The 68,350-nt window shown below is 54.8% G+C and overlaps 15 protein-coding genes across 15 annotated transcripts in view; 9 read left to right on the top strand and 6 right to left on the bottom strand.

Annotated features, from left to right (window-relative positions):
* CkaCkLH20_07474 (duf1275 domain protein) overlaps positions 1-446 on the top strand; it is a gene marked incomplete at both ends in the record, with an annotated part of 939 nt that extends 493 nt beyond the window's left edge. Inside the window, one exon of the mRNA XM_038890191.1 lies at positions 1-446. This exon is cut by the window's left edge and continues 210 nt beyond it. Within this exon, the coding sequence (XP_038744669.1) occupies positions 1-446 (446 nt within the window).
* Positions 447-4,449: 4,003 nt separating this feature from the next.
* On the top strand, positions 4,450-5,187 carry CkaCkLH20_07473 (uncharacterized protein; the record flags this gene model as incomplete). Its single annotated transcript, XM_038890190.1, has 1 exon — positions 4,450-5,187. The coding sequence occupies one exon, from the start codon at positions 4,450-4,452 to the stop codon at positions 5,185-5,187; it is 738 nt and encodes a 245-aa protein (XP_038744668.1).
* A 1,550-nt stretch (positions 5,188-6,737) lies between these two features.
* On the bottom strand, positions 6,738-7,692 carry CkaCkLH20_07472 (GTP-binding protein RHO3; the record flags this gene model as incomplete). Its single annotated transcript, XM_038890189.1, has 5 exons — positions 6,738-7,108; positions 7,165-7,254; positions 7,385-7,434; positions 7,516-7,566; positions 7,643-7,692. 5 exons carry the CDS (start codon positions 7,690-7,692, stop codon positions 6,738-6,740), a joined length of 612 nt encoding a protein of 203 aa, XP_038744667.1.
* Positions 7,693-10,936: 3,244 nt separating this feature from the next.
* On the bottom strand, positions 10,937-12,217 carry CkaCkLH20_07471 (uncharacterized protein; the record flags this gene model as incomplete). Its single annotated transcript, XM_038890188.1, has 1 exon — positions 10,937-12,217. The coding sequence occupies one exon, from the start codon at positions 12,215-12,217 to the stop codon at positions 10,937-10,939; it is 1,281 nt and encodes a 426-aa protein (XP_038744666.1).
* A 445-nt stretch (positions 12,218-12,662) lies between these two features.
* Positions 12,663-14,400, top strand: CkaCkLH20_07470 (cop9 signalosome subunit 2; the record flags this gene model as incomplete). The annotated part of the gene is made up of 3 exons (XM_038890187.1): positions 12,663-12,832; positions 12,899-13,118; positions 13,186-14,400. The coding sequence occupies 3 exons, from the start codon at positions 12,663-12,665 to the stop codon at positions 14,398-14,400; spliced, it is 1,605 nt and encodes a 534-aa protein (XP_038744665.1).
* A 10,428-nt stretch (positions 14,401-24,828) lies between these two features.
* Positions 24,829-27,747, top strand: CkaCkLH20_07469 (uncharacterized protein; the record flags this gene model as incomplete). Its single annotated transcript, XM_038890186.1, has 4 exons — positions 24,829-25,914; positions 25,992-26,078; positions 26,191-26,254; positions 26,492-27,747. The coding sequence occupies 4 exons, from the start codon at positions 24,829-24,831 to the stop codon at positions 27,745-27,747; spliced, it is 2,493 nt and encodes an 830-aa protein (XP_038744664.1).
* Positions 27,748-29,290: 1,543 nt separating this feature from the next.
* On the bottom strand, positions 29,291-30,292 carry CkaCkLH20_07468 (uncharacterized protein; the record flags this gene model as incomplete). Its single annotated transcript, XM_038890185.1, has 1 exon — positions 29,291-30,292. The coding sequence occupies one exon, from the start codon at positions 30,290-30,292 to the stop codon at positions 29,291-29,293; it is 1,002 nt and encodes a 333-aa protein (XP_038744663.1).
* A 692-nt stretch (positions 30,293-30,984) lies between these two features.
* Positions 30,985-31,763, bottom strand: CkaCkLH20_07467 (uncharacterized protein; the record flags this gene model as incomplete). The annotated part of the gene is made up of 3 exons (XM_038890184.1): positions 30,985-31,095; positions 31,164-31,504; positions 31,568-31,763. 3 exons carry the CDS (start codon positions 31,761-31,763, stop codon positions 30,985-30,987), a joined length of 648 nt encoding a protein of 215 aa, XP_038744662.1.
* A 3,479-nt stretch (positions 31,764-35,242) lies between these two features.
* On the top strand, positions 35,243-40,746 carry CkaCkLH20_07466 (uncharacterized protein; the record flags this gene model as incomplete). The annotated part of the gene is made up of 6 exons (XM_038890183.1): positions 35,243-36,115; positions 36,169-36,509; positions 36,618-37,355; positions 39,777-39,880; positions 39,941-40,427; positions 40,494-40,746. The coding sequence occupies 6 exons, from the start codon at positions 35,243-35,245 to the stop codon at positions 40,744-40,746; spliced, it is 2,796 nt and encodes a 931-aa protein (XP_038744661.1).
* Positions 40,747-42,004: 1,258 nt separating this feature from the next.
* On the bottom strand, positions 42,005-44,031 carry CkaCkLH20_07465 (mitogen activated protein kinase kinase; the record flags this gene model as incomplete). The annotated part of the gene is made up of 2 exons (XM_038890182.1): positions 42,005-42,409; positions 42,457-44,031. 2 exons carry the CDS (start codon positions 44,029-44,031, stop codon positions 42,005-42,007), a joined length of 1,980 nt encoding a protein of 659 aa, XP_038744660.1.
* Positions 44,032-49,235: 5,204 nt separating this feature from the next.
* CkaCkLH20_07464 (uncharacterized protein) lies at positions 49,236-49,529 on the bottom strand (the record flags this gene model as incomplete). The annotated part of the gene is made up of 1 exon (XM_038890181.1): positions 49,236-49,529. One exon carries the CDS (start codon positions 49,527-49,529, stop codon positions 49,236-49,238), a length of 294 nt encoding a protein of 97 aa, XP_038744659.1.
* A 3,508-nt stretch (positions 49,530-53,037) lies between these two features.
* CkaCkLH20_07463 (membrane transporter) lies at positions 53,038-54,858 on the top strand (the record flags this gene model as incomplete). The annotated part of the gene is made up of 3 exons (XM_038890180.1): positions 53,038-53,305; positions 53,366-54,740; positions 54,795-54,858. The coding sequence occupies 3 exons, from the start codon at positions 53,038-53,040 to the stop codon at positions 54,856-54,858; spliced, it is 1,707 nt and encodes a 568-aa protein (XP_038744658.1).
* A 686-nt stretch (positions 54,859-55,544) lies between these two features.
* Positions 55,545-56,793, top strand: CkaCkLH20_07462 (RNA recognition domain-containing protein; the record flags this gene model as incomplete). Its single annotated transcript, XM_038890179.1, has 5 exons — positions 55,545-55,591; positions 55,642-55,711; positions 55,894-55,999; positions 56,083-56,484; positions 56,540-56,793. The coding sequence occupies 5 exons, from the start codon at positions 55,545-55,547 to the stop codon at positions 56,791-56,793; spliced, it is 879 nt and encodes a 292-aa protein (XP_038744657.1).
* A 5,958-nt stretch (positions 56,794-62,751) lies between these two features.
* CkaCkLH20_07461 (major royal jelly protein) lies at positions 62,752-63,846 on the top strand (the record flags this gene model as incomplete). Its single annotated transcript, XM_038890178.1, has 1 exon — positions 62,752-63,846. One exon carries the CDS (start codon positions 62,752-62,754, stop codon positions 63,844-63,846), a length of 1,095 nt encoding a protein of 364 aa, XP_038744656.1.
* Positions 63,847-66,361: 2,515 nt separating this feature from the next.
* On the top strand, positions 66,362-67,596 carry CkaCkLH20_07460 (fasciclin domain-containing protein; the record flags this gene model as incomplete). The annotated part of the gene is made up of 2 exons (XM_038890177.1): positions 66,362-66,484; positions 66,535-67,596. 2 exons carry the CDS (start codon positions 66,362-66,364, stop codon positions 67,594-67,596), a joined length of 1,185 nt encoding a protein of 394 aa, XP_038744655.1.
* Positions 67,597-68,350: the final 754 nt, after the last annotated feature.

The following is a 68,350-nucleotide window of genomic DNA, read 5'->3' as shown; positions in this document are numbered from 1 at the left end:
AGACTCGTGTCGTTGCCGATTTCGGCATGTCTTCCGTCGAGGCCGGCGGAGACCACGAGTTCAAGACCTCTGAGGATCCTCTTGTCATGGTACCCCTCGCTCTTCTGGCCTTCCAATTTGGTGGGCAAATTGTCACCAGCAGAATCCTGGGCTTCAACGAGGTCCCCACCAACGTCCTAACGAGTGTCTACTGCGATCTGCTGTCCGACCCGAAGCTGTTCGCGCCCCTCAAGGAGAATCCCAAGAGGAACAGGAGGTTTTTGGCCGTTGTCTTGCTGGTTCTTGGAGGCATCATCGGTGGCTGGTTGCAAAGAAGTCGTGCAGGTATGCCTGGTGCTTTGTGGATTTCAGGTGCCGTCAAGTTCTTCATCGCCCTTGCTTGGATGGCTTGGGACAGGAAGCAGCCGGAGGAGAGCAAGTTGGAGAAGGGTGCTGCGAAGAACTGAAGGAGTTATTCAGCGTTCGTGCCGTCCAAACAGTTTTGGTCATTCATAGAGAAAACGGTCGATGATGCGTGCATATACCCAGATAGAAGTTGCGCATCGTCATGACCTCGGAGCATAACTAATTTCATCAGGCTTCCGCTTGGTATAATAATGGAACCAGTCTCGGATCTTTATCTAAGACATTTCATTCGAAGCGAAACTGCTCCTAACATTTTCTTATCAAGCCGCGGATATTGACATTCCGAGATAGTCCTCGCCAGCAATCGCATATCATGGCCGCCATTTCGAATCCATAAATCCCCTACTCTCGCGTTTGACGCCATCGCGCGAAAACGAAGGCCAGAACCGGCGCAGAATATCATCTGGCAGGACGTTTCTCTTCCGTCCACAAACCTTCAAAATCAGTCTGTTGGAATTTCGTTGGTACACCACGACACAATTCCTACCCTCATGCCTCTGGGTCTCCATCCGAAGCTTCCTCAATAGTGTAACTAATTTGGCAAGATTTAACTTCTCCCTGGTCTGCCAGTCATGAAGGTTCAGCCCACACACGTCGTCGACAAGTAGATCTTTGGGCTCCCGCCATTTGATGTTCGGCGGGTCGGTGCTCCCCATCATTAGCCAGCGTGTTCGACCAAACCAGAGCTGCGGCATACGGCACTGAACGGTTTTTATCAAGGCATTGAGTTTCTTTGACTTGACCGTTTTGATCTCGGCACTCGTGCTGTTTGCCATAGAAACTCCAACAGGTGTCTCCGACTGCGCTGCAGGCCTCTGGTCCTGTGTATCAAATGGCGATGGCGCTGAAGCCATGGTGTGACTTTCGGAGTCTTCGATTTCGAAGGATGCGTCGACCTCGCACCGCACCACCATATTCAGTTCTCCCAAATTGTATCTTATCGCTCGATAATGCCCACCGGCTTCTTCCAAGTAAGACAACCGCCTGGTAAAAGCTCGTTCGCATTCCATGCCCAAATCTCGTGGTCCTATATCCAGCTCGTACTCTTCTTCTGCAGGTTCGATGATCAGGCAGTCTGCCGCATCAAGGGATCCCGGGAGTAGGAAGAGATTCAAACGGAAGGATTTCGTTGGGTTCGCCTTGCTGACAAACTCGAACAGACTTTTCAGACTATGTCGACTGGCAACAACATCCACACCATTAAAAGTGAAAGCAGGGCTCATCACCTCTGCGGCGCGAAAGAGCGCCTCGAATGGGAACTTGCGAGCAGGCCAAACGATCCCGTCCTCCATTTCATTCGTCTGAGATTCTCTTGCCGTCCAGACCTCCCAACTGGTCTCCCATATTGGTGGTTTCTCCACACTGCTCGTGACAAGCGTATCACTGTGGCCTGGTATCGGAGTATACTCGTACGTGTCGTTGTGCCACAAAGGCGCGTGCCCTGTCGATCATCAGTCTTTGCCATATATGTTCTATATGGAATTCAAGTCTGACCTGGAACACATATTCCAGTGCTCGACCCGACGTAAAGGTTGTAGCTACATATCACGTCGTAAAGGCCAGTATTCTCTAGCCTGTCTCTCGCTTCCTGAATCTCTCCCCGTTTGATAATAACCTCATTCGGGTCTTTTCTAAGATCCACCCATAGATGCAATGACTTTGGTGGAGGTTTGCGATGATTTTCATCTGCATTTGTTTCGAGTCGAATGCTCCGAGGAAATATGTGGGTGTCTGTAGGGACCATCTGAGCTGTGTAGGGAATATGATGAAAGGACAAAGTCGAGTCGTCTCGAATTGAGTACAGGCTCCTTTTGCATAATAAATAAAGCCATAAAGTATCACTTGCATGCACACATGCAGGTACTTGGTAAGAGCAAGTAGACTGGCCAGTTGCATGCGTACAGCACAACCAACAGCATCCGCATGTACAATCCCCAGGTTGGGCGCCTGCCACGTAAAGTCGCATTACATGAGATGAGCGTGGTGGTGTGTGGTCTATGGCTAGCCTGCTGCATCAACTCGCCTCATTTCTTTGGTATGCAGTATCCTCAAGCGCTGAATGGGTTCATTTCGACACCATGGGCCCAACAGTTTGGGCTCTGTTGATAACCAAGAGCGGTTACATATTGAAGTCTGCCCAACATGAAATCCGGTTGGTTCGCTACAACTCCGCGTTTGTGTGTTCTTGATTGGTCTCCCATGCAAAGGTGTGTTGATGAGTCGCATCTCAGTTATATAGTAAGATTCGTGCCTCAATCTTCTGCGACCAACGACGAGTCTTCGTTATTCCGGAGTCTTTCATGCACAGGAAAGCTTCCGGAAAAACAGCGCACATACTTCGAGGCCCCAATCTCGAGCCTTACAGCATTTAGAAACGAAAAGTGAACCGTCATTGGGGGATTCATCAGATTGTGCATGTTCTGAACGACGACTCACAGGCATACGAGCAAGCTTCCCCATTGTATTTGCGAGAAGGCCTCGAACAATATCTATCAGCGTAGAAACACATACATGAAAGCTTACAACCGAAGGCAGCTAGCTACCATGAGTAAAGATCGTTGGAGGTTCTGCGAAATGATCACTAAGAATTATTATCTCTAAAGGCAGGAGAAAACCAGAAGCATCATATACCGGCAAGCCAAGAGGCTTCACCCAAAAGTCGACCATCTCCCCCAGTAGTAGTCGAGATGTGATATGGTCAAAGCCTGTCAGGACGCACAACAGCAGCCGTGACCCTGAAGAGACTCATCGTTTCTCCTCGGCACTCTCCGAACGCCCCCCAGGACATGATCTTCGGCGAGATATTCAGGGCACCGTCGACCACGAACAGGGAACGACCTCAAACCGCCTTGCTCGGAACCACCAACCCCCACAGTTTGGGCGCTATTAAGCTTCACGCGATGTATCCTTTGATATCCATGTTCCAGCCCACCCCGGATGTAACCCGGATCGAACACAGAAACTCATCTGCTCGCTGTTCGTCAGCTCAAGAAAATACGCAACGTCAAGTCTCCCTCGAGAATTGCTGCTCGCCAGCCACGCTGTCCAACCACAGGGCCGTCGAGCAAGCCACAACGTCAACGGTCATCCCTAGCCTCCAGCACTACCGTGAACCGTCCCGTGGGCTACCGTCTCAGCGGACTAGAACGCCAGCTCATCAGACACAACAGAGCACACGAGCGAATGCCAGAACCCGATAAATCGTCACGACCGACCCCCCTTGCATCTTCAGCACAGCCCACTTCTCCAATCGAAACCCGGGCCCAACATCGCCGGCGTCTTCCTCCAGAGACATGGACGATGTCATACCCGATTCCCGCATCCCCTTTAGCACCAACACACCCAAACGAAACTCCAAGACTCTCCCAAACGCAACGGATAAGACATTCCTGATCAAGACCCTGCATGCCAATCCCCCCCCTCCAAGCCGACCTCTCAGGAAGCGATGCGGAATCTAGGGGTCCTGCCAGAAGAAGTCGCGCTGCCGTCATCAACCCCGTCTGATTGGCCAGCTCACCTCGCGACGACCCCTGCTAACCCGCCCATTCCCCTGACGTCACCGAACGACAGTGATCTCAAGCCCGCCGATCACCACCAGCCAAACAGGTTTGACGTCGCACAGCACACAAGACCTCCGACGCCGTCGATGGCTGTTGGTCCAACGGGGAAGCTGGGCGTGACGGGGGGAAGAACGAAGCTGAATGTCCATCTTGGCATCATTGTGCAGCATCGCTTGCCAACAATGTGCTGGTCAGGGTCTCGGCACAAGGGGGGGAAGGATTGCGGTCGGTGTGAGTAGGTAGTAGCACATACCTACATAGATCAGGAGAAGTAGTAGGTCATGAGTGATATTGAGATGACGGGGGGACTGGCAACGCAGTTATAACCTCCTCGACCCTCCCGCCGAGCATCTTGTGTTCCGTCTTATCCAGCATCCCAAGCTTTTACACACAAGCTTTCCCATCACAAGACTCCAACGGCAAAAACAAGCCTTCACCAAGCACCCCTTCTAATCCATCCCAATTCCAAACACCCACATTCACAATGCCATTCTTCGGAGGCGGCCGACGCGAACCCTCTCCCGCACGGGAACCAACCCCACCACCCCCGGAGCCCCAGCGCCGCGGCCTCTTCGGCTCTCGCCGCGAGCCCTCCCCGGAACCAGTAACCCAGCACCCGGTCCAAGAACCGCCCCGCAAACACGGCCTCTTCGGCTCACGCCGTGACCCCTCCCCGGAGCCCGTCCTCCACCAGCCCGTCGCCGAGCACCCCCAGCGAAAGCACGGCATCTTCGGTCGCCGCGACCCCTCTCCCACGCCCACCACCCGCACATCAGCCACCTCGCGCTCCTCCCTCTCCTCGACCACATACCACACCTCGCCTGACGGCCACCACACCAACGGCGGAGGCGGCGGCGGTCTCTTCCGCCGCTCCACGGACGCTTCGTCCGGCCGCCGTGGTCTCCTCCACAAGTTTGGCGGCAGCGGCGGCGTCGAGATGGATCCCAGCATCGTCTCGGCCCGCGAGCGCGTCATGGGCGCCGAGACAGCCGAGAAGGAGGCCGACCGCGCTCTGATGGCCGCCAGGGAGAGTGTTGCCGCTGCCAGGGCTGACGTGCGTCGTCTCGAGGATGAGGCGCGCGAGGAAGCCAGGAGGGCCAAGATTAAGCAGTACCATGCTCGCGAGGTTTCCAAGCGGGGCAAGGCTCTTGGTCGTAAGTTCATACCCATCATTGTCAGCTTGCTACGTAATACTAACAGCCTCTTAGGCCACGGTGACTAAACTGGCTACATGTCGAAGAAGCATGAGCTTGATGAAACTTTCTTTTGTCGGTACGAGTCCATGATTCACGTCATGGCGAATCGGAAAAACGTCTGGAGTCGAGCTTCTCATTTTTGGTGTATTATTATCTGTATTTGTATGCATATGCTGAGCGAACACTTTCTTGGAGTTAGATGTATGAGTAGAGAATAAACCGGCATGGCGGAACATCATGTCAGTCTTTCATGTCAATGATGCTTTTTCAAGGCACATCATAGGTGACGTCCGCCTAAGTCTGCATTTGTTGCATCAGCGATATCGAAGCGGAAGGGATTTAAATGTCAAAATCTTGTCAGTGACTCAGTGATTGGAACCTTTCGTTGGGAACATCGGATTCCACCTCGACTTGGCGATAATGCGTCGATGGCCGCTGCACTTCTTCGGTCAGATGTCTCATTGGCTCACTCATCAGGCATTCCCGACGCACTGGACCGGCTCCTTGGACGTCCGACAGCGGCGACAAGAAAAGTTGGCAAGCTAAAAATTCCAGTCGACGACTAAAAGGCGGAACGGTTGCGGAAGAGCAACTTGAAGCAACCGCCCGAAATCAGGGTCTTCATGACAAAAAATGGCTGCTGACTGGACCCTGATTTTCCCCTTCTCCAGTCCGACTACGACGGGTGCTTTGGGCATTAGGATTGGTAGGGATGTTCCCTTATTCCCTCAACCATGACACCCAGCGAACGCCACTCAAATCCATTTCGCATTCTCAAGCTCCGACCGGCGACCACTTCGAAATCGCACGATGCTATAGTCTCCGATTGGATTGCTGAGACATTGTCTGGTTGCGTTGGGGCTGCCCGCTCGGGGCTCCTGTGAATGGCCGAAAGTTAATGCTTGTCTGCAGTCGCCCGTCGCCGAAGACGGGATCGCCTGCAGTGGACAGACTTGTGGGTGGATGGGTGGTGGTTCATTAAACATCGTCTAGGCTGAGAACTTTTGCTTGTACAGGCCGAAGAAAAGACTGAAGAGGGGTCGAGTGGTGCTATTCTCCCATCCAAGGAAATCTAGAAGCCAGATCAGGTGCATCCGCAGTATTGTGCGTAGCACGCCGTGCCTCCTGGCCATGCGGCGCGCCGGTATACGTAATGAAAAGGACGAGAGAAGAAGGAAAACCCGATGCCCCAGACCTTATGTGCATTATGAAGTGAAAAGGGTATTTACATTTTGCTCAGAAGTAGCCGATGCCCAAGAGGTATCAAGAACGTCATGTCGAGCTACAAGTCCGTAGAGTAGCCGACTGCGAAAAACGAAGCATCTGTCCAACGAGAGTTGGACGGGCTGCAATAAAAAGACGTAATCGGTAAGGGCAAGATGAGGGGTTGTAAAAGCCAATCCGTGGAAACGCCGACGCCTCCCAAGTGCAACAGTGAAAACTGGTATTCCTCCCGTCCGAAAGAAGCCCGCCCGATCGATCGTGTCGTACGTGAGTGTAGAATGTCGAAAGGAGAATGCGCGAGGCCGAAAGAGAAGTGGAATCGCGATGGCGCAGGCACAAGCGCGGGCGTCGTTTACATGACGGCGCACTTGGACTCCTCGCGGTCCTTCTTGACGCTGAGGGCGACGCGGGCGGCCTCGGTGAAGGCCTCGTTGACGCCGCGGTTGCGCATGGCGGAGCACTCGAGGTAGCGGAGGGCGTTGATGCGACGAGCAACCTCCAATCCCTGCTCGTAGTTGATCATGGGGCGTTTCTCGCGCTGCTGGCCCTCGGCGGCCTCCTCCTCCTCGTTATCGGACTCGCGAAGATCGCACTTGAGGGCGACAAGGACGAGCTTAACGCCGGGGCAGTTGTCGGCGATCTCGCCAACCCACTTGCTCTCGACGTTCTCGAGAGAGTCCTTGCTGTCGACGCTGTAGCACAGCATGATGAGATCGGTGTCATCTGAGGCACAACAAATTAGCGAGCAGCGTCGTAATCTCGTGCGCAGGTATCCCTACCGTAAGACAGGCTGCGAAGGCGGTCGAACTCCTCCTGACCGGCGGTATCCCAAAGCGAAAGCTCGATGTGGACGTTGTCGACGAAGATGTCTGAGGTCAGGTTAGCCAGCGATTCGAATGGGAGGAAATTGCAGCATCGAGGGAGAGGCGAGGAACGAGGTCGAGGACGAGGCGCGAATGGCTTCGGTCGAGGGACTGAGGACAGGGGATTGGCGCATACCGTGGACGTAGTTCTCGAAGACGGTGGGCTCGTAGACAGTCGGGAAGTAGCTAAGGTAAATCGAGTCAGCAAAAAATAATCGCAACCTAGAGATGGCTTCCCAGTGGGAGGGAAGGCGACATCAAACTTACCCTCTGGTAAAGACGTTCAACAGCGAAGTCTTGCCGCAAGCGCCATCGCCACTGGAGAGGTATCGAATCAGCCGGAGTCCGCCAGCCGGAGCCAAGCGACAGCAACCAGGGGGGGATCAAGTCTCACAGGAGAACCAGCTTGCGCTGGACCGTCTTAGAACCTCCGCACAAGGGCATGATGGGCGAGATTGACGGGTGGTAGAAGTCGTGAGGATTAAAAGTGAGGCCGGGTAAGGGGGATGGTGAAGCAAGCAAGCAAGCAACCGAGGCGACAGTGCTTGTTGGTGAAGAGCAAAAAGTGGGTGATCGTCGGTCGAGAAGGTTGTGGTTTGTTGGAGGCAGCAAGGGGAGGAAGCTGCGTTGAGTTGAGGCGACGGGAGAGGTGAGTGGTGAGTGGTGGTTGTTTGCGGCTGGATCTGGATTGGTGTGTGGCAGCAAAAAGGAAACAGACAAAGCAAAAAAAGGCTGGACCCCAAGGTCAAGGTGTGAGGTGAGGTGACGGATGGGTGGTGAATGTGAGAGAAGTGGTGGATTTGAGATTTGAGAAGGGAGTAAATTGGACGGTGACGCGGGAGGGAAGGAGCAGTGAGGGAACAGCGGGGACAGTCAGGGAAGGAAGGCGCCTTCCACACTCAGTTCAACCACAGCGGAAGTTACAACACTGAGTGAGGTGCTGCCCTGTGGAACTGTCAGTGCAACCAAGTGCAATGCAGATGCAGATGCAGATGCAGCCTGCAAGTCAAAGAGGGACGGGTACGGGTACAGGTGAGCTGAGGTGGGCAAAGCTGACTGTATGCACGCAGTACTCCGTGGATGCCAAAGTGACAGTGAAGTGGAAGGTAAGAGGATGGATGAGGTGGGATTGGGGGGATGGTTGATAGCGGGTAAGGTTAGGTAGGTATCCTCTCCTCTGCTGCTCTAGCCTCTCTCTGTGTTGATGATGGCCGAATAGTGGATGAGAATTGCTGCAGAGAGGGAAATTGGGTTGGGAAATAGTGCGCTGCTCAATTGGCTGAGACAAAGTCAGAAGGGCTGCCGAATGGGTCCTCCAAAGAAGAAGGAACGGGCAGGCAGGCGAGCAGACAGGGACAGGTGTTTTTACAAGGGCCAGGCTTGTAGAAAAGGGATATTCACAGGAGAGGGACTGTGCTTTTGTTTTGTTGTGGTGAAGACTTTGGAAAAAACAAATAAATAAGACTAGGGATCTAAAAAGAATTAATTTTTTTCTCTCTGTGTTGGATGAAAAACACAAACAAGTAGAGAAGGAAGCGAGTAAACGCGTAATAGAGAAGGAGCAGAGCCAATTGCTGCTATTTGGATCAACGTCCCGTCTCTCAGCATCGAGGGAAGGACCGGGGGCGAGGCCGCGACTGCCTCGCCCGGCCCGGATGGATTGATTCCAGGTCCATCATGAGGCGGCCAGCTACAGGGGGAAATGTCACTGACTGAGCGCCCTCTCCTCCACCTCCTCCACCTCCTCCACCGCCCTCACCACCTGGACTCAGCCAGGGCGACGATGCCACCTCAAGCTGCACCTGCTCAGGGCGGCGCCCACCTAAGGGACCTAAGATACTGCCTCCTGTCCGTCATTGAGCACAGCACAGCGCATCGTCATCACCAGACTCCGGGTCCAAAGAGGCACAATTACCCAGGGTGGGGAATGCGTGTTCCCCTCCCCGCCACATAAAATCTGCACTACGTCTGCATGCACTAAAACATGTATCCATATAAACATCTGCAGACGGCATCAACCTATCCAGGAAAAAGGAATTCCACGTCGTCCATCCTCTCCGCCATTTCAGCTGTTGATGTTAAGCAATGGCCCGCAGAGGCATTGGCCACTAGTTGTCCAGAGCTGAAGACGAAAAGCGACCTCCGCATCTCACTAAGGCCCAGGTACACGCAAATAATCGTCGATTAGGCTTTTTTGGCTTTGCTTGCCCCTGGTTCATCAAGCCCCGGTGGCGTCAGGAATCCCCGAAAGGAAAGGACCCCCAATCCTCCATCCCCAGTCCGTCAAAATCCCTCTTGGTGAGACCACGACCGCATGGAGGGGCATGATACTATGTAATGTATTGACACGCCTTACGTCTGACGACAGGTACATCTCCGACTAGTCTTCTCAGCTCGACGAGTGCCATGTAAGACCATTTTTCCATCTCGCCGCCTGGTATCGTGCCTCGTTAGATCCTACCTTAGATCCAGATCACCCTCACCAAAATCCCCGACCAGTCCGAAGATCCAAACGTGCTACCTCGAATCTGCAACCGCAGGCTTTGCTGATCTCCACGCCTACCGGTACTATTTCTGCCTCGTCCCATCTCGCTTCCGCGTTACTCTCAACCTGCTCGACTGCTCGGGATAACTTCTGCCCAGTGTACGACTCATTTCTCATTTGCCCCCAATCGTCATCTCCAACGGCTTCCAATACCAAGTTCTACCAAAACAAATTCGCTCCACCATCCAAACGTCGACTCCATCCCCGACCAAGGACAGCCACACTCCTACAAACCAGGCACATCCCGGTGAGCCAACCCCGCCGTGCCGGACGCTGAAGAAGCTCCGAGAGCGGCGGCGGCGGCGGCGTCGTTAACATTGACGGAACCAGAAGTCTCACTCAAGCCCATGCCACTCCCAACATCCGACCTCGTGCCGTTTTCATCCCCATGTTTCTTCTAGAATTCTGCCCAAGTTCCACAGGCCTGACCAACAATACCTTAGCCTCCAAGTTTCGATCTGCCTGCCATAGATAACCTGGATTTCCATGTTTTTTTATACCGTCAGACAAGCATAGGGCCATCGAGCACAGTCACTGGACGGGCCTCATCGTGGCGGGCACTTCCGAGGCGCGATGGAGCAGCTGCGTGGCGGGGCAGAGCCTGCAGTCCAGTGCGTTGGGTTACGTTGCCGAATTGCGTCGTCTCGGAGGCTGGCGATGGATGATGGTGATACCAAGCCGACTGATGGAGAAGCCCGCAGAATCGAGTCTTGGTTTGAGGCTGAGCGAGTGAGGGGTCGCACGCGATTCACATGGTTAAAGTACTTGAATTTTCTCGAGGTATTCATCTCGACTAGGAGGGACTCATTGTGCCTCGTGCTCATTGCCAGCTCCATACCATCTGACAAGCTAAGAAATATGCCGATGACGCGCATGTCGATGCAGATATTTATAATCATTACGCGGGGGGTCGACCTGGGAACCGTCGTGCAGAATCCATATCCAGCCTTCCCTTCCCGTCCGTCCGTCCGTCCGTCCCTGCATGGTCGATCCGTTGGCCAGTGCTACGCAGGCCCGTTCTCTGCGGACGCTACCCGGTGCTCGGGACTCGCCCGCTTCCTTCGTCAACTCCACTGGTATCTTCGTTCCGGAGCCACGGAGCATTTACTGATTCAATGACCGAATTGTTCCGCCTTTTCCCCTTCAATCGTCGTCTCTCTGGAAGCCCTGCCTGCCACGGCCGATCCTCTCGGCCAAACCCATGTTCCCTGCTTTGCGATGCAACCCGTTGACAAACTGCCTGTCGCCGCCATACTTGGACGACCGCTCTCTGGCCTGGTCATCCGCCTCACGTGCTGCCTTCTCTTGTGCCTCAAGCGCTGCTAGGCGGCGGTCTCGGTCGGTATCGAGATCCGAGGCAGCCGCTTGCATAGCCGCCAGCTTCCTCGCTCTTTCCTCATCGGCAGCCGAGTCGCCTGAGTCGTTGTTCGCGCGACCGTCTCCTCGGGTACGGTCTTGTCGTCGGTTGTCATACTGCCTGCGGCTCCGGGAGCCCGAAGCTTCTCCGTTTCGATCGTGTTGGTCGTAACCCCCCCGCGGTGACCTTTCGCGACGTCGGGCGGACCGGTCTTCGTCCGGAGCGGATGCCTGACGCCTCCGGTCGCGATCGTCACGACGACGGTCCCGATCTCCGGAATTGTGCGGGCGCGGTGATGTAGACTTCCTCCGTGATGTAGACCTCCTACGTCGGCGGCTGTCGCGGGTTCTATCTTGGGAGTCGCTGCGGCGCCGCCTTCTCTCGCGCCTGTCCTCGTCGTCGTCGTCGTAGTCATCCCTGCGCCGGCGTGGGCTTCTGGACCGGGAGTGTGACCGTCGCCGTTTGTGGTGCCTCTCGTCGTCATCATCGCGATGCCTGTGGTGTCTCTTCCTGTGCCTGTCATGCCTGTCCTCCTTTTTCGACTTGGACTTCTGCTGGTCTTCGATGCCCATGGATGCAAGAAGTTGCCTGCGCTTGATGGGGTCGTTCATCATAGCCTCGTACGCGGCCTGCTCTTGTCTTTTGATGGCGAGGAGGGGGTCTTCCCGGACCTTCGCCGCGGTATCTCGTGCCGTGTTTGCGGTCTGCAGGGCCATGAAGCTCTCCTGGCCGGCCTGCTTCTCGAGGTTCTTGTGCTCGGTACCCTTCAGCAGGTTGTCGATGCGACGCTTGCCGAGAAGGTAGCTCTCGCGCTCCTCCGTCGTCCCTGTCTGTCCATCGGTAGGGCCGCTGTAGAGGAATTCGACGCGATCGACCTTCTTGGTGTGCCCGGCGGCTTCGAGCTTCTTTTGTAGTTCCTCGCGGGCGCGTTCTTCTTTCAGCTCGTTGATGCGCTGTTGTGTCTTTTTGCGCTCTTCGAGGGCCTTCTTCTCCTCCTCCCAGACCTTGGCCTGGTTCTTGAGAAGAGAGGGGTGGAAACTCTTCTTGAGGTTGAGGTCGCCACCCATTTTGCTGACCGGCGCGCGTGTGAGTAGTGGTGGGTAGTTTGCGTGATACGAGGCGTCGGAAAGTGTTGATGATGAATAAACAAGGTATCGGAGGGTGAATACTTTGCAGAGAAACGATAGGAACTAGCAACAGCGACTAGGACGATGGCGGACGATGAAGACGAGTAGCGATTTGAATGCGCGGCTGGGGCAAAGGAGAAATGCGCCGGGGAACACTGGGAAGGAGTGGAACGAAAAGTTGCCTACTGCTGTGGTCTGTGCGCTGCCACGGCCTTACCTTATCAGCCTGAGGTGGAAACAGCTGAAGCGGTTGGTGGGGCCTGCCAATCGATAAGCTCCCCCGCCTTGCTGCCGGTTGGTGCCGTCAACGTGAACTGCTCCTGCCTGGAACTAACTACCTTACTGCGTACCCGGTGAAGTAAACGTCAACCGCACACCTTCAGCCTTGCAAATTTCCACCCAAGCAGCACCCCAAAAGTCGACCCTTCTTTACCACCGACAAGCCCCGAAATCTCTGCGACCTACCGATCGACAGCTTCTCGCCCCGACAAACCGAAAGCCCAACGCCAAGATGTCCGACGACGAGGACTTCATGCAGGAGTCGGATGAGGAGCAGTGAGCTTCCCTCAATTCATGCCTCATGGCCAGTTCCTGGCTGCTTCAGGTGCTGATTGCTTGCAGGTATGACTTCGAATACGAGGAAGACGACGACGAGGACTCCGGCGACGTCGGCATCGAGAACAAGTACTACAACGCGAAGCAGCTGAAGCTTACCGATCCCGAGGATGCAATCGCAGAGTTCCTAGGCATACCACCTTTAGAGGACGAGAAAGGCGAATGGGGCTTCAAGGGCTTAAAGCAAGCCATCAAATTGGAATTCAAGCTGGGCCAGTATGAGAAGGTATGTGCATGATACCAGGACAAACGGCGTCGAGACACGAGGCGGAGAGGTGCTGACATGGATCCAGGCGACAGAGCACTACGCCGAGCTTCTGACGTACGTCAAGTCAGCCGTCACGAGGAACTACTCCGAGAAGTCAATCAACAACATGCTGGACTACATCGAGAAGGGCTCAGATGGACCCAAGGCGGTGGCCTGTGTCGAGAAGTTCTACTCGCTCACTCTCGAAAGTTTCCAGAGCACCAACAACGAGAGACTCTGGCTCAAAACCAACATCAAGCTCGCGAAGCTCCTGCTCGACCGCAAAGACTACGGCACCGTGTCCAAGAAGCTCCGTGACCTCCACAGAGCCTGCCAGAAGGAGGACGGAAGCGACGATCCCAGCAAGGGCACCTATTCCATGGAGATTTACGCCCTCGAGATTCAGATGCACGCCGAGACGAAGAACAACAAGCAGCTCAAGCGCCTATACCAGCGTGCCTTGAAGGTTCGGTCCGCCGTTCCGCATCCGAAGATCATGGGCATCATTCGCGAATGCGGCGGCAAGATGCACATGAGCGAGGAGAACTGGGCGGAGGCGCAGACCGACTTTTTCGAGTCCTTCCGCAACTACGACGAGGCCGGCTCGCTCCAGCGCATCCAGGTTCTCAAATACCTCCTCCTCACGACGATGCTGGTCAAGTCCACCATCAACCCGTTCGACTCGCAGGAGACCAAGCCCTACAAGCAGGACCCGCGTATCACGGCTATGACGGACCTGGTGGATGCCTATCAACGTGACGATGTTCACGCCTACGAGAACGTTCTCCAGAAGAACCAGGACATCCTCGCCGATCCCTTCATCGCAGAGAACATTGATGAGGTCACCCGCAACATGCGCACCAAGGGCGTTCTCAAGCTCATCGCCCCCTACACACGAATGAAGCTGGCCTGGATCGCGAAGCAACTCAAGATCTCGCAGCCCGAGGTTCAGGACATTTTGGGCTTTCTCATCGTCGACGGCAAGATCGACGGCAAGATTGACCAGCAAGCGGGCACGCTGGAGATCCAGTCAGATGCGGACAGCGACCGCACCAAGGCTATGCACGACCTCACCGAGTCCGTCTCGAATCTCTACGCGACCATGTTCAAGGACGGCGACGGCTTCCGCACCACCGACTTCCCCAACGAAGACCCGAACATGGATATCATGGGCGGCCTGACGCCCAGAGCCGGCGGCTCACGAGGACCCCCGCGAGGAGTCGGACGGAAGGGCAAGGGCGTGATGCCGATGTGGACTTGAGGCTTAGCTGGCAACTTTCAATCTGGACGGAACGGGATGGTGACCAGGAGCGGGTTGGACTGCTGCCGCGTTCCTTCCGATTGCATTGGCACGCGGTGGATGTGCACATTAGAGCGATTTCTGGGTTCCCGACGAGGAGCAAGCGAGGACACTCAGATGGGCATGAAAAGGAGATACCAAAGACTACGCGAAATATGACATATTACCCCCCATCCCATGCTTCACGGAGAGCCACAGGGACGCGCACGCATGTTTGGCCTTCCGCCCCGGGCAAACTAACGAGGCAGCTTGAAAGCAGCTTCCCGCTGCATGCCGCTCGATCTGTCGACCTCGTCTTCGTGGAACCTCGTGGTGGAGAGAAAGAGAGGGTGGTTGGGGACCACGATCCGGGGCAAGCAGAGGTCGATCCGGGTCATCGATACTAAATCTTATGACGTGCTGCAGCTGAGGATAGTGTCCACCGTGGGGTCTCTGTACCGGGGCAGGCGCGAAAGGAGAAGACAGAAATAGAGGAAGGGAGAGATGATCGATTAGCGCAGCGCGGTAATCAAAACGTACGGAACACCACAGACATGCAGGCAAATAATGAAGAATCACCGCTACCAGACCTCGCTTGCATCCAGATCCCAGGTAGACGAGGAAGAGAGAAAAAAGAAACTGGTGACCGAGATCTCCCGCCCCCTACTACCCCGGGATACGACGTCCCCCGGCCTCGCCTCCGTGGGAAGAAAAGTTTAATCGCGGCAGAAATCACACACAATGACACGCATACGGGCTTCGGTTCGGGCGATACGATGCTTAACTTGGCAGGTCGGTTGACAACCACTACTACCATCAGTACCACCACCCTCGTTTGGATGCAGTGAGAGGGAGGGGGGAAGAGAAAGACAGATTTGTGGTGGTGGTGGGAGTTCACTCTGTGTGCGCGCCGTCGATGCAAGCGCGCAGGATAATCCCGATGGTTCCTGGCAGCAACGAGTCCGTCCGTCCTCCAACTCATCCGCGAGACCCTTGATATCAATATCGCCACGGTAAGTCTCTTTTTTCCCACCTTCGTATCCGCCTTAGCTTCGGCTCTACTTTTGAGCAGAAAACTGCCTGGAACCAACGCAAACGATACGTTTTTCCGCAGGCGTGGCCTCGTCACGTCGCACCACACACAAGGACGCAGTCCCTCAGCCAAGTATCCGTCGCCATCAGAGGGCCGATCGTTTCCCTCTCCTTCTAAAAGCAGAAGCTCGACAAGGGGTGAAGAAATCACACAAAAGTCACCACAGCAGCCGGCGGCGGCGCCTTGACTCTTTCTTTGCCTTAATGCCGTGCTACCGTGTCTACCAGCGTCAAAAAGGCCGATCGATGGACTCCCACCCACTCAAATGTCCTGCAGTGGCCGTGGCGTCTGCATCCTGTGTTGTACAGCGAAGGCAAGCGGGTGGGATGGCGTGGTTCTGCTCGCAGCCAGCTCCCCACGCTCCCCCATCACATCTCCCCCCCTTCGCTCTCGGCCGATTACAGCGCGGGTCGTAGGACAGACGCGGCAAGGGGAGGTCCGTCTGCGGCGAATCTTGTCCGGAGGACGACGGACCTGAGTCGTGACAGAGTCGAATTCCGCCGAGATGACTGGTTGAAGGCATGCAGCTACGTCGCACACGAAGGGGCGGGCAAGCAGACGGCCTGCGGGCCTGACGCGGTCCGCTGCCGGAGCACGCTGGCTGGCGGGGGACGAGTTTCTGTGAGTTGTTTGGCTGTCCGGTTGTTTGTGTCTTTTTTTTCCTTTTTTCCCTGCTGGTTGCTTGCATGCTGCAATTACGGTCGAGATGGTCCGGGGAGAAACACAGCGTCAGTGAGACTCACCCATCACGAAGCTCTGGCAGCTGGAGATGTTCAACTTTTGACACTTGGCCACCTGTAACAAAGGTCAATAATGTTACAGAAGCCGATCACACAAGTTCCTCCTGCCGCCATTCGCGCTGCTCGCATGACACAAGCACGGCGTTGCGTTGCGTTGCGTTGCGCGGGATGTCATGGAAGATCTGACACTTCTCGAATACGTAAGGTGCCTCAAACAAGCTTGAACTGGAGCTGCGTCGTGGATGCTTTCCTGCATGTTGCCGCTCGCTTCATAGGCGCCTTTTCCAGGCGACCACAGTCGAGCAAGACATCCTAGACGATGACCACCGCCCCGATTTTCAACATTCTCCTCCGCTCCTTCGCGCTGAGTTGCTGCAGCGGAGAGACGCCGCGAAGATGGTGTGAGCTTTGCCCGTTGCCTCAATCTCGCCGGCTCGCCGCCCCGGGGTGTGGACGGCAGATCCGCGCAGGCATTGGCTCACCGAACGCAGGAGACGACAAGTAGGATACGAGGTCGCAGCGTCCGTCGCCCTTCAAACCCCGGGATCCACACCGATGAGATGTCAAATTTGACGTTGCTTCAACCGTGGATTCCGTATGATGTCTTTTTTTTCTCTCCAAACATCCGGAGGCAAGTATGCTGCGCATCGAAGGGCCAGCTAGAGATGATCCTCGACATGCGTCAGCAGGGGTCCGTTTCGCTGGAAGGATGAGCTGTCATATTGCCAAGGGCATTAGTTGCTTTGAGGCCCTTCCCTCGGGGAAGGAAGAAGGAATATTTCGTGCAGCCTCAGCTGCACAGCTGCATGAAAGGCGTTTCCGGAGACGGGAGGAGAGACGAAGGGGACCTCGATGAAGAGACGACCCCGAGGGACGGGGAACAGATTTTGACTGGACAAACCCTCGTCGATACAGGCTCAATTCCTCTTGTATTTCCCTCCCTCATCAAGCTCGGAGAGTGCTTGTGAGGATTCTTTCCTTTGTCCACCCAGTGGGGACGGGAACTTGCGGGCAGACGCGGGCGCGACGTCGTTGGCGGACTGTGGTGTGTTGCGACTCCAAAACTTGGTACGTCTTTCTCGCCGTTTCACTCCCAATTGATTTTCCACTCTCAGCTTCTACTAACGGACCTCCTTACCAAGGGTTGATACTCCTATCAAAGATGGACTGACATGCGGTGCGGCCGTCGCCATTCAGTAACCATGATTGGCCTCCCCGGGTTCTCGGGCTGGTCAAGTTTTGTCATTCGTCTTAGTCGACTGTCTCGTCTTCACATGCCTTTCCCTCTATGCCGACGGCTGGGCAATCCCAACGGCGATCGTAAACGCTGGGCTCGTTGTATGTCCTTTCAGAGTACGCCCTAGAACAGATCTGTAATAGCGCGGACGGAGTGACCAGGGGCATAGGGCTTGGGTGAGTTAATATCTTTGAGCTCCGTGTGTCGCCCTGGACTCGAGCAGAACGTGGTCCATCGGATACCCTTGCCTTTCTTGCCTGCAGCTTTGAACGCCACGCTGGTGCCCATTTGTCGAGCGTCGAAGAGCGGGTACACTTGCTGTGTTGGCCAGGCTGGCGTTATGATGCGAACCGTCTATTTCTACCAGGCACCGTTTTGACCTAAACGTTCTGGGCTGTCGATTTTGGATGGCAACGGAGCTTGGAGATTATACGGGGCAAGGGTTGCGGCAGCATCTGGCATCACGGTTGCCAAAGCCAGGAAGCTCTAACCATTGTGCAACACAGATGATGGCTGCACAGGGCTGGAAGGCATGAACAAACCGCGCCATTCGTCTCTCGTCTGACTCGGGATTGGTGTGCCTGGTCCATCTTGTACAACGATTCTTATGAAGGCGTACTCTTGTCGTGTGCCAAAACTGAGGACCATCTCGTTGTCTACGTCAAGAGGGCATGTAGAGTGATACCTGTTTCGAGGTTCTGGCTTGCCCTGTTCGTCGACTTGGACAATGGGAACCCATATCGGAAGGTGTTGCGAAATAGATGGGCCCTGGGAGATGCTGAAAATTCAAACGCAAGAAAATTGCGTTGGGTCGTCGGAGAGGACTTGGAGAATTTTCTGCTTCCCTGCCTCATCCTTGGATTGAAGACTCAATGGGGGACGGACGGCGGAGATCCCGAATCCCCTCCTGGATCCATCACCGAAGGACCGAACTTGCAAAAATGGACATTGTCGAGTTTGCCTTCCGCTTGGGCAAACCGTGCTGCAGGGCCTCGTGGGCGGAACCAACCGCCCATCCGGTCCACAGGTCTCAAGGAGCCGCATGTATTATGAATTGTGATAGACATTCCTGTCTCTGCTCTTCAGACAGTCAGACAAGCCTACTGCGTACGAAACTGACGAATGCCTGTCAGACTAGCAAGAGTATGTTGGGGGTGAACCCGACTTGTACGGACCGGCTGACCTGTCCCAATAGAAACATATATTCCCCTCAACCCTCAGGCCAAGGAGCGCAGCTGCTGGCTGTGCCGCCCACGCGCTTCCTCCAGGAGGTGAGAGCGCACTGCAGACCTTCGTGGCCTGCCTCTAGGCGTCGACGAGTTGGTGGTCAACCTTCCTGATCTCGGGGTTCTCGGCGCGGGACTGGTCCCCTGGTAAGATGAAGACCCCAGTACTTCTCTGCATTAACCCTTGCGCATGCCAGAAATGGTAATTTCAAGTACTTTTGGTTGAGGGTGCAATTCGCGAGCACGATCCAACGTCAACTCGCAGCGGTCAAAGTCAAAGTCGACCGAAGGAAGTACTTTAGCCAAGCGTGCCGATCGAAGCCCACTCAGTTCCAGAGAGGAACTGGAACTGGATGGCTTACGCTGGTCATAAGGCCACTGTTCCAAGGAAGTTTTGCTGGTTGTAGCAACACGAGGGTGCAGCCCGAGTGGTGTTGTGGTACTGTCAGTCGTCGGGGCCGAGGGCAGCCTCGGATGCGAAGAAGTCCTTGTCCGTGTCGATATCCATGCCATTCTGACCGACCGAGTCGCCGCCATCTTGGACTTTGGAAGCGTCGACAAAGCGTACCAATCACCCTGTGTCGAGTGTCATCGATGCGACACTGATTTTGTCGAATGCACCGGCCTGGACTCAACCACAGCCAATCTTTGCGATGATGTTTCCAATCCGCGGCAATGAGACCTCTCGCTCCTCGAAATGTCACCGGCGCGGAGCAGATGTGCGGCCGGACGGTGCGGCGAGATGATCGACGGGCTAGCATGTCGTCTGTATGCATCAGTATGGGTCTCATACTCAAAAGTCGCCTTCGGACGGGGAGAATTGATATCATGGCCAGCTCCTCCCGCATGAATGCCTTGGAAATACCAAGAAGCTTGGCCTTTAGATGCACGGCGTAGCATTTGTTCGCCGTCGAAGCCTTGCCCAGAGAGTTGCGCCGGTATTCGCAGCCAAGGAAAAACCGGGTGCAGTGCAAGTCTACCCGTCTCGTCCATTTTGTCGTCTCTCTGATGGCACCTTTTTCTCTCATACGTCGCCGATTCCCTTGGCGTTTCTCTCCATGTCCACCGTGCCGCCTGTCAATCAATAACACGCAGTACCTCAAGAGAGGGGCGCATTGCGGCGCTATTGACGAAGGTCTCTCTCGTTGTACCGGATATTTGCGGTAGAAGATCTCTCTGCGATGCGGGACCAGTGACGAGAGCACCTTATTGTGTGACGTGACTCCTGTTTGATACCTCGGTTGACGTCTGTCCACTGAAGATTGATTTGGCATCACATTGCCCGTAGGAAAAGTCGAAGGACGGAATCGGCCGCCGTCAGCTAAGGACAAGCATATCCCATGTAAGGTAAGCGTATGCAGTGTGTCGGGCTAGACGTGGTGTAAGCCGGTCTCGTGGGAACGTCAATCCGAGGCAGACCAGCAAGAAGACTGAGAAGTTATTGGCAGGCAATAAGCGGTTGGGATGTGAGCGAGCTTGTGTATGGATCTGTGCAGGGCGGTCAAGACATGGCAGCTTCGTGGTTGAGCGCTGCGGAGGTACCAGCAGTAAGGAAAAGAAAGAAAGAAAAACAACCCAGTCGACGAGGAGAAGGTTGCCTTCTGTGACGCCACGAGGGCGGTGATGAAGTTCGTTAGCCCGCAAATGACACTGCCAATGGGCAGCTGTCATCGTTGTTGTCCTGCTTGCTGCTTGTCTTGCCCGACTGTCCACCTGGCCGTCGAAGTCTTGATAACTGACGGAAGAGCTGACGAGAAAACAACCGAGTCGATGGCGATATCTCGTGTGTGGAGGCGCTCTCGCAGAACTCGGCCCTGTTGATTGACTTTTCCTGAATGCGATGTCCGTCCTGATAGTGTTTTCACGTCGCATCCACAGAGCAGCCTTGTACAGGTCATGTATCACGAATGATACGATGCCAGAGGCACGAAGGAGACAGAGACGAGGCCAACGAAAAACGTTGGGCATGTAATCTGGTCAAGCGACGGTACTTTGCTCTGGGTAGCGTCGCAACTAGGTAGACCAGCTCTGGGGCAGACGCTTAGAGCAGCGCCAACGCCAGCGCCAGTGTCAATGACAAGTGAAGGGCGAAGGAAAGTGTGGAGAGAGGATCACGATGGATGGGTTTGGATCAGCACTACGGGATACTACATCAGCGTCTGTCCACCACGGATGTGCGTCTGTGTGTTTGTGTGTTTGTATCCGTACGTACCTTGGGCTAAGCAAACGCAGACGAGGGCCTGGTATTCTGTATGTCAAGTATGCGTACAATACAGAGTACACATCACACAGATGGCCTCGCCTTGCCAAAGATGTGCTCTCTGCAAGGTGCCACGGCTCTCAGGGCGGTCCTTTCTGGTGCTGATGCCCCTCGAATCGATGCTTGTGCCAACCCTGCTGCCGCGATCCTCCAGGACCGCTCACTCGCCATCTCACGGGCGCACCCCTTGAGTCCTTGCTAGCTCGAACGGTGAACGACAGGGCATCCCCCGGCTCGATTTGACCCTAGAATGCCACCCCTGCGATTCGAGGTCGACCTTGACTTTTCTTTAGTAGAATGTGCAGCGAGTGAGTGCTGTCACTTTCGTGTTGAGGATGCCCAGAGCGGTCTCGAAGAGTTCGAGGGACAGGTCGTTTGATCGCAACGTCTTGGTAGGCTGTGCGTGCACTCTATCCGGGCGCTGTTTCGTTGTATTGCTCGATAGCTCCTGCATATTCCACGGGGGATGTTGAAGTATCCGATGATCCTGACGGACAGGGGCACACCGTTGCAATGCGGGAAAAGGTGGAGGAGGAGAGCGAGGATGGGATGAGGAGGCGGGACGATTGAAACGAAGGATGCTGGAGAAGACAAGCGGCCGGCATGGCATTGGCATTGGCATGAGCATGGTCGATGGACGACGACAAGACGGGACGCCATTAAGATCGGAGGTCGGAGCTTAAGACATTGGATTTGGATGACACCTTACCTTGCCTTGAAGTCCCGTACGGACGCCGTCTCAGTCTGCGGGAACCTTGAGTCGGCAGGCACCACGCCTCAGTTGCATCAAACGTCTCTCTTGCGGTTTGCCCAGACCGATGGCTATTGCTTTTTCTCTCTCTGCTCGACACAAGAAGGCAAGATTTGCGGGAACGATCCAACAGTGAAGGCCCAGATGCTAGACAGAAACCTGCCAAACTTACAACGCCCCGGACACCAACATCGAAGGCGCAGCCTCGGCCGTTGCTTGTTGGATCAATGCTTCCATTCTGTATGCTTCGCGCCGGGCGTTATTTCCCCCTTTTCTCACAAAACAGCAAGTCGATTCGACCCCGTGCCAGAACTACAGCAGTTGATTGACCTACCTACCTTACCAAAGTCCCCTCCCTAGCTAGGCCGGTTGACATCACGGACGGAGAGACATATGAGACCGAGAAAAGACGACTGTCGACCTAAGGTAGGTACGCAACATCCATCACGATATCAACTCTGTGCTACGCCGCTCATCAACCCCGTCCGCTGGGTTCCCTGCTTGCGGACGCAGCCAATCCGTTCCTTGCCCTCGTGACTTTAGTCCAAGGTAGATGGCACTTGTGAGGTGGTGCGCTCACTGTAAGGGCCTGCCTGCCCATGTCTATCCGAGGGATGATGCAGTTGACGAGTTGCAGCAAAACCTGGTGCAGACCAGCCCAGACCACTTCGGCCCAGCCCAGACCACTTCGGCCCAGCCCAGACCCGACCAGAAGACAAGGGTTCGGGCTCTCTTCCAGTGTTTCCTTTTGTCTCTCGTAGAGGGAACGGATACTCCGTACGTATGTACGTCTGGTCTGTTTGATGCTTGATGATGATGCCAAATGCTCCCTAGGTATGCTGGAGTGTCGGGGACGGACGGGTCGTGACTGGAATTACCTCACTGCTCATTTGCTCACAACTCACCCTCCACAGGATGGATCCATATACCAGTCATCATCATCGTCACTATCCCTTTTCTCCCCCGTCGACGTCTCCATCCCGATCCCCATCTCGCTGTGATTGCTTGTGCAGTGTTCCATGCTATCAGTCTGGCACCGCGGCCAGGGCGCCGCTATTGCCGTTGGTCTTTCAATATTCCCACCATCAGCATCATAATCACCAACGCTATCATGTCATGCCATACCGGACTGGACTACAAAGTCTGTACCGTACCGGTAGCCCCAACCAACCATTCGGCGACATGCCACCCCATCCATCCCCATAGCATCACACAATGGAATTAAAACGGCCACCGTCTTTTGCCATTCTTTCTTCTCATCTACCCTGTCTTCTGTTCTACCTCACCATGCCATGCCTTGCCTTACATGAGCTGTACGTATCTTACCATGCCCGGATTCCTGTGTAAGTCGAGATTGCGGATACGGCTGGTTTGTGTCACTATCCGTATGCTGGACCTGGGTATCCGTAACTGGAATGGGGACTGTATGGTGCTGGACGAACCCTGGCTACCGGCGTCGGTCGCCCTTCATCGTGTCGCAGCCGTTGTGATATTGGTGCCGGGTCTTGATTTTACTCCCGAGTCTTTTCGCTGGTGATGGATCAAATGCTGGTGGTGGTGGTAGCGGTGCCGTCGCTGCTCCGGGGTCGTGTCATGGCCATGGATGCTAGTTTCCATTGCCCATGCTGGTGCAACCATCGCTACCCCAGAACAACATGCGCATCCTATCTCGTTGTCTGTTATTCTGCCATCCTGCATCGACGGAACTTGACTGGCCCTCATATGCCCCTGTGTCTCCCTGGCCCGTTTGGCTCCTCTCTTTTGTTTCTTTCTTTCCTTCCTTCTTCCCTCCTCCTCTCCTCTTCTCTTCATATCTATCCCTTCTTCCTCTCCAAAACTGTCGGTCCAGAATCAGAAGGCTGAGCAGACGCAGACGCAGACTTGTCTCTCGAACGGGATCTTGTTCATCATCCATCGTCTCCCAGGCTCGACCGTGATACTGGGCCTCCCTCCGCCCTACTCAGCTACCGTACCTTACCCTCCGATCCCTAGCTGCGGCACGGCACTGCAGACTCACATCACATCACATCGATTCCATCCCATCCACATCCACATCGGCCAGCCTTTTCGTCAACCACCACCCACCAGACGGTTCAGCTAAGCCCAGCCGGTACCAAGCATCAGCGCCATACCCAAATCCAACAGTTCACACCCTCCTCGGTCTTTTCAGTTTCTGTTCCAGCTCGGGACGAAAAGAGAATCCGACGAACCATCGGCGGAGAAGAGCAATTTGCACGGCGAATAAGCGACGAGGCCAGACTGGGCCGGGCCTAACTAATTAACAATAGCGAGCATCCATCGTCCATCATCACCACCACCACCACCACCACCCTCACACACTCACAGGAACTGGGACTCGTTCGTTCAGTCGACGGTGAACCCCAGAGTCGATCGAACAAATCGCCAGGCTCGAGAGACGCAGGAGGAAGGGACAGGCCAGACGCACCCCGGAAACCACTGGTCACATTGTTGTTTCTTTTTTGGCCCTTGAGCGGACCATCGAATTCTGCAATATTCCCCCCTGGACCCGGGCTTTTCATTCGTCGTCTCGCACCTTAGCTGAGGTACGGGCGAGTACTTGGGCAACGGAAAGCAGCACGATACTTGTTCCTGCGGGTGTTGTATCCGTACCTGGTCCTGGAGGCGTTTGTTGAGTCGTCTTTTCACAATCCTGTCCAGTCCGGGTTCAATTCCAAGGTTGTTTTGAGGGCGGCCGTTGATTTGTTGTCTCTTGTATTATTGCATCTCATCGCATCGCATCTCATTGCATCGTCCGACTCCGTAGCTCCCCCCTCCTGTCTCTCTGTGTCCGATCGACCCATTAATCACCCCGTCTTCTTTTCTTTTTCCTTGCTTATTCCTGCCCGTCCGTACATTCTTCCCTCTCGATCATCATCCCTTTGCTCCAATCGAGCACGGCAGACTGGGCGTGGCCCGTAGCATCTGTGTCGTCAGCAACGTGGAAAGCAAGAAGCAGCAATAGCGCCAGGCCGTAAGCTCTTCTTCACACCGACTGGTCGTCTCGACACCAGTAAAGGGTATCGACAGAAGGGAATATCCAGACCGAGAGCCACGGGCAGAGGAGCAATACAGAAACGAGGCCATGTTCCAGCCTCAACCCACGCCATTTGCGTCGTCTTTTCACGCACAACCAACCGATTCTCACGCCCACGCCCACGCTCATCTTCACTCTCATCCTCAGGCACATCTACCGCGGACGCAACACCGGGCTTCTCATAATGTTGTGGGATACGGCATGGGTATAGGAGGAGAGATGGTGGCAGGATCAGACATGGGAGGAGTCGAGGGGACAGAAGGAGGAGGAGGAGGAGGAGGAGTGGGAATGATGGCAACAGGAGGAGTAGGAGGAGGAGGAGGAGGCATGAACAACTACAGCTTCCCGGCAGACACAGGAGTGATGGGAGTGCAGGTGGCATCATCGTCGGATGCGAACTGCATGGGAATGGGCCTAGCTGCAGCGGCAGCAGCAGGTGGCCATCACGGCCATGGCCAGAGCATGGGAAGTCCCTTGGCTCACGGAAGAGGCCACAACCACAACGGCCTGGGACTGGGCGGAATGAGCAGCAACAACATGAACATGGGGATGACGGGAATGAACATGAACATGGACATGGGTTTGTTGCAATCGCAGTCGCAATCGCCGTCGCAGTCGCTATCTCTGGGCGGGGTTGGGGAACCCGCACCTGCTGGAGCCGCTGGGGCTGCAGCTGCACCACCCGCTGTGGCCCGGCCACCTGCTTCCAGGTATTCTGGGTCCCGAAGGTCCAGAGGGGCAGGCACTGGCATACCTGTAGGCACAGGGGCAGCTGCAGCACTTACACCACCCGAAGGCCTGTATTCCACGCCCTCCCCCGCCAGCCGAAGCGGAAGTCACCTGGACCTGGACGCCTCTAACGGCGGCGGCGGCGGCCACAGCCACAGCCCTGGGGCGTCTTCCCGGTCTTCTCATTCCCATCGCGCCGGAGCTGGAGCTGGAGCTGGAGCTTCTTCATCTTCCTCCTCCACCTTTTACAATCCGTCCATCTCCAACTCCAATCCCAACACCAACACTGCTCCCGCAAGCGCTGCAAACTCCGCGAGCACTCGTCCGTCCACCATGGATCCCGGCGACTCTTCCGATTTCGCCGCTCAGGAAGCCGCCGCCCGGGATTACCAACCGCAGCTCGAGGTAATCACGTCCCGTCCATATCAACCACCATCTCGGCTTTCCATTCCGTGAATCGCGCGCTGACTTTCGGCTCCTAGGGTCCATTGGTGGGCGACAAGACTACGAGCGATGCCATTACCGACGAGTACGCTAAGGCCGACGATGTCTACGTCGCCAAGACTATCGTGAGTGCTGCCCTTGCCCATCTCCGTGTCTTCGCCCTCGCCCTCGCCCTCGTCCTCGCCCTCAATAAACACGACAGAAGCTAACCAGAGGCCTCGCTGCCGCCGACTCCAGGCCCTCCCGCAAACCTACTCGCACTACCGACCGATTCAAGGCGACGGAAACTGCGGCTGGCGAGGTGAGTTTACCTTTCGCGATCCACGTCTCGCCATTTCCACCACTACCTTACCTGTCCCTACCCCGCATTCCCACCCTCGACACTTCGAGCTTCTACGAACCGGAAGCTCCCAAGCACGACACTTCGCAGGCTAGCTACACGACTCTCGTCATGTGGGAAGAAGAAAGTCAAGCTGGGAATCCTTCATGGTGCTCTGTCAAGCTGTTGTCCGTCGTTGGCTAATTGCTTCTACTACAGCTATTGGGTTCTCTTACTTCGAGCATCTAGCCAACAACGGCGACCACGACCAGATCCTCGGCGAGGTTGCGCGCATCACCAGCCTCAACCAATACCTCCTGAATGTCGGCGGCTACGATCGGATGCTGTTCGAAGACATGGTCGACGAGACCATCGCTCTGCTGAGAGACCTGGCAGACAACATCAGCAACCGCCAATTGGTCCAGCAGATCGTCATGCAGCGCTTCAACGACCAAGATGTCTCCAACGCCATCATTTACCACCTTCGGCTTCTCGCCAGTTCATGGCTGAAGGGCAATTCCGAAGACTACGCCCCCTTCATCCCAGGCGACCTGGGTGTCTTCGGCTACTGCGCCGAGCTCGAGCGTCCTAACGTAGAGATCGAGCATCTCGGCCTGCAGCTGCTTGTACAGGTCTTGCTGAAACCCGTCAACATGGTCCTCGAGATTGCCTACCTTGATAGAAGCGCCGGTAGTCAGGTCAACAGCTACCGCATCCCCAACGAGGCCATGAGCCAGGACCCTGCCAACCTTGGCCCAATCATATACCTCTTATACCGCCCCGATCACTACGACATTCTTTACAAATCTCCCCCGAACCCAGCTCCCCACGCCTTGAACCTGCAGGTCAACCGAGCGACGTCTTTCTCTCACCGACAGGAGATTATGAGTGTTACTCCGTCGCTGCAGACCTACACCAACATGGACTACAGCCCATTGGCCATGCTGCCCGGATTTGGCGGCCCGCCTTCCGGCCTGTCCTCTGGCCTGTCCTCTGCTCTATCCTCACTAGGCTCGCCCGCCTCTGCCTCACCGATGCCAGACGCTTATGATGCTCCACCTCAATCCCCCTGGATGCCCGCCCCTTACTCCGACCATCTGCAGCAACAGCCGCCGCCGCAGCAGCAGCAGCCCGTACCGACTCCTCGCCCACAACCGCAATCGACACCACAGCCACAATCTCAGCAGTCGACCCCTACCTCTGGGAAACCATCGCAGCCTGTGGACTACCAGTTGAGGTTCAGTCACCAGTGCTGGCACCTCAGCAACTCCGGCTCGTCGCAACCGTCGATGCTGCCCTCCCAGTCAAGTTTTCCGGAGCCAAGTTTCACCACGGCCATGTTCAAGAACAGCCATTTCAACAAGGCGCACTACCAAAACCCGCAGTTCCATCCGGAGGAATGGACTCCGGATGATGAAGGGCACGAGAGAGTTCCGAGTGCGAAGAAGAAGGGAAGAGTCAAGTCAGAGCACTAGACGGTCACCATGGGACAACGGCACCATTAGATCGTGACCTCGACGTGCCAGTGTTTTTTGCGAGGTGTTCATCGCGCGGCTTCCGGCAGAAGGAATGCTGTTATGGCAGCCGTAGGGAATGAGATGAAGAGTAGATGGCTTCGACAATCGGCTGGGGGGCACAGCAACTACGCGGCCGAGATATTCGGGACGGGCAACTTTTTGGGGGCCTGGCGAAGGGTCAAGGGCTTTGCATTTTTGGGCATTAAAACCGTTCTGTTGGCTTACTGTGATTTTAATATTCTTTTCGCTCACGGGGAATGGAATCATGACTTATGAAGGGAGGTCAGTTTCACGGCTTTGGCGGAACGGCTCAATCCTGGGGTTGATACTCATCATAGCATCGGCGTTGATTAATCGTAGTAATAACGGTTGTATTCTCCTGAAGACGAGATATACCACATTTGCCCGCTTCACTTCACCGACGGGTACCGCGTGCCTCAGCCCCGTGTCCACAGCCCGTAGCGGTACGAAGACACAGCAAGTCCCGACGCCCCCCGGACGTTCATCGCTGCGGCTGTCCGGTGTCGATCAGGGCGGACTTTCAAGATGGCTTGTCTGCCGGCGGCAAACCCTGGAGAAACCATCGAAAGTCTCCCTTGCGATGAACAGCCAATCCAGAGACACGGATCTCATCTCCGAGCCAGTGAGGAGCAGACGCCTTTGCACCCCTGAAACCGCGTGCTTGAACGCCCGCTAGCCAGATCATCCCCCCCGGCATTGGCATTGCAGGGCACGGCAGGGGATCGGCGAGGTCCAGGACTGTCTTATCTCCGTGGGGGGCCTGGGAGCGAACGGGCGAGCGAGTGCTCCGTACGTGCTTGCAAATGCGGATACGAGTATCCAGAGTCCAGACATGGGCTTCAGATATCGCGAGGAGACTGGGCTTGGATGTGTTGTTCATACATGGCTCACCGGGACGCGCCCGCCAAGCATCTCGATCCATCGGCTCTGGACGTTTTGGCGGTGACCGGGCCTTTGGCTGTTTCCGGGACGGGCTCTGGACAGTGGGCTCCATGGGAGGTAGGTTGGTTCGGTTGTCCGGGGATGGCTGGCCCGAGGTTTCTTTCTACTGCTCGGCAGGCAGACGGGTTTGCTGGTCAAAAGTACCCCGCAGCCTGGAGCCTGAAGAATCAACAATATGACGAGTCGTGGGTATCATTGAACAATGGACAGGTGCATGTCATACACACAAAAGTCGCAATCCTTCAAATCATGCAAAACAGGACCAGGACCGCCTTTCGGGCCTGGCACGCGAGGCCTAAACCCGGTCCGGTCCGAGAACCGTGGTGGATACTGATAACGGCACGCTGGGAGGAAATGGCAAGGCTCTCTCTCTCTCTGCAATCCAGACGTTCCAGACCTCTTGCCCCCGTCCAAAACTGCCGTGATCACCCAGCATCCCATCCTCACATCACAACTCCCGGGTGAACACCAACCAATGAACCCGTCAACGTGCTTCTCCCAACGAGGGGAGGGGGGTGGAAGTGAAGACAGGACCCGTTCAAAGACGATGATACACTGTCCCATCCGCCGCCTTCACCCCCAGCCTCTTCGCAAACTCGACTACCCACCGCCGCGCATACCACTCCTTCGTCTCCGCACTCTCGTCACGCGTCCTCCTCCTCCACTCCTCCCACGCCGTCGGCCCGACCTCGGCACGCACGCTCGTCGCCGTCTTCCCGTCCAGCCCGCACGGCACAAACCTCGCCCAGGGGTTGACCCGCTCGTCCCCCTCAACGACGACATCCACGTTCAGCGCCGTCCCGAGACCCGAGACGTGCCGGCGGAGGTGCACGCCCACGGCGGCCATCTTGCGCTCCTGCCCGCGCGACCGCGCGGCCGAGGACCACACGCCAGGGTCTTCCTCCGACAGGTAGGTGGGGACGGCGGCGGGCCCCCCCTCGGGAGAGGCGAGGACCGCTCGTGTTGTTTCCTCGAGGAGGCGGGCGTAGGAGCGGACGGTCTGGGGCGGGTAGTAGACGCTGCGCAGGTCGAGGATGGGCCAGAGGACGACCTGGCCCGGGCCATGGTAGGTCGTCAGGCCGCCGCGGTCTGTCTCGACGACTTCCGGGGTGAACTCCTCGGTGTTTCCGTCGTCGAGGGCGACCGAGAGGGGTTGTTTCAACCTGGCCAGCTGCTCCTCCCTCAGCGATTTCTGGCGTTTTCCCAGGGTGTATGTCGGTTTCGGGGTGAAAGAGACGACGAGCGGCGACGGGGCGCGGGGCGTCGGGGCGGATTTCCAATCGAGGAAGGCCTGGCGGAGGGATGTTTGGAAGTCGGATGCTGCGGTGTACGAGGGGAACGCGGCGCCGCTCGGGTCGCGGGTGAGGTGGATGTGCCTTACGGCGCTCGGTTCGGCTCCGTCATCTGGGAAGACGAGCTTGGAGGCGATGGGCTGCGAAGAGCTCCATCGCGTCTGCGTCTGCGTCTGGATGCCCGCTGGAATCGAGGTTCGGGGTAGGTGTCGTGTCGAGCAGGCGCAGAGGTGGCGTAGGGCTCGCATTGGCTGTTTTCTTCTGTGTGCGGGCGGTGGTTGGACGTCAGGTAGGGCTGAGGTGATGAGGTGAAGTTTCTTTGGAAAGCTCTCGTCCGAAAAGAAGCTTCCAGGTTGAACAGAGTTTCGCGGAACGAGCCGGCTTGAAACGGCGCCGCTCGTTGTGGAGACGGCATTTTGACGGCGGCATCTTATCGATAACAGTGCACGGACCATACGAGAACTGGGATGCCGATCCTCCAACATCGAGACATCGAGAGGTGACAGTGACATGCACTTGGCATTGAAGCCGCGAAAGGAAGGTTCCTGGGGAAGCCCTGGTCAGGAACTTCTGCGAACCAAAGAAACATAAAGTATGGGCGACTTCCACCAATTCAAGAGCAGTATTTGCTGTAGCATCGATGGAGATGTCATACGCTAATGCGCTACCTCAGTTCAGCAAGAATCTCAGTAATGAGAACTGATTCTGTCCGGGTTTCTCGTTTCCTGTTCTTGTCATTGAGTTGCGTGATCAATTGCTCTTAATCTTATGTACGTATCCAAACTTTCTCGTTCACCGAGTCAAACGTAAACGGAGCCATCTCGCTATCAAGCGGGTCGTAAACCCCGTCTGCGTCGTCCACCAGTTCATCTAATCTCCATCTAACCCAAGGATTCATAGATCTCTCGGTGGATCTCCGGTATGAAGTTTGCTACTGCTTTCAAAACACGTGCTTCAGTTCCAAAGTGAAGGTGGAGATGTCCGCGCCAGACTCTCGCAGAGCATCCAGCTGCTCCTTGACCTTGGGGTCGTCAAGCGCAGTCTCAAGGACCTACACAGAAGAGTCAGTCATTATGAACACCATGTAACGGCATGCAGTGTGACAGCTTCAAAACATACCTCGAGCGAGCTCCATCCGCTAAACCCGGCGAACTGGCCCTCGACGTTCTGCAGCCCATCACCATAATGGAACTTGACGCCATCCCCAGCTACACCAGAGAAAGCAGCAGTGACATTCTCCCACTGCTTCTTCGCCTGAAGGACCTGTTCGCCGTCTCCGATAGCCTTGATGACGAAAAAGTGCGTGGTGCCCTGGATCGTCTTCTCCACAGCAACACCTGGGGCAGCGTCAAAGAACTGGAGTACAGGGGGCCCTTCGTTGTAAGCACTCAGAGACTGTTTGAATTCGGCGAATTCTGGCTTCTTCAGGAATTCCTTGATCTTCTCGAAGCTTTCCCATGCTAGATAGAGGTCGGTTCGGTCAGCACAGAACATGGCCCGTGGTCGGAGGGTAGGAAACGTACTGATGACGGCCATGTATCCGCGATGATCTTCGGCATCAGCTGGGCTGCTTTCAAGCACTCGAGCCAGTGAAACCGACATTGGACCACCGTCATTATGGAAGATTGGCCTCATCAAGTCGGGGACCTTCTCGAAGAAGCCAGCTCTCGCCTCCTCGGTGTTCTTGAGGGGCGGAAAAACAAGTTCTGTGATGGCCATTGTGGTGAATGATGCAATTGAAAGCTTTGCAGTCGCTTTTAAAAGGTTTGATGTTCTTGTCTAGAGCTGTTCGGAGCGGTCGTAGACGAGTATTGCTTGTTGATGCTCTGGACTGTGAGTAGTCTGGTCTGAGGATGGAGCGACAGTATGGCTTTATACTTATGAACCACAGGGCATTCGCTTCCATGAATTCCTGTGAACTGGCTACTGTGCCTCCACGACTGTCATCTTCGAATTGTTGGTCAGCGAACGTGCAGAAGTCGTGTAAGACGAGAGCGGACTGAAGTGGGGCCGTAAGCAGCGCCGCGGAGCCGAGTGGATCACAACCTCCGCGGAGCATCAGCGTGATCTTACAGCCTGGACAGCTCCTGATATTCATAGAAGATTTTATCAATTATTTTGGAGAACTCAACATGTACGCTTGCTATCCTCGAAGCAACGTGTCTTCCCGTCTCACAGCATCCACGCCTTTGCAAGCAGCCACAAGCAAGTCCCGAAGTCTCCCGTCATTCCCGCCAACCGCCGGCGTCAACCCTCTCTCCCATTCGACCACATAGTCAGGATACAGCATCAGTTTGTGGTTTCCAGACAGGCTCAGCGGCACAAATATACGAAAAAGATCGTCCCATACGTCGCATGTTCCGTAGCAGATAAACGAGTGCACACCGCGGACTGAATAGGACAAAAGGATCGTCCGATACGCCGTCTCAAGAAGGCCCGCATTGCTTGCAGGCAGATCAGGTCCTACAGCGGCGGCACCGCCGTTTATAGCGGGTAAATTCTGCATGATTTGGACCTGCAACTGGAGCTCCCTCGTCCAGGAGGCGAATAGTGCTTCATGCTGTGCTGACTTTTTGAGATCTCGGACTTTGTTGCTGAAGAGCCAGATGATTTGATACATCGTCATGGCCTGGAGCCGCGCGATGCTTTCCTTGATTGCCATCTCCAGCTCGTATCTTTGGCCCGAAGCGCTGTAAATCGGTGAATGTGTGGACGAACTTTCGAGATCCCGCAGTTCGTGATCAAGTAGCTGGTCGAATATGGGTTTCTGGGTATCGGCAAGGGTTTCGTGTGCTGCACAAATACCCAGGGCCTTTCCCAGCGCTGGATGTAGGTCACTGCGGACCACATCCGGATCCGTGGGTACCATCATCGGCGAGGTACCAGTCTTCGCATAGAGCGAGATGTACGAGAGCATTTCGCTAGCACAGAATTCCCACGTCTCAGCTTCCTTCGACCTGTTAAAGGGGTTGAGAGAATATGTTGGAAGACCGCTACCACTCCCAGAGGACACTAACACTCGTGCGTTTCCGGCAGAACCCTGTAGAGACTGTCTATGACGCACACTCCGTTTCTTCAGTCTTCTCTCTTGCGACGACGATGTTGAACTTGATGTGCGGCGTTCCGTATGATGCTCAGCTATTCCTCCATGGTCAAGGTGTGATATGTCCTCAGATCCTGGGAACCAGTCCGCAGCGACATCGTCAAAATCCAGTCCAAGAGGCTCAAGATTGAACAGTTCGAGCTGAGGACCTATATCAACTCGTCCAACAACATCTGTAGTTTCTTCCATCAAGTCAACTGGGAGGTCTGGGAACTTCTGCGAAGATAGATCTTGCGGAGCGTCATTCGCAGGGGGGAAGAAATCGAGGGCAACAGCAGGAGGGTAGGGGTATTGGCACTCGAGAGACTGCTTGGAGCATCTTCGACATGCAGGCCATGCCCTGTCACAGCGCCTCTTGGCCTGGACGCAGGCCGAGCAGGAGGTCTTCCGGAGAGACATGCGGGCAAAGGTGGATTGGTCGGGGGGAGAGAAAGTGCCGTGCTGTACAGTGCAGCTGAAGGTGATTGACTCACGTATGTCTTTTTGAGATGTTTATTAGAAATCTCACCTCATCTCGAGTTAGTCTTGTCCTTTTAGTCAGCCTCCGGCCGACCCCGGGTAGTCCCGGGTCAGCAACGGGACAGCTCCGCCGTTGGATCCACAATTGTCCGCAGTCCACATCACGAGAGTGCGGAGTGGCTTCAGCTCTTTCTAGTGTGGGCGGCTTAGTGAGGACAGATCAAAACAAGGTCAAGAGATGAAGCCTGGTCATCGATCAGCTTTCAGCATAGTCGGTCGCGTCTTTTATCACCAAGAAATCGTTGTTCCAGTCTATGACGCGAGGTGCCTCAAGACTATAATGGCTTTCGGTGCTTCAAAGCCGATTTCCAGTTGAGCAACTGTTTTATCGGCGGTCTGAAGTGTTGACTCTCGAAATCACTTCGCGGGAGTTGGTGACAAAATGGGTACTGCCCTTTCTAGCGTTTTGACCACATCGAAATCGTTCCAGAGGACCAGAGGTATATTCTCATTCTATTTCTGAAGGAAACTCATAGGTTCATGAGTATTCTCGTGTGAATTCCAGATCAAAGCTGAAATCAATTGACTCATTATTGGCATCAACGGCGGCAAAGTTCGAGAAGCGGATGCTCTCACAATTGGTCCCACGAACATAAACCAGAACCATGTTCAGTTCCACTGACTTTCTAAGACATCATGTGTGACTTTTGAAACTTTACACATTCGCCATTTGTTTCTCTCTTGTTGTTTTGCTTTGATGTTATCGAGAAAAGTCCCCTGAAACTCTGGGCAGTTAGTCGACCTTGCACTTACTTCCACACATCAAGACCTCCGCGATGAGCGTTGAGAAGCTTCGCTCTCCTGAGCCTGCCACGACCCATAACAGTCTCATCCGAACCGCAGTCTATCAATTCATTTCCATCTAGTCAGACTTTCAGAGCAAAACGAAGTTGCGAATGGTCGATAGACTAATCAAAACATGAATGATCAACTGATGTGATGTTTTGATTATCAGGTACACCTTTCGAGTACGCCTTGCGAAGCGCCTTAATCAACTGAGGCAATCCCTCACCATATCATGTTGACTAAATTACACAAGAGAAACTGGCAAACCTTATTTCCTATCATAGCTATCAATCTTATCAAACTCGGGATTTGGGACGATGACGTTGCCGTACAGAACGCACCCTCGGATGCTCAAACACCGACGTCCTTGCAAGCATAGTACCCCACATGGCCGCATCTTCAAGTCACTGCAACAGAAGCTCTTGGTCATCCACTCAATTTGCACGGTAAATGTAGGCTGATTAACGGCATATATTCGTTTCAACCAAAAGTATGCCTCTCAGTCGCGGGGTTCAATGGGACTTTGACATGCGGGGTAGTAGTAACAGCCAGCCGGCGCCTACGCTGCCTACTTCGGAGCTGAAGGATCAAAGCCGAGATAGATGTCTTATCTGACATGCACCCGAGCAGATGCCCAGACTTCCCGTCCGTGATTTGCATATTTGACGCGAGGATGTGACCACAGAGATAAATAGTGACGGCCACTCGCATGTTTTTGCCCTGGGTTCCGAAGTCAATTATGTTGTCTCATCGTCGTCCTCGACTCACAACAACAATAACAACAACAACCATGGTGTCCAGAGTTGTCGCGACTCTTCTGGTCTCGGCCAATCTTCTCACCGCGGGCAACTGCCTGCGTGAGTCTACTAATCACGATCCAGCGCCTTACATCAACCCTTCGTCTACCTTTCAATTGGAGAAGGCAACATACTTCATCCCCGAGTCGCCCGTTGCCCGTCTCGAGTTCCCTGCCCACATCCGGGTCATCAACCTCCAAGCCGGTGCCTCACAGTCGCTTCTAACAGTTTTCACAACAAACACGGCCACCATCGACTCCGAGGCCCTCCAATCCTGGTCAAACCAGTACGCCAACCTCGACGATGTCTGGACTCCGGCCTTCCTCGACACCGTGGCCCTCAAAGCGCCGGCCAACTCAACCCTCACCCCCGACGGCTACGACTGGCTCGCAGAGCAAGGTGTAAAGCAACTCCTCCACCCCACAGATCTTCAAAGTACCGCCGCGCCGCAGTCCAACATCATCAGACTCCCAGCCGAGGAGATCCCTCAGGACCTCAACCCGGGTCCTTACGTCATGGATATACAAAACCACCAGATCACGTTCCGCGAGGTGTACCGCATGTACGAGGACCAACTTCAGGCCTTCACCCAGGGCGTCGTCCCTCTCGCGGGCTCGACCGCCTTCTCTGCCGTCAGCTTCCACGACTCCAGCACACAGGCGCTTCTGGTCCCTGTGCCTTCGCGATTGTATAGCTTGCACGACACCAGACCCCTGGCGGGCCTGCGCATGGCCGTAAAGGATCTCTTTGATGTGGAAGGAATCAAGACGGCCGGCGGGTCGCGGGTGTATCTCGAGATGTACCCGGCGCGCAATAAGTCCGCCGTCGCGGTGACCAAGCTTCTGGAGCTCGGCGCGGTCGCAGTTGTAAGTGTCCTTTCCGTGTCGAACTCGCCGGTTTCACTCATGCCTTTCTGCAGGGCAAAACCAAGACGAGCCAGTTCGCCTTCGGAACTGAGCCGTGGAAGTGGCAAGACTTCAAGTACCCCTGGAACCCCCGGGGCGACGGCTGGTTGGACGTCGCGTTCTCATCGTCAGGCAGCGGTGCTGCGATTGCCGGTTACGACTGGATCGACTTTGCCATGGGCAGCGACACTGGCGGTAGCGTCCGAATGCCGGCGGCTCTGGGAGGGAGTTATGGGATTCGGCCGACTCACAATGGCATGAGTCTTACTGGAGCGTTGCCGTTGGCAAACCCGTTTGATACGGCTGGCATCTTTGCGCGTGACCCTAAGCTGTTTGCTGGTATAAGTCGTCACTGGTGAGTCTCTCAGGGTGTTGGACCGTTTCCCGGTCTTACCAGTCTCATGCTTGCTCTTGTCATACTGCATAAGGAGCATCAGCAACTCGCGGTGTTAACCACGTTCAGGTATGCCGATGGTCCATCGCAAGCGGACAAGACTTTCACCTCCTTTCCAAAGAAACTGCTGTACCCGGTCGACTACCTTCCCCTCGCAAACCCCGACGCCCAGGCCGCATTCGATTCCTTCATCGAGACATTGGAACAAGAATTCGACATGCAAAAGCAGACCATCAACCTCACCGCAACCTTCGCCGAGTCGGACAAACCGTACATCGCCAACGCCGCCAAAGAAATGGGCGGCGCCTTCAACACGATAGTCATGTGGGACTCCTGGACGGACCTCGGAAAAGAGCTCGTATCGCGGTGGAACGCGACCTACCCGGACGCCGGCTTCCCTCCCTTCGACAACGAGACCCGTTCCAACTACGCCCGAGCGCGCACCTCGACGCAGGAGATCTACGACGAAGCCGTCAAGCGAAAGGCGGACTTCCGCGAGTACGCGGAGGACGCCTTCATGCGGCCGTCGGATGAGACGTGCTCCGAGTCGATCATGGTTCTCGAGTCCGGCGCCGGCGGTCTGCCGTCGTATCGCGAAGAGTTCCTGAACCGGCAGCCCGGGGCCGGATTCCTTTACATGACGGACCCGAAGGAGTGGTTGACCCCCTTGGTCATCTCGCCGCTGATGTCGGCTCCGCAGATTAGTGTCCCCATCGGTCAGGTCACGTATCAGAGTTCGATCAGCTTGCAGACGGAGTATCTCCCTGTGGTGATTGATTTCATGGCTCATAACGGATGTGATGGCATGTTGCTGAGTCTGGTTGAGGCGTTAGCGGAGAAGGGGTTGGTGAAGACGGTTAAGACGGGGCGGACGGCGTTCTAAGATGCGGTTCCTTGCTTGATAGAGGGTCGAAGCATAGGGGATGACCTGATAAACTGCAAATCAAGAGAATTCAACACACTGAAGTTTGCCTGGCATCCCTATCGGACGTCAAGCCTCCCGAAATGACCACTCGGCCCCGTTCAGATCGGCCGGGACGGCTTTCGGTACGGCAGAGAAATCGTCCGGATCGGTCCGGGAACCCAACGTCAGCGTGCCGTCAGTATGAAATGAGCGAAAGAGGCACCTGACAACAATGTACAGCGTCATGGTGAAAAGGCGCGATTGAATCACGGACGAGGCGCTATCACCAAGCCATCGATCATGATGGCATCAAATGCCAACTCCCCAAACCCAAAACATATGTCATCAAAGGCTCCATGGTGCGCCGAGCCAGCGCCAGCGCGCCGCCATGTGGGGACGCCGCTCTTATTGCCGGTCGATCTGGCGCTGGCGGGAGAGACACCGCGAACTGGAACACGCACTCGTCCAGGGGTGAAATGTCTTATTTGTCACCTGTCAATCATGATGCTCCCCCTCCAAGGCGATCCCGAGAGCGAGGTGGCAGCGCATCTGTCAAGATGCTAGGACAGAGGGTGTCACCCGTCCGTCCCATCCGAGAGGTGAGGTGACGCGAGCACGACGGGCTCAGCCCCCGTGTGCAAGCTGATGGCGACGGGTGAGATGGAGATGCCCTCAGCACACCGCATCTGAGCCACAGTTGTACACCTCAAAAGCCGCGCAATAAACATTTTGCGGGACCTCACACATTCAAGAGGTCTCGTGGGATTGGGCCGCAGATCTCATCGAAGGGTCCTGTCCTCGGAGCAGTGGTTCTTGGTAGACCAGGGGTGTTCCTGCGGGTGCTGCGGCTTGGCCTTGGAAGAAGAGGGCAGAAAGCAAGAAGTTGGATCCCGGCGTGCATAATAGACCCTGCATCTGCGTCTGAATCTCAAAGTCCAGAAGGTCACATGTGGCAGGGAAGAAACATCGTGAAAAGAGAAAGAATACTGACAGCACCAACCAACCGTCCGCTTTGGCAGATGGATGCTCGTGCGGCAGCGGGCTGGAAGAGACGACAGTTCGGAACAGACCAATTTCCATCCGAACCTCGAGGGAAACCTAGTCCCGGCCATCCCAATTAACATTGACGACCTTATTTTGATGACCCGATCTGTTGGCCGCGAGCAACCAAACCAAGCACGAGCTAATTGAGCTACGTTTACGGAGTACCAACCGAAAGCAGCCAACGAGGAAGACGGGTCGGTTTCAATTACCTCGTATCCCCTGTCACGTTGAAAGAGCTGGAGGCTGGAGGGTTCAAGGGGAAAGGGAAAGGTGAAGAAACAGACCGAGGGAAAAAGAGAGAAAGAAAGAAAGAAGGTGCGGCCGTGGCCGTGGCCCGCTTTGATCAGAGGATGACGTCGTCTCAGGAAGCGGGGAGGGCTGGCCAGATTGTGGCCCCTGCGCTGGCAGCCCACCTCAAATTGACTACGGCGCCCGTGCGCGACGAATCAGCAGCTTTAGGGAAGGCGCTAACGATGTTTGTTGCCCAGCAGGGTCTTGGACTAAGTGGGTCGTACTGTTTGCGCCGAATTAAGCACTGTCCTTTGGTATGAACTCCACAGGCAGAGCACAGTGTGGGCCCGGCAGTGGCTCGGTGGTGTCGTCATGGTCCACGATGCGCTGTCCGCTGTTCGTCCAGCAGGCCTTGCCTTGCAGCTCTCACTGAGCCATCCAGCAGCTACTGGCATTGGACTGAATATCTGCTTTACTGAGAGAAGTGAGCCAACAGACAGACCGGGGTTTCCCTCTTGCTCCCCGCTAGTTTGGCTTCGCATCCCGGCACACGTAAGGCAACTTTGGTTTTGCATCATCTGATTGCTCACCCGTCATCCAAATTCTTTTCTCTCTCTCTTTTCCCCTCTCCTGTCTGCTTCATCAAAGCTCCTGCGTCTTCTACATCCCATCTCGGCCTCCAGCCAACCGACGAATCACCTACGACAGACCGTACATAATAACACGCGATCCCTACACATAGAGAAGAACAAAAACACTCGGCCGAGGACAAGGGTCGCATCCAAGCCTGGAAGAAACAAAACCCACCCTAGCAGCATTTGACTGAAACATCTCTGCGAATCCGGTACGTCGGCCCAATTCACCCCTGTCTGTCACCCAGCTTCCAGTTCTCTCCAAAGAGACCACCATTACTCGCGCGTCTCTGTCTACACACTACGGATACCGTCACCTGTCACTGCCCCGTACACCGAACACCCCCGTTGCGCAACACGGCCTAGTGTCACCTCCCCCAAGACAAGAAAACACTCGCTGAGTACAAATCAAACCAGACCACCCTCCAACACCCCCGTCCTCCAGCCATCGCAAAGAATCACATCTCAAACCTCCTCGTCGTACTCCTCCTCGAACCAAACACCCGCAACAATGGCCAAGCGTGAGTCTCCCTCATCCCTCCCCGCGCAAACCACCACCCAATGCTGACACAGAACCGCAGAAGCCGGCCTCGGCCTAGCCTCGATAGTCTTCCTCTCAGGCTCCATCGTCCTCCTCCTCTTCGTAATCCTCTCCGCCGTCCGCGATGCCGCCCCCCTGAACAATACCTACTTCCTCCAGGCCGACACCACCGGCATCACCGGCGCCCGCCAGGGCCTCACCCGGTGGACCTACTTCTACTACTGCGGCGACCAGAACAACGACTGCTGGGGCCCGTGGCCCGCCCCGGCCTTCGGCTGGGCCTGGGGCGAGAACGCCGACAACGTCCCCTCCGGCCTCGCCGGCGGCCAGGGCGGCGGCACCACCAGCACCGAGTTCTACTACCTCTGGCGCTTCGGCTGGGTCATGTACCTCATCGCCCTCTTCTTCATGGCCCTCGCCTGGTTCGCTAGCTTCCTCGCCTGCTGCGGCCGTCTGGGTTCCGCCATCGCCTTCCTCGTCTCCGGCGCCGCTTTGTTCTTCCTCACCATCGCCGTCTCGTTGATGACGTACGTCTTACCTCTCTCCTCCCCTTCAATTGAGTCCTCGAAATGCTGACATTCCTCCCCGCGCAGCGCCACCTTCGTCAAAGCCCGCAACGCATTCCTCTCCGCCGGCCGCGAAGCCACCATCGGCACCTACGCCTTCGGCTTCAGCTGGGGCGCCTGGGCCGCGCTCCTCATCGCCACCGTCCTCTTCTGCATCGGCATCCGCGGCGAGAAGGGCGGCTACAAGGGTCCCAGCCGCTTCAGCCGCAAGCGCAGCGTCCGCAGCCGCCGCTCCTTCGACGTCGGCTCGAGCCGTCGGGTCAAGGATGATTACGCCTAAGGCCTTGATCGTGGAACACGAATTGACAGAAGAAAACTACACGAAATATCCAACATGAGAGAATAACGACGGGGATCCCTACCGTAAAAATGGAGTTTGGCTTATGGGAAGGACATGAAAGAGAAGGGAGTTGTTGATATCCAAGAGCGTGTGATGTATTTACGACCTCATCTTTTCTGCATTTTCGCCCGGCGTTTCTCAAAGCAACGCATTCCACCTGCCTACCTACGCTTTGGCTTGGAGTATTGGTATACTTAGCGGCTGAATCGAACGGCTTTCCTACGGGATGCCACGGTCCAGTCTAATACAATAATACTATCATTACTATGCAACGTCTCCTTCTACACATACGGCGTCAGTCAAAAATCATCGTCAGTTGGGTCTTACACCCACATGCTCGCGTGACAACCGTGTCGTGAGTCCGGAGATCTCAATCAGCTGTCGTAAGCGTCCAAACGTTGCGTGTCAGAGACGTCGATCCGTTTCTGCGACTGAAAACTGCAAGCCTCTTGAGCCTCTTACTCCACAACGGAACCCATTCACCCGCAGGTCAACATCCTCCACACTTCAGTTAGAAATTCACCCATCAGACGAGTAACGCATCAACGATTCATGTAATATTGCAGTGATGTGGTTTTTATCAGACTCGCACAGTTTTGTCATGAAGCATGCATGCCACCACCAACTCCATCAGCCACCCTCGCTGCATAAGAACATCGAATCCCACTTGCACTGGTCCATCACCCACCCTTCCCAGACACACACGTTTCTTGAACTCATTTACCGTAATCTTCTTGTCTTCTGTCTCGGACTTGCTATTCTTCCCGTCGCGTGTATGTCTCCGTCCGTCGAGAATTCCCCCACCGTCGAAAGCCAAAGAAAAGAAAAGTAAAAAAAAGCCCATTCTCCCCCGTGTCGGTGGCCATCGGGTTTCCATGAAAATCGAGAAATTCCAAGTCTGAAAACGCCGTCCATGTCGTATACTGGGCGACCAGAGTGCTGTAAGTGTGTCGTACAAACGCAAAGAAATTCTCGTCAAAGCAGACACTCCTTGCCAACCAGTGATATATGCTGATGATGCAACGTAGAATACTTGGATTGAGGGTATGAAACAAGGGGGTAAAGGGAAAAAAAGAGGTGACAGTGGGTGAAAGAAAGGCCAACGGAGGCCAGCTCGGTCAGCTTGGGAATTTTGTGTGAGACGTCATACACCTCCCTACCAACCGCTTTGGTTTGGCCTTGCTCGACTCGACAACGTTCACTCCAGCCTGGCACTGGCCCCCAAGGCAGGGCTCGAAGTCGGGCTGACACTGTCCAGGGGTGCGGCGTGCAGTGCAGGGCGGGCTGCGGCATTCGAGTTGAGTCCCTTCTTCTTACGATCCAACACCCCCTTCACCCACTCCGCGACTTCTTCATCTTCTGTACCGGACGACAGGGACATCTGGCCAACGGCGTCTGCGACGGCCTCTGCCTCTTCGCCCTCCTCTGCCTCTTCGGCGATCGTCTCGATCTTGGAGAATGGCGCCATCCACGGATGCTGGAGCAACGCGGCGTAGGTTGGGCGTTCCTTGGGCACCTTGTTGAGGCACTTCTTGACGAAGTCGTGCGCGGTGGCGGAGTAGCCTTCCTCGGGAAGACCTGGGGGTTCTCCCTCGACGATGGCCTAGAAAGGGTCAGCTTAAATCTCTCAACTGTGCTTAATACACTCACGCTAAGTTGACTGAAGATGGTCGACGATATCTCGGGCGGGTAGGGATACCTTCCCATCGCGCACTCGATGATCGTCAAGCCCAAACTCCAAATATCGCTTTGCACACTGTACGTGCCGTCGGCACCGACTGCCATTCCGCCTCCCGATATCCGCTCGGGAGCCATGTAGCTCTGGCAGCCAATATTCGTCTTGGCCATACTGGCAACGAGATTCCCGCTGACACCGAAGTCGCAAATCTTGACTTGTCCCTTGGTGTTAACTAGGATGTTGGTAGGTTTGACGTCTCGGTGAATGATGTTGTGCTCGTCCTTCAGTGACTTCAGACCCATAACCGTCGAGTATGTAATTTTCCTGAGGACGCCCTCGGGAATGCCGCCGGTGTAGAGCTTGTCGATGGACCCACCGTCCATGTATTCGATGCACATGTAGACAGCACCCTCCTGGAAGAAGGCTCCATAGAAGTCGATAATGTAGGGCGACACACACTCGTGGAGGATAACCAATTCCTTCAGAATCGTTGTGAACTTGGCCTCTTCAAGCTCCAACCGAATCTCTTTCATGGCCATAACTCTTCCCGACGTTCCGTCCAGCTCCACGGGTGAAGACTCAGAGGATCCATCAGCTCTCCTAACCGGTGAAGGATCCGAGTGTGACGTGTTCAGGCTCGCATGCTTGAATCCGCTCAAGCCAGTTCCGAATCGGGGTACCCGTGGTTTCGTATGCCTGACTCTGTACACGGTACCGTAGTTTCCCTTGCCGAGCTCGTCCAAAACCTCCACCTCGTCTAACGAAATGGTGAAGGCAGTTCCGTTTGCGAAGTTGACGCCTGTCCTGGTAATAGTGGCAGCGCCATCGAACGTGATCCAACCCTTATCGGAGTCAATGTACTTCTTGAAGTCATCCATCTTGGAGCCCGTGGTTCCATTCGTGGCGCCGCCATTGGAGCCTTGGATGTCAGACAGCTTTGGTGTCGGAGATGCTGGGGAGGGACCGCCGCCCATGTCGGACAGCTTCATCTGCGGACGCCTCCGGTCGGCCAGCGACGGCTTCGTGGGGATGACTGGTGCGGAGCGGGGCATTCCAGCAGGCGAAGGTCGAACCATACCTCCAGGTAGCTTCAGGTTTCCCGGAATGCCTCCCGGCAAGCCGCCCGGTGAGCCTTGGCGGGGAACCGGCGAGGCGGGGCTGCTCGACATGGAGTTGGGAGGGGGGTTAGTGCCGGCAGGCTTGCCCATGCGCTGGGCGTGCAGGGCGCGCGCCTTTGCCATGATGTCGTTCATGGCGCCGCTGCCCATACTACCGGTCATGACGGAGGCCGTGGGAGGAGGCCGGCGGGCGGTGCTTAGCATGCCGAGAGGTGTTGACGAGGGCGTCATGTTCTGAGGGTCGGAAACGGTTCGCAGCGAAGGGACTCGTTTGGGGATGTCGGAGGAGTGTTCGAAGGGACCCTCTAGAGGAGTGCTGGCCTCGGAAGAATCGGCGGAACCGGGGGAGGCGGGACTGCTGAGGCCATCTCTGTCGACCAGACCGTCTGGCGTGGCCGGGACGGAATCGGGAGTGTTGATGTCTGCCATGACGAAATGAAGCTAGTCGGCACAGCGGTGAGGAGGATCGCGATCACGGGTGATGGCGGGGAACGAGGAGTCGTAGAAGAGGAGCGAAAGGGTGGTCTGGTGCTCCTACAACGTAGCCGGCATGTGACGCTTGGGAGCGGGAGACGGGAGACGGTTCGCAGACGAAGACGGACGAAGAGTCAGCCGGGACGGTAGATATTGGGCAGGTATCGTGAGGTCGGTCGCGCGGGATGCGGATAGACGCAGCGTGTCGGCCGATCGCACAAAGTCAAGCGGTGGCGACAGATCGAAGACTTTGGGGTTCTTGCGAGCTGGCGCGGGGTTCTAGACGCGGCGGTTTGGGTAGCGTGGCCTGCTGCGAAAGTACTGCGTACTCGGGGTCGGGGTTGCGACCGGGGCGGTGGCAAGGTCAAACTCTAAGTCGGGGCGAAATGCGAGACTGCGACGACGGGCTAGACCGGCCAGGCCGATTTTGTTGGGACCTTTCTTCGAGTCGTTCGATGTCTAGGTGTCTTTAATGAGCACGGAGTCTGTTGGGCAGAAAAAAAAAGGGAGGTTGAGGTGAGGTGGTTTGAGCGCACCGAAAGAAAGAGTGTGAGGTTAAAGCGGAAAAGGGAAGAGAGAGAGGGCGATCTTGAGGAGAGGTAGAAAGAAGATGAAAGAGAAGGCAGGGTAGAGAGACGACGCCGACAGACATATGATGTTTCCCACTCCACAGCCAAAATGCAAATGGCACTACACTAAGAGTGCAGGGTACTAAATACTGGCTATTGTCGCCTGAAAGAAAAGAGAATGGAACGGCGGGGACGAGGAATCAGACGAGCGGAATGGATAGGTCCAATTCGAATGGATTTGGCAATTGGCAGGCAATGTGGTCAACCTACGCAATTTTGGTGCAAACGTCACAAATGCACCTTCTTGCTGCAAGTATTGCCAAGTACCGCCACCAGCTTGAAGAAAAACGACAGCTGCCTCCGCCTTTGTCGATTGGCTTACGCAGACAGAGCAAGGGCCGAACATCTCGAGAGGTACCCCGCAGTACCTGTCAGAGTGGGCAGACGATGCACCGGGAGATGGAGAAGGAAAAGGAGGGATGTTTCTTGGGCTCGCACTCATTGGGTTGGGTTTGGTTTCCTCAGATGCTCCTCCACAGCGGGGATGCTTTCTCTCTGTGTGGAAAGTAGGTAGGTACCTACGCAGAGAGGTACTTTCCCAGAGAAAAAAAAAAAAAGAAGAAGAAGCATCACGAAACTGCCTACCACTTGGAAGGAGCATCGTGAGTCAACCTCACCACACGGACAATTCTCATAAGCATTAAGCTTATCCGCCACTTGAAGCCTTGAGATGTTCCTGAACAACTGGTGTCCAAGTGGTTTGCTGGCGGGGAGGCAAGATATCTCGACGAGAAAAGATGAGGCTCACCGACTTGTAATCTCAGGTAGATGCTAGCTGGAGCTGTCCACCTGAGGGTGTACAGAGCAGCTCGGGTTATTGATGTCAGGCTTGGTTCTGTGCGTAAAAGTCCAGACCCGAGGCAGGTTTGCTGTTGCGTGGGCACTTGGGACGGGATGGTCGTTGGGGGCGAACTAGCCGTTGATATATATGGATGACAATGACGATTGAACGTCCCTGAGATGAAAATAGAGGGAGGACCCTTGAAATCGGGACAAGATGGCAAAAATAGGATGGAGATGGAGATGGGGATGGGATGATGGAGAAGTTGAGGTGCAGGTGCGGCAGGCGACGAGAACACGAAGCTCACGTTGGGCTCGATCAGGTTTGGTCCTGTTTGCGTTGTCTTCGAAAGGGAAGGTCTAGGGAAGATCCAAAGGACGATGCAGAAATGATAATTCAATGACAACCACTATTCGTACTGCCTCCCATCGACATTTGCCCTGTCCACCTCCAGCTACGATCTAAGTTGTACTATGCATTACATATCGGTACATTACGCCATCGTCACAGCGGGTACTCTCGCAGCTAACATTGGCAGCCGAAATACATGTCGCAGGGTACACCGCTTGGCGTCGAGCAGGAGCCCAGCTCTACGCTCATGTCATCCACCTTCGGGCCTTCATCATCAGCTATGTAAGGTATCAAGAAAACCCTTCCCATTCCCTGTCATTCTTCTTCAGTAGAACCTGACGTTTGTGAGGTACTGGACAGCACTGCCTCCTCAAGAACGAGGCTGCAATATCTCATGATATTTGCTTCGAGACCACAGACACGGGGTAAGGTCCAGGGAGCGAGCTTGGGCAAAGCTGCCGAGAAAGAAGCAACGATGGAGTTCCAAACTGCCCTCCTGGTCAAACTTGCATATGCAACTCCCGCCCTCGAACGGTAGAGCTTCCGGTGCACCGCCACCTGCATCACCGCCCAGTCTATCCAAGTTCAGTTCTACCCGTGCCTGTGCCTGTGCCCATTCCAGAACATGGAAAACCCGGTAGAGGGACCTACGATAGGTAAAGCCCACTCATATCATCCATCCATCCATCCATCGTGTCCATCCCACGCATCGACACTCGGTCAGATCTCACTCATCGCATGGCAACCGCCAGCCGAAACAGCCACAAACGTATCCATACCACAGGGAACATATCCATATCTTGCCTTGCTTTCTCTGCCGGATCATCCACCGGTCCCTTTCCCCGGTTCGCACCAATCTCGTCCTCCAGAACGCGCAGTCCAGCTGGGGATATCGCAAGGGGCAGGGTCGCCAGCAAGATTTTCCACGCACCACATCTCGCAACGTGCATACCGACGGGGTCGACAGGCCATACCTACTATTGCCCTTCAACGATTCCCAAAATAGCACGCCGGTACGCTGTGATGTAACTTGAAGACAGAATGCCACTATTCCCAAGACAGGGCAAGGAAAATTTGCAAGCACCGGCGGCCATTCAGACACGGGAAGTCTTAGTCTTAGACAATAGCGCACTCGCCTCCATCATCAAGCATCACAAACGCATTTACTACCGGAGGAGGCTTACCTGATCGAGACAGCAGAAACGATTGGCCCTCACCGCACAAAAGAGTCGTCTTCTCCCCGCTGAGAGATTTCGAGGAACAACCTGGAAGGCGGAAATATCCTCAGTTGGCGCCCATATCCCAGCCCGCAACCGCAAGCTACCTGCACTAGATATCCGTAATGCCGCCAGCAGAGTACCGATGCTACCTTGGCCAGACCGCGCGCATGGCAGCCAGTCCCGCCTCGACCAGTAATCGGGAAATCGAGAGCTCGAGACATCAAGACTATGCCCTCCAGAGGAAAGCTCGTGGCCGGATGGATCCCACCAAGCTGGAGCTTCTCCCTGCTTCTTGGTCGCGGGGCTATCCCACCCCCTTCCACTTTCAGCCCCCAACTCCAACGCCGACCCCTGTCCGCCCTCGCTCTCCGTCAACTATCTGGCACCGATGACGTTGTTGGTCGTTGGAGAGACAATAGAAGAAAATGTGGCTTGACCCGGCCGGGGGGCACGCTTGGAGACGCGACCCAACTGTCGTAGGCGAGGGAGGAATTTCCCGTGGCACAAGCATTGAATCTAAAAAAGTGAACCGCACTGACGTTATCCCTCCGTCGGGAGGAATATAATTCTCGGGCCGCTAGCCGTAATTAACCAAACGTTGAGTCTTATGAGACGATGCTATGAAGCTAAGGAAGATTGCTTTGCATCATAGCCATGCAAACACAGCACATGCACAGAATGACAGAGAGAGGATTACAGAGTACTGCGGTATGGGTACGCGATGCTTCAACGATGAACGACTCTTGCCTTACATAAGCTACGAAGTCCCTTATCTTATCAGCACACCCCGGAAGACAAGCTCCGTCAAACTGACATCATCACCTCACCTCACCTCACATCGCTTCTGATCCACACGCTCGTCAACGTCAATGTGAATTTCACCTAGTATGCTCCATGGACGACTGAATCCTCCCAGGCGAACCCAAGGATGCATGTCTCACTCAACTGAGCCAACTACGTGTATGTCAGTGAAACCAGAGCTCACGAAACGCTCATCTGGAGAAAGCAGAGCTCTGATCTGCGATCTGAATCTTCCCGCGACGAACCCCACACACCACTTGGCAATTCCACGATTGTCACTCCAGCAGCGACGATGCGTCCAAGAGCAATGGCATGGTGTATATGCACTCCCAAAGTCAAAGATGCAAAATAAGGGTCTTACGCCTCGATGTTTGGCTCATCAGCCTCACTCAGTCATGAAAAAAAGAGGCCCCCTTGCTCGGGAACTCTTCCGCGGCCGGCCCCCAGATGCCGTTTAAACATGGAAAGGTGGCAATGGCATGTCATCCGGGAGAAGCCCTGTCCATGGTCACAGCAAGCACCCTGCCGCAGGGAAAAAAAAGTCAATGGGAGTACGAAGCGCAAGAAACACAAAAGAGCTATCCTTATCCAAACCTCGGCACAACCGGTTTCCGCTAAAAAGTGTTGATGGTGATTTTCGTGCTGACTGAGCAGCCGTCGACAATTGCGAGGTCAGCAGCACATCACGCCAACCCATCTGCGTCATCGGCCATGTGGTTTCGACTTCGTGGCACAGATCAACACCTCCCCACATCTGTCATCTGTTTCATCTTCTAGCCCAGCATCCAGTCATCGTCCAGATCTCCCCACGTACGTCGATCCTTCACAGCCACGAAATCCAGGTCCGGGACAGGTTTTCAAGCTTTCCCCCCGAACTCGATCACCACAATTGCATATTCCGCATCCATGTTTGACGCGGATTGATATCATGAACCTGGCGCGTCTTCTCATCTCGTCTCCCGCTCGCGTGAAGAGCGCTTTACTTCTCGAGGGAGTACTGAAAACGCCATCATTACGTCAATGTCACACGCAAACACGTGATAAGAGTGTGCCAAGATTCTTGATTGATGCGATGTCTATCGAGGGTATTGATGGTATCTCATGTTTGTTTGGGCGGGTTTTCGGGGATGTTTTGCTCGTGAAGGACTTGATATCTCAGTATCGATCTCGGTGTTCCTGGCGAATTGTTAGCTGCTGAAGCAAAAAGGCGACAGTGATTGGAAACTTACCTCCTTAAACAGGATCTTGAACGTCAAGCAATGTGCTTTTCTCTGGAGTAACATCACGACTCGGGGCCGTTTTATCCTCCGCGTTTTCAGACCATCACGACCCATGCCCTTAACCCGTGTTGAGAACCAATGTCAAGAGTGAAGTGGCCTAGCGAGTCGGCTTGGGCTTCTTCACCTCAACCCACTCCTCCTCGACGATCTTCTCGTCGGCAGGGCCCTCATCGTACTCAGGCAGCCAGGCGTCGTCGTACTTATCGTCGTCCGCCGTGTCGAGTTGAGAAGCATCGCCAACTCTCTTTCTGGGGGCGCGACGGGCCGGGCGCGTGATGACCTTCAGCACGGCCTCAGCAATCTTGCCGTCGTCGGCCTTGCCAGAGTTGTCAGAGCCGCTGCCATCCTTGGCCTCCTTGCCATTGGCGTTGGTTCCGGTCTGCTTGTCCATCGTAGAGTGAGCTGCTGGTGGGTTATTGGAGTATAGCAAGATTGTGATGCCAGTTGGCCTTGTGAAGCAATTTTGATGTTTTGGTTTGTGTTTGGAGGTTTCGTTTCCTCGCCCCAGGATGAAATCCTTTAATACTCATCAGTGAATGAAGGCCACAGCGACTCGAGGCAAGAGCACCTCAGAATAGGCACTTGCCATTATTAGCTGTTCATTGCGCCGTTCACCTCGTTCTAAGCGGATATTAGCAAAATACTCAAAGCGGGTGAGTAAGGTATAAAGACCTCTGACGAAGACACAATCCCCACAAAGGACTGTTGCCAATAGCATTTGCGCGGACAACGATTTCAGATCAGACTCCAGATCAGACTCGAGATCCCATGTACAACTGCTCCCCACGTGAAATCTATGGTCGAACCGGAGGCTTTTACATCCCAAATTGGATTCAAAATCCAATGTCGAACAGAATTGCCTCTGGCCACAGCCGTCTCTCTGTACCAATTCTGCCTGCCAAGTATTGTGCTTGGTATTCTCTTCGCAGTTCCTCTTAGTCATCTTGGGCTTGCTTCACCAGATACGGCGACACCCTTGTCCGACCTCGCATGCGGTTGGATATCGGAGCCGGGAGCCGGGAGGCCGGAGGACCGCGGAGAAGACGAGAGCTACGGCCGGCAACTCATGCCATCTTGCATGAAACCGCATCTGATAAGAAACCTGCCACTTGGGATGAGGCGAAGAGAAGACAAGCCAAAGAGCAAAATGAGGCAACCCAGCTCGCTTCGACATGCCATTGTGTGGTACTGCCGTGTTGACCTCAGCCTTGGCGGGGTGGAAGCGCAACCTTCCGGCAAGAGATGACCATCTCATTCAGCATCTGACACGAATAAGGGTGGGACGAGAAGCTGTGGCCAAGCTGCGGTCGAGCAACGGCCTGATCAAAACAAGGGTCATCTGCTACTGAATTAGCAAAATGGATGTTTCTGAGGTTGGCAGAGTTGCGCCAAGTAGCGGGGAATTCAGAGCGCAACGGGCCTCACATCGGATTGTTGAATGCGACCTGGGCATGTTGAGGTGAAGGGTGAGTGCAGCCGGGCATCATGTCCCTGCTGCCGTCCGCCAACAAGCTTAAACTGCCAGCAAGACCCCTGACTGAGTACTCGGGGCGCTGGGCAGGGCAGTGAGATGGCGAAGGCTTGGAAACAATAGCCGTGAGGGATGAAGCTGAAAGGTAAGCTTTCGTGGTGGTTCCTGGGCGATGTGGCTGCTCCGTATCAAGGAACAGGAACAGGAACAGGAACAGGAAAAAAAACCGTCCAGCACGGAGAATCAAGAAATGGCATCCACGGACGTTGAATGGTGGTTGGCTGGATAAATACAGGTGAGGTGAGGTGGTGATGCGACTACCAATCAATCCGTGCGACGCGGGATAGCTGACGTGCGGCGTGGCGTACCTTGCGGGAGATGGTCAGCGCGTGTGGATGTATGTCTCTCCGCCTTGCATGGCCCGAAGAAACAAACGATGTGCCCTAACAATCCGGTGTGGTATCGCGGATGGAGATGCCGTTGGTGAGCAGCGTTTTCTTCCGTGTGCACTGGGCGCTTGGTGCAACAATTTCCGACAATGGATGAATCACCCAACAGCGAAGATGGAGGCGAAATATGGGCCGTCAAGGGAGCGGAGGGTGGAAGCGTTTGGAAACGAAAACGGTGGTGACGGTGGAAATGCAGTTGAGACTGAAAGTGGAAATAGAAATGGAAGTAGATGGACGGGTCGACTTGAGGAGGGCCACGTCCGTCATCCACGTCGACGTCAAAGACAGCAACTACGTGTATTAATTACCGTACTTGTGAGGTAGCAGGAGCTGATTGCTCGATGAGTGCCTTCCTATCGATGCCAAGGCATTGCGCCCATGATGCCAAGAACCGGTGAGTGGTTAGGTCCAACCAGTTCCAGCTCTCGTTGATAGCAGTCCCAGTCAGTAAGGGGCGAACTTGTGGCATTTTATACCCTATCGATCAATCAATTCTGCTCATTTCCGTGTTGTAATGGCGGTGCAGTCGGGTGTTACTGTGTTCGCTGGCCTGCGCCTCGGGACGTAAGTGATGGCGATAAAGTCAAGAGTTGCACTGCCTGTCGTGCTTCAATCTGATGGTGAGGTGACGACGGGACGGCGCCCTGGGTGGAACTCCAAAGCGCAAGGCGACGATGGACGGGGCAAGTATAGCCGGGGTACCTTGCATGCAGAGTTTGCCAGCCGGGGTACGGGGACTGTACTCTGCATAAGCTACTGAGACTAGCGACATCGGTCGTCATCGTGCTACCGTTTGTGCTTCTGATTGGCCATTGAATGTTTCTGAGGCTCGGTACGTACACAAGACTGGACCTCCGGAAGCCCCACAGTGTTCCACCCTCCAGCTGCCAGCAAGGTTCCGTCTATTTGCACAGGGCAGGCACCTCACACCTCGCACCTCAGACTGAGGTGCAGACAACACATCGAAACAGCGAACGGGGCTTTTTCTCTTCGGGACGGGTTTCTCACTTTCACTTTTACTGGTCTGATGTTCGCTAAACCACGGCGGTGCGTAACCGTAACCGCTACAGTCTGAAGTCTGGGCCCTTGCTACTCCCTGGATGCCCCCAGGTGTTTCTGTCCTGTACAGTGACGCACCGCCTGTGACTTGTCGCTACGGTGCCACTCTCAGCCGCCTTCATCCCTGGAACCACCCGACATTTCAGCACCACACAGCAGCACCTGCATCAAACCCACACCCATCGTCGTCTTGGGTAGCTCACATACGCTTTTTTTCTTTATCAATCTACTCGCCTCGTCCTCGTCCTCGCTCTCGTCACATCATCTTCCCTCCTGTGGCTGGCGCTTTCTGTTCCTAGCATTCTTCTACTTCTCATCTCTTACCTCTCTCCCTCGTGCCTATCTACGTCCGTCCAACACCACCTTCTGCCATCCATTCTTATCTATCGCGACCACCACACGCCACCACCATCCGCCAGCCTTCCTCTCCAATGTCTGCCTCCGCCAGAGAATGAGAGCTTCGTCGCAAACTTCTGGGAAAGGCCGAACTCTACTTTGGAGGCCCGATTCCTTCCACCGCTAAATCCGAGCAAACTACTCCGAACCGAACCATCGTCGCTACCTCCATACCTGACCTACCTACTCTCGCCTCCTGCGATTGCAGTCAAAGACAATATCCATTCCTTGCCAACCTCAAAAGAGCCGCGTCGTCCCATCGTCGCTGCCCCCGAAACCACACGACTTACATCCCTTTGCCTGCTTGGGCTCCTCTACCTCAAGGTAGCTTGGCGATAGAGGTCCACGCGCACCGCCAAGCCTCCATCTCAAGAAACTTCGAGCGCTTCTGTGTTGCGGAGGACCGTTCTCCCAGCACAACCAGCCTTGCGCCGGCCTTCCGCTCCGCATCTCTTTTCCATCGAGCCCGCCCGCCGCCATAAATCTCCATTCGCCGTCCGGTTCGATACCGAACTCTGGTCGCCATGGACCAACAATACCTGAAGTCTCCGTCGTCTTACCGACTGGCCAGTATGGCCCAGAACATATACGAGATGCCCTTCATTGCGCTGGACAATACCCACGACTCCCACCCGTCACTGGGTCACTTGGTCCTCCTCGTCTTCGAGGCCGTTCTTGAGGTCGTGTGCGTGAGCTTGCCCGGCTATGTCATTGCTCGCCTTGGCCACTTCGATGCCGACAAGCAAAAGTTCCTCGCCAACCTCAATGTCATGCTCTTTACTCCTTGCCTTAGTATGTCCTTCCCCACCATTGCTGCTCGTCTAGATCTAGATCCGTGCTAATACCAGACAGTCTTTACGAAGCTTGCGTCGCAGCTGAACGCTGACAAGCTGCTTGACCTTGCCGTCATCCCCATCATCTTTGTCATCCAGACCCTGGTCTCATGGCTCGTCGCAACTGTCGTCGCCCGTCTGTTCGGGTTCAACCGCCGCGCCTCCAACTTTGTTACGGCCATGGGAGTCTTTGGCAACTCGAACTCGCTGCCCATTTCCATGGTCCTGTCACTTTCTCAGACGATCAAGGGTTTACATTGGGACAGGATCCCCGGGGACAACGACGACGAAGTGGGAGCCCGCGGCATCTTGTACCTTCTCATCTTCCAGCAGCTCGGTCAGCTGGTGCGCTGGAGTTGGGGCTACCATGTTCTTCTCGCTCCCAAGGACAAGTACCCTGAATACCAGGACGAGCGCGTCGAGGAGGGCCAGTACGACGGAGACAGAGAGACGGCCCCTCTCCTCAACGAGTATGACGACGATGACACTGCCGCCTCACGCAGCCACTCCAGCAGCGACTTGTCCAACTACGAGCCCGCCGGTCGCACTCCCGTGGCCACGAGGTCGAGAGCGTCACCCGCGGATACCGAGGACGAGGACGACGACTATCTTCCCAAGAAGCCCATGAAGAACAACGGTTTGGCGCCCCTCAACGGCAATCACCCCGTTTTCAACGACAGCGGCGACGAGATATCATCTTTCCCTCGAATTCGTAACACGGATGAACCCGATATTCCCGAGGGGATCAAGGGCTACCCTGCCCGCATCAAGAACGCCGTCAACACTGCAACTACCCAGACCACCAAGTCGATCTCCGGCTTCTTTGCGAGAATCTACAACAGCCTTCCTGCGCCCGTCAAGACGATGCTGTCCGCCTTGAGCCGATTTGCTGGAAAGTTCAACAACTTTATGTGGGAGTTCATGAACCCGCCTCTGTGGGCCATGCTCAGCGCCGTCGTGGTTGCGTCCGTCCCTGCTCTCCAGAAGATCTTTTTCGAGGATGGTTCATTCATCAAGAACAGTTTCACTGACGCTGTCCAATCGAGCGGCGGCGTCGCCGTGCCTCTGATTCTGGTAGTACTCGGAGCCAACCTGGCTCGAAACACGCAGAAGAGTGAGAAGCTGCGGGACCCCGAGGAGGACCAGATCGGCACGAAGCTCCTGGTTGCTTCCCTGATGTGTCGCATGCTTCTGCCGACTCTCATTATGACCCCTATTTTGGCCATCTTCGCCAAGTATGTGCCGGTCAGCATTCTCGACGACCCCATCTTCGTCATCGTCTGCTTCTTGTTGACGGGTGCGCCGAGCGCTCTTCAACTGGCACAGATTTGCCAGATTAACGAGGTGTACGAGGGCGTCATGTCCCGTATCCTCTTCCAGAGCTACGTCATCTGGTATGTTTCTCTTTTGTCCCTCATCCAACATCAACTTACTGACTCACCTCACAGGATTCTCCCATCAACCTTGGTGCTCGTCATGTGCGCTCTGGAGGTCGTGGAATGGGCTGCTTGAGCATAAGCAGGCAGCTATCAAAAAAAATTTTTTCTTTGTCATTGAGGAACAGCCCACTGCGATGAAATAGCGTGGTATGTTTCCAACGAAGCATCAACGGGCGTTCAGGCTGTTCTTGAGTTCTTGAGGCACACTCGCGTGGCCAGCAGAGGTTAAGGAGAACGCAATACGGCCATGGGCCATGTACAAATAGCAACAGCACAAGCGTTTTGGAAGGAAATGGGGTTGAGCGCACGACGACGTACATAACCACAAAAGTCAATGCTGGCGTTCTCGGTTTTTGGCAGGTGGAAAGTTCAATGTGTAATAATGGGACAGAATTGGAACTGCAAGAAACAAGACTTATGGTGCAGTGTATACGTAAATAACCCAGATGTTTTTTTTTTTTCTTTTCCCTAGAAGTGGTACGGTTTACTTAGCTGTCAAAGGTCGTGATGTTGGCTGACCGAGTCTCAGCCTTCGGTGAGGGTGCTGTCAGGTAGGTGCGTTAGGTAAGCAGTTTCTGCCGTCGTTATCACGTGATCGGATCCACTCCACGCCGTTGGAAAGAGCGTTGCGCGTTGCGCGACGGAAGGCACTCCCGTCTCTTCTGGCCCAGGCTCTCGCCGTCGAATACTTTCTTCCTACGCAACCGACACCCAATAAAACCTGAACGTCAACACATCATACAACAACACGACACGAAGATGGCGTCCAGATCAAGATCGCCATCGCGCGACCGCTACCGCTCCCGGTCCCGAACCCGATCGCCGACCCCTCGATCCGAACGGTCTCGCTCACCAGGCCGCCGTCGGGACTACGATTCGCGGCCTCCTTCGCGTTCCAGATCGCCAACCCCGCGACGCAATGGAAGGTACCGCAGCGAGAGCCGCAGTCGTAGCCGCAGCCGTGGAAGAAGTATCAGCCCTGCAGTGAGAAGCACCAAGGTAATGCGCACTCTTTATTCCCTTTGCTATTTTCCCTGTTGTTTCGCATCCTCTTCCGCGCACTTCCTTCGTTGGAAACTCCGAGGCTGATTGGACTCTTTGCAAACAGATTGTCGTCGAGCGCTTGACCAAGAACGTCAACGAAGGCCACTTGGAGGAGATTTTCGGCCAATTCGGTCCCATCAAGGACCTCGACCTACCTATCAATAGAACCTGTGAGTGAAGCATGGGTCTCTGCTCGACAAGCCCCCACATCCAACATGGAGCTTCTCTAGGCTGACACTTTTCGCAAATCTAGACGGCACCAATCGAGGCACTGCCTACATCCTCTATGATCACGAAGCCGACGCCGAAGATGCCATTGCCCATATGCACGAGGCGCAGGTTGATGGCGCCGTGATCAACGTCTCCATTGTCCTACCCCGGCGCAAACTCTCCCCGCCGCCTCCGATGGCTCGCCGAGGCGCAGGCTACGACCCCAGACCCCCTCCTCTTGGCGCGAGAGGCGGCGGCAGGCAGTCGGGCGCACCTTATACCGGTGCCTCGGGCCCCGGATCCTTTGGCCTGAACGGTCCCCGCCGTGGTGCTTCACCCCCTCCCGGTCGCCGTGGACCCAGATCAGATACCTACCGGCCACGATCGCTGTCTCGCTCGCCTTCCAAGTCACCCATGGCCGCACCCCCGTCCAGAGGAGGAGGCAGTAGATACAGGAGCCGTTCTCGATCCTTGACGAGATCCCGCTCGCCGGCCCCCAGACGCGGCGGTGGAGGACGAGGCAGCGACTATCGCAGAAGAAGCCCCAGCAGAGACAGCTACGATAGCTACGACAGTCGTCGAAGCCGATCCCCAAGCCGCAGCCGTGATCGCGCTGTCCGTGCTGGTGGCCGTGGCTATCGATGAATGGAACGAGTCGACAAGCATGTTTCGGAAGAGGATTGTGTATATGAAATTTCACGGCGTTGGGGGAACCAGGAAAAGTCGGTTGCGCACCGAGCAGGCGGCGGGCTAGGGCATCTAGGCTGACCCGTAAGGCCCGATCAGTCTGCATGCATACCCAGCTAATAATACCTAGAAGACAGATGATTAGATTGCCTCTTTCGGCATTTGCCAGTTAACTTTTCACCTCTCGATTCGTGATTCCATTCTTTGGGATGGGAGTCTGCCTCGCTACTCGAGCTCCATGTCGCATCGTTCTATATTCGGACCTGTGGGCCGCCGCATTCATAATTAGATGTCTTCACGCGGCTCCCGAGCGACTTACTGTGTCAGGCTTGATTTTGCAAGGACTGGATCGCCAGGGAACGAAATTATGGCCAAGGTGTACTGGTTGGAGTCGATGCTGAACACCCCGATTGGGTGATTTTGCGACGAATAAGATACCGCTTGCTGCGAAAACACCGACATTTTATCTCGGTGCCTTTTACCGCGCCGCAATCCATCGGCGGGCCTAGCGCAACGGATGCGTTCTTTTGTGGAGCGCTTCTGACTGCCCTTCGGAACACCTTGCTGGGCCGCTTCATGTCATCGATCAAGTCTGGAAATGCTCGTGATGAGGCGACGAAGTTGTCGGTTCGAATCCTGCTTCGGGGACGGCGATGGATAGCGTGCTGAGTTGAGAGGCGGGTTGCCATTTACGCTGCATCAGGTGAGCTTACACCATGCCAACATCTACATTCGCCCGACTCACCTTTTCCCTCTCAGATGAATCGACCAACGACTTCTGCCGTGGCATCTGCGGTTTAGGTCACCCGAACGCTTGCATCGATCCCCGAATAGTAAGACGCGGGCTATTTTGTCATCCTTGACCCGGTTATCGCGAGATGGCGGCGAGGCAGCAGGCAGCAGCAACTCGCCGTCTGGTTCTGGCCGTGTTATGTCATCGCTTACTCCGACCAGGGAGGGCCCTACCGGGCAGTCGCCGATGCCATGGTTCTGGTTTTTGCCAATGATTACATCTATCTAGCGGAGCAAACACCACTAGATGTGTCGCAGTTACCGTTATAGTCAACTCTTCCCGTTACACAAACTCACAATGGCTTGGTTTCGGGCGCGCTGACGACTTGTCCAGTTGAGCACTCTCATTCGATGCCGGCAAGGTCCACGCAATAATACCAACTATCAGGGCATCCGAAAGGGCCAATCACTAACTGGATCGGGCTGACCAAGATGCCGGGATGAGGGGCAACGTCCCTCATCTACTCACCAGACACACCCAAACATGCTCTGTCCAGCCAGGTCACCCACACCGACGTACTATTCCCGCATAATCGCTTGCCTGTTGCGCCACAGAACAATTGCAGAGCCAGAAGACAATCGAGAGAACCGACAGCCGGGTTCAAGCTGACTCCATCTCGGCTGTTGGTCGACCCCTGTCTTGCCGCCCTGCCATTCTGCAGTTGCAATGGAATCTTGACAAATACGCTGCCAAAAGCAGGCGGGATATGCGGCAGGGGGGTTAAACCCGGGGCGACTGGCGTTTCCTCCGGGTTCATCGATCAACATTCGCGTCTTGAACAGCAGAAGTTCCCTAGAGTCAAGAAATCGCTTTTCGAAAGTCTGACGGCATGTTTGCTGCGCACCAACCCACACTCCGATATTTGCCAGAGCACCTCTTGCGGCGCAGAGCGAGGAACTCCGCTCAATCGAGTCCGTCGTCAAAGATACCTTGCTTTTCCTAACTTATCCTGGTCGGAGCTCATCCTGGTTGAGTCCCCCCACCTTGCCAAGCCAGGAGAGCTGAGCTGAACTGAACTGAGCAGGAAACCCAAATCCAAATAGGCAAAGGAAACCAAGACGAGCCTTTCAGGATTGATGAACCCAGCGAGTTCAAGAAAGCGAAAGGCTGGCGTTTTACGTGCGAGACGAGGCTCTCAGCTTGTCCATGATTTCAGACGAGTTTGAGCCTCGTCGTTCGAAGTTACCAAAGCCTCGAATCCTTCAGCCCTATAGCCTGGCAACATCCTCGTCCATTGCCCCAGATGACTGGGTCGAAGGCATGGCGCTTGGATGGTGTGTGGGTAGCAAGGCGAATCCGCCCCATCGGCTCGACGCTAGACCACAACGCGCAGACACTGCGTCTTTGGGGTTGACTCCTGCTGACATCTTGGTGTCGTCCTCGACCTCTCTCCTTTCGTACCTCGTTGCCCGCCATCTCTTCTTGCGTAAGCAGGGCCATGCCCACGTTCTTATTTTATTCTCGTTTTATTTGAAAGCACTTCTAGGACTCCGGATTGGTCGACAAATATGTCCAATCACCCAGTCCGTTCGTTCAGGCTGCGCAGTAGTCCCGCGTCCACCGCTCACTGGCCCCTCCTTTGGGGGCCATCCACCGAACTCTTGACAACCTTGACAGCCTTGACACCCTCCCAGTCGTCTCTGATGTGGGTGTTCTCACCGACCCATTCGGCCGGACCCGAAGATGCTCACTATACAGTAGTGTCGACGGGCTTGGTTGCTCACATGACGGTCCAGCACGGCGGTACTCTCACCACCCCTCTCACGGCACGACGCGGGACTCACGACCAAGGCAGCAAAGGCCGAACGAAGTAGAGCTTCATCATTACTCATCGTCATCATCATCGCCCCTCGCGCGGCCTGCCAGTGAACAAGCGTTGATTTGGCAAACGCCGACGGCAACGGCAGCTATGAGACGGCTTTGTGCTGTTGATTGGTCACACCAGAACGGCTTTCGACAAGGCATATTCCCAGTATCCTACCGCGTCGTTTGCATCCCACGCGACGCCTTACATGCGGGTCTCGGGTACCGTGAGACTACATACCTCACATACCCATACCTTGCCCACCTTTTCTCAGGAGAACGGGGGCCATCCACCAGTTTCTATGTTTGCCTAATGGCTGTTCCGCGGGGAGACGTGCGTCCTGCGTCCCATCCGCTCGTTCGCGAGGCCACCTCAGGAGTCTGATTGGCTGTTCCAAGTTCCTGGTAGGCTGGCGCATGGTCTCATCTACCCTACAAGACATGCCCCCCTCCATTTCAGATGGCCCCCCCGTCACGCGGCCCTTGGCAGAATGGGTGTCGTTTCACTGTGTAGTTACACAAGGCAGTAGTTCAGCTAGCTCTCTTACAACTTCCCATCGATGTTCCGGAGAGGCACAGAGTCCTTTTGTGGCAGTTTGACATGTTGTTTGCCTGCCAGGATGCTTGTTCGTCGCCCGAGAGTACTGTCCTCGAGCAGTCTGTCTGTGTAGCAGCGTCGTGGCAGAGCCTCACAGAGTTCCTATTCTCGGGTATATATGAGGCGTCTCTCATCTAGTCAGGATGTCTCAGATCCTAGAACTTCATCAACAAGAACATCAAACACCAGACGTTATACACCTTTCTATACTTCCGCTACCAGCTCCGGTTGAAGTTTGCATTACCACTTATCAAAACCAATCATTCAAGAGACCGCGGTCCAACAGCCAGCCACCTTCCTACACTCCTGCATTCGACTACTCTGCTCTGTAAGAGAGTACAATGTATCTCGCACGAGAAATCACCCAAAGTCTACGCGGATATCATTGGACATCATCGCAAATGGACCCCGATCCTCCTCCAAGTCCGCCTGGTCCTCGACCCATCAACCCGAACCCGAATCCCAATCCCCCTCCCACACCCCCGTATTACTCCTTGGGTGACGCCATTGCGGGAGTATCACCACAGACACATCCCGAGGCTCACTACCTGACAGCGCCGGGAGCGCTACCGGAATGGCTCTCCAGTCGATTCATCGACCATTAGGGGACACAGTTGCAGCGGATGACGTCTGTCTCTACTACGGGTGGTGTCTTATTTGGGCTGCTCGTATCCGATGACAAAGCTTCCGAGCTCTTTTCCCCCTTTCCTTTGTTATGAATATGATGGGCAAACGGCATGATGAATGAACGCATCAGAACTTTCCTACTACACTCTCCTTACTTCTGTGTACCCCTTACCTCCCTTTATGAACTTTCCCCTTGGCTCGTCCGTCCGTTCACTTACAAGTACCAACCGGTCCCAGTCCGCCTGCATACATGTACATCCTAGACATTATACATCTCTGCGAAGAGAGGTCGCGCATTTCTATTTCTTCCGCAATGTAGATTCAGTATCATGTAGCTAGCATCATCTGTTCTCTTCTTCACCTTCTCTTCTTCATCTTCCCTTCTCATGGTCACACTTTAGTTAGATATAGAAACAAAACACAGTTGCAGACGCATATTGACAAATCCTTCTAAAACGAGAACATGACCCGATTGTGATTGGATGAGACACTCACCCTTCCATCCCTGAAGAAAGCCAGGGTGTCTTTTTGGAATGCGAAAAAAAAACGGTGCTGCTGATCCTCCCGTCCTCCCGGGCATAACGTAAGGGTCCAGTCACTTGCCCCCCCTCCTTCGATTCGTTTCAAGAAGCTTCCGGTCCTTTCTGAGGTCAGCTTACACAAGACGAGGGGAACTTTTTGTGGCTCGCTCGCATTGCATCGGCACTCGGTGCGAAGTCCACAGCCACGACGAGTACGCCACGGTACCATTTTGCCTGTCTCCAGAATCCAGTCTACCACACCGCTGCGGAGAGCCGTCGGATGGATGAGGTTCCTTTCGAGTGATGTTTCCAACCAAGAGAGTTTTGCCGGTTTGTTGTTGTGGCGGTCGGTAGACGGGCCGTCCTCGCAACCTTTACGTATGGCGGTAAACCGTTGGTATCACGGACGACCTGGTGTTGACGGTCGACGTACCGGTCGTTGGTGTTGCTGGCGGCGTGATTTCTTCTCTCTTCAATGAATCTGTGTTTTGCATCGTTCTGTTGGTTAAAGACTGTCTCCGTTGATCGTTTGTACTTGTTTCCTGGCATTCTCTCATGTTGTCATCTACATGATGCGTGTGTGACATTGTCCATGTCCTCGAGCGGTAGAGTCCTGTTCGAGTCTAGATGTCGAAGCTTCGCATATAGAGACTGGCATCTGTTCAGACACAACCAGTGGCAGTAGAAAGCTGTTTTGATGCTATTCTAGGTGCTACAGCAGGAACGCGTCTACAAAGGCGCAACGACGTTCCCCTGATTTGCATCTTTTTGGGTCAAGGTGATAGCATTGAGCAAGGCAATCAGGGAATGTGAGTGGAATGATGCCGTTCTTGTGACCCGGACTTCCCAAACTTATATTGAGATTTCGTATGTTGAGAATGTGAGTCCTGCCGAAATCCACACATATCGATCTTGTTGACGTCAATAAGCTCCTCAATTGAGGCATGAAAGTGAACGGGTTTGATCAAAACTGGACTCTCCTAGCTTCGTAGCTCTTGAAGCACGCTTCGTCGATACCACCAAACTGCTCGCTAATGATCCCAACACGGATCTACAGAGAGAGGCCTAGCCCGCAATTAGAGGAGACATCTTAAGGATTGAGTGGAACTATCACGGTCTTCCAGTACAACTTCACAATGTCTTCGCCACACATGACGTGGTGAGGTACATGGGCGTTCGAGAATGGGACGCTGTACAAGGGTGTCATTAAGTCCAGACTTAACGAGCATGGGCGCGATCCAACGTTTTTAGAGGACGATTGGGAGGGATTCGGTTAGATATTTCAGCATCCGTCTCCATCATAGCCGAGTGAATAGAGGGTCGCAAACAGTATTTTCAGTCTGTCGATCCCCGTGTTCCGTGCTCAGACTAGTCGCGGGCTGGTCCGAATGTTTCCACCCCGCGAATGCGGGGCTCTTCCGAGCCTCACTTTAATCTATCGTGACCAATGCGGACCGCCATCTGGTGATGTATACGCGGTCAATAGAGTTGATTGATAATCAGTTCTACGTTTTCCAAAGCTTTCAGTTCATCAAGCGGGCTCCCAGGGGGGCACGGAGTTTAGCCATCACAATCTCAAGGGTCACGTTGCAGCTATATAAGTTGGGACTTGACATCAGATATGTCAGTGCCAACAAGCGTGCATCTCAGACTTCATCCATTCGTTCTTTCCACGTCGCTACAATGAGAGCCCCTTCTTTGGCCTTCGCGGCATTGGCTTCTTCAGGCCCATTGGCCTCTGCCCTTGCGCCTGGACTCAAGGTCGCACTTACACTGGAACGGGCAACCCAGGGCATCAGCATCTCCTCGGATGGACGCAAATTCCTAACGCAGAGATATTCCACCACGGACGCGCCGCAGGCCGTGGAACTCCTCAGCAACGGAACGACGGTCCCCTACCCCGACGCCACGTGGAACTCATGGACCTCCAACTCGACCCTAGATCCAAAGAAGGCCTTCGTCAGCATCGACGGCGCCCGTATCGGCCCCGACGGACGGTTCTGGATCGTCGACGGAGGCACTACCGACAGCGACCGCAAGCTCGTCAACGGGTCCAGCAAGCTTGCTGGCGTGAACCTCGAGACCAACCTGGTCGATAAGGTTTACTACCTGGACAATCTTACCGACACCGGCAGCGTCATCGACGATGTTCGCTTCAACGGAGACTACGCGTACCTCAGCGACACGGCGGGGGCGCTCGTGGTGATGGACCTCACGACAGGAGAGGGCAAACGAGTTCTTGTGGGCCACAGCTCCGCCGTGGCATGGTTTCCGATGGCCTATAACGGCAGTCTTGTCCCGGGATACCAAGGAGACGGGAGCACCTTGTCCGTGGGCCTCGACCAGATAGAAGTATCGCCTGATGGCGTGTATCTCTACTACCAGCCCTGCAACGGCGGCATGTACCGGATCAAGACGGATTATGTCAACGGGGCTTTGACGAACGACACCCTTGCGGTGAACTTGGGCGACTACGCGGAGCCTTTCGCTCTCACCCCCAGTACCGGCGGCACAACCATTGACGGAGACGGGAACATTTACGTCAGCGATACCAATCTTCTTGCTATCTGGAAGGTGAAGCCGGACGGCTCTTCTTCTATTCTTGTTCAGGATGATGCGTTGGTCTGGACGGATCTGATGTGGGTTGATGCGGACAAGAACCTCTGGCTTCCCGCCTCCCAGATGAGACCTGGCGCGGATGGACTGATGGCGGATGGGCCGAACTACATCTTTACCTACCCCATTGAAGCCGGTCCGTCTGCAATTGACCACGCATAAGTGTGTGTGAGTCATAGAATTAATTCGCATGCAGATCTAATCCGCTATACAATGTTGGATAGGTATCGGGTCAAATTTCCAAGACTGGAACGTGCCCTAAATAGAATAGAAAGTCAAGTGCATATCGGTAGAGTTCACCTAAATGTAACTTATAGTATAGTCAGTTGCTATATCAAGCGAAATGGTAGTAGTGTGTAGACGCTCTCTCCGTGCCGCCTTGTGACGGCCGGACAGAACGGCCGGAAAGCCGGAGAAGTGGGGCCGTCATCGGGCGGAGACCCGGCCGGGCCAACTCGCCCCGTAGCCACGGACGATAAGGTTATTCGTGCTCTTCAACCCGCTTCCCGCAGTCTGTCCAGGAATAAGTTCTTGCCTACTTACCAAGACGTCCGACCGACAACATGTTCACGTTCCCATACTCGCTTTCCCAGCGTGCTTATGATTCATGTCGCCGTTCACCCTGCGTACCGGACCTGAGGAAGCTCCAGTTGGATGGCCATTGAGAAAGCCAATGAAACGTGCCCACGCCTTGTTTCGGTCGCTTCATAGAGTGCGTTTCTCTCCTATTCTCCTCGTGTGTTGCGCCCCAGCCATCCTCCCTCTCTCCTCCTCCCCCCTGCTAGCAGCCTCAGCGAATGCTTCTGAAGCCATCATCATCGTTAGCACATCAATGACAAGCATTTGGGAAAGATAGCGTCAGCGTTGTAACGGTCCACCAATACCCTGCTGGCTCCAGCGCCGATGCCCTGTTGTCTAGTGGAGCATGGCCTGATCCCTGCAAGACTCGGCAGGGGATTCGGGCGCTCGCCAGGGCGTAGGATGCACCGTCTATGGATAGCGAGAACTAATCGACGTGGTGTTGAAAGGTCGAGCTGCTGCAGCGGCCGCTCATGGCTGGGCTTCCTAATGTCGTTGGCTGATTGATCCCCAGCGCCTGCAGGACATCTCGTGTCCGGCCACCAGACCTTGGCTCGGAGGCGCTAGAGCATGAGAAGATTTCGATCGTTGAATACGGGACCTAGTTGAGCGATGTCTTGGATTGGCCGTGGCCAAAAAGCTCGTATCACCCTCGTGTCCTTCAGCTGGTTTTCACTGCTCGACCGCAAAGTAAGGTACCACAAATACGTAAATGCAGCACGGTATGTTGAGAATATTCGGGGCCACTCCTATTCGCGTGGCTGGCCGTTCAACTGTATTCCATTCAAAGTTGATGGCTTGGCGATTACCGAGACATCGAGAACCTGGAAGTCACGAGACCTGGCAACACAAATTTAGCTTTTGTCATGTCTTGAATCTTGGGAAAGGGAGAGACATTCACATTCAACTTTCTTCTGATCCCCAGCTTCGGCTTCAGCTTCATCTGCAGCCCAAAGCCCCGATTGCCATTTTCACCCGTTCCAAACCACGTTGCCTGGCTGGCGGTAACCATCACTCCTACGGATACATGTGGCTGACATCGATCCAATGTCAGCGCGCTGTCCCACCGCGCAAGACGATAGATATCCACCTTGTCACTTTGTCATACTTGCTTCTTCCTGTCTTGTCACTTTCCCATACATGGCAATAGGGCACGACATGGATGTCTCTCCCGCCCCTGTGTGGTAGGTTGCCTTGGCCCCATGTCCATGTTGCCGGCTTCCGTCCGCTATCTCGAGAGATACCAAGGCGAGTGAGTTGTTCCTGGCTGATGGCAAGGGAGGGTGGCACTGCTTGCCTTGTGGTTCGGTAGATGGCTGGTTGCTATTGCCAACACCAAGCAGATCTTGGTCAGCTCTGTGCCTGTCCTTCCTCGGGCAGGATACCTCTCTTTGGATGCATTATTTCCGACCATCCTGGTGTATTCAGCCTCCCATCTTACGAAGCCAGAGCTGAGCGTCCCGGACGACGTCAAATCCCGTGCTGAGCGTTTGATGCAGCCTCTATTGGCACATGTATCATGATCGTACGGGTGGAAAGACATCAATTTCGATGCCGCCCTAGAGTTATTTATCTCGATGCCGAGGGAGCTCTTGCGAACTAAGTGGCTTGAATCCGACGCAGCAGCTCTTCGCGGTGTCACCTTACCCCAGCTCGATGCAGAAGATCCTTCCCAAGGGGACCCAGCTGCTCCTGCAGGGTGGTGCAGGGTAAGGTAGGTAGCCAACAGACCAGACCACACCGTTGACCACCTCTTTAAGTGACGGTTCCTTCTCTCACGGGCTGATCTCTGATCCCAACTTCCTTCTGCAGACCAAGTGCGGCTCTCGTTCATTCTGAATCGTCACTGCCTAGCTTTCTATTGGTGGCGCTACTTCTGTTCTCTTTTCGGCGCTGGTGGCCGCGTATCCAGGAAAGAACATCGTGAAGCAAGCGCGACCGCACTCTCTGGCACCCCAGTATCTAGAGAGCTCGCCTTTCTAGGTAGCCCATACATCTACAACATCACATCAACAGTCGCAGTCACAATTCTACACCGTTGTCTTTACTCCATCCATTGGCTTATTTGGCGAACACGCATTGATTTCAGAATTTCAACATGATTGCGTCCATCATATCCATCGGGGTTCTCGCCCTGAGCGGCGTCGTCGCGCAAAAGGACGACCTTGGGACTGTTCTCCAATCGAACAAAGATCTCTCCACGTATTACAACTTGATCAAGGTACGAAATGGCAATGCTTTTCCCTGAATTCACGCTCTAATATCACCCAGAAATACCCCGAAGTCCTCTTCAAGCTTCCAAACTACGAAGGCGTCACCATTGTTGCCCCCTCCAACGAAGCATTCAAGAATATCCCTGGCACACAGCTCAACGGTATTTGGAACGACTCGGACGCGTCCATCGCCGTTCCTATCCTCGAGTACCACATTCTCCAGGGCACCGTTTCCACAAGTGCTCTTACCTCTGGCCCAACAGTGTTGCGATCCTCGTTGCTCCAGAACACGGCTTGGACCAATGTCACTGGCGGCCAGAACGTCCTCGTCAATAAGCAGCCCGGTGATGTTATCGTCTTCACCTCCTCCGAGGGCATCCGCACTACACAAGTCGAGGGTGATATCAAATTCGCAGGCGGACTTATCCAAGTCGTGGATAATCTGCTGATCCCTCCCGCGAGGCTGGAAAACACCACGGAATCTTTCAAACTGTCTGCTTTCCTCGGCGCCTTGTACGCCGCCAAGCTTTTACCAGCTGCATCAAATGAACAGAACGTCACCATCTTTGCCCCTCGCAACGAGGCATTCAAACCTATTGCTGGTTCTCTCAACAACATGGACAGCGATGCCGTCAAGAAGTTTCTCAATTACCACATCGTTCCTGGCAAGGTCTTGGCTTCATCAGACTTGACGAACGGCACCAATCTTACAACGCATTCTTCTCAGAACCTGCGCGCCATCCGTTCTGGCAACAACCTGTTCTTGAACTCGGCCCAGATTGTCCAGCCAGACATTCTCATCGCCAATGGCATCATGCACATCATCGATAACGTCTTGAACCCAGACGTGCCATCGAACCCGAGTCCCGATGCTGCAAGCCAACCTCCTGTTTTCCCCGAGAGCTCTGCTTCTGGACTCCCTTTCACAACCGCTATTCCGTGTACCGTCAGCTGCCCGGTCACCACGACTGCAGCCACAGCTACCGGTACTGCCACCAGATCGGCTTCAGCAACTGATGTCAGAGTTACTAGCAGTACAGGACTTGCTGCCCCTCGGTGCACTGGCGTAGCTGCTGGTGTCGCTGCGGGCCTATTCGCTGGAATTGCTGCACTGGTTTGAAAAAGATAATGTTGGAATGAAATGGCGTTGGGGCTTGGTAGAATTGAAAGATACCACAGTATAGATTAGACTAATTCATGAATACATCAAACGATGGCGTTGTCTATCCTCGGTTTCGGGCTGTTCTTGATTTCTTGTATGTTTCGGTTCCATCCATCTGACATTTCCCGTCGTCTTCGCCGTCGTCGTCAATGTTTTTGTTTTGGTGTCTGTTTGGCAGACAACATCCAAGAAACGTTTTCCCCTCGACCTGAAACCCTTATATCACACACGCATCCGCTGCTCTGAACTGTCCCCGTCGTTCCACCTGAAAACACAAGATCTACAGCCATAGATACTCAAGACGGAAGCAATTAACTCAGCCAACTTCCAGTTCAGCCTGCTTGCGGCTCTGATTCGCTGTCATGGACTCTGAAATGAACTTCTCCAAGGCCGTCGTCATATTGTTATTGTCTCTTACATTCTATTAAACAGAGCTGCTGTAGTCGACTTTGAGGCTCCAGTCCATAATCAGATGGAGGAAATCATGGTAATCACGACTAGTTGTTCATGTATGAGGGAGAAGAAGCCTGGTGTTCTCAGCGGAACGGTTGACTCTGCCAACATAACGTAAACCAGATCTGTCACCCGAGATATTGTTGATCGAAGCCACATAGCGCCTCTCAACTTTGACATCCTGTCAAATGATGTTTTGGTCTACCGGAAACGTCACATAGCTCATTCTGTATAAAAGTTGAAATAGTTATTTGCCCAA

This window comes from Colletotrichum karsti, assembly GCF_011947395.1.
Source record: "Colletotrichum karsti strain CkLH20 chromosome Unknown Scaffold23, whole genome shotgun sequence".
In the NCBI taxonomy this organism is placed as follows: domain Eukaryota; kingdom Fungi; phylum Ascomycota; class Sordariomycetes; order Glomerellales; family Glomerellaceae; genus Colletotrichum; species Colletotrichum karsti.
Note: the sequence above shows the minus strand (reverse complement) of the source record. Positions and strands in the feature narration are given on the sequence as shown.